At 40.0% G+C, this 72089-nt stretch overlaps 3 protein-coding genes, 1 long non-coding RNA gene, 1 other non-coding gene and 1 pseudogene across 17 annotated transcripts in view; 4 read left to right on the top strand and 2 right to left on the bottom strand.

Moving 5' to 3' along the window:
* Nucleotides 1-7811: 7811 nt before the first annotated feature.
* On the top strand, nt 7812-23600 carry LOC137740337 (GDSL lipase-like). Of its 2 annotated transcripts, none has more exons than XM_088699904.1 (5): nt 7812-8212; nt 22087-22208; nt 22504-22716; nt 22837-23092; nt 23258-23600. In XM_088699904.1, exons 1-5 carry the CDS (start codon nt 7951-7953, stop codon nt 23329-23331), a joined length of 927 nt encoding a protein of 308 aa, XP_088556030.1. In that variant the 5' UTR covers nt 7812-7950; the 3' UTR covers nt 23332-23600. The 2 variants fall into 2 exon arrangements, with proteins under 2 accessions (XP_088556030.1, XP_088556029.1); XM_088699903.1 differs by having other exon boundaries at nt 7816-8212; nt 23251-23600.
* Nucleotides 10756-13381, top strand: LOC148694256 (uncharacterized). Its single transcript, XM_088700046.1, has 4 exons — nt 10756-11551; nt 11620-12005; nt 12075-12299; nt 12648-13381. Exons 1-4 carry the CDS (start codon nt 10756-10758, stop codon nt 13287-13289), a joined length of 2049 nt encoding a protein of 682 aa, XP_088556172.1. The 3' UTR covers nt 13290-13381.
* Nucleotides 23601-23673: 73 nt separating the features above from the next.
* LOC137740338 (ATP-citrate synthase alpha chain protein 1-like) lies at nt 23674-28864 on the bottom strand (annotated as a pseudogene). The gene is made up of 9 exons (XR_015967020.1): nt 28859-28864; nt 28687-28704; nt 28163-28315; nt 27933-27984; nt 27743-27847; nt 27538-27618; nt 25302-25501; nt 24220-24383; nt 23674-23913 (listed from the first exon to the last, which is right to left on the bottom strand). The product of XR_015967020.1 is annotated as an ATP-citrate synthase alpha chain protein 1-like (transcript).
* A 3490-nt stretch (nt 28865-32354) lies between these two features.
* Nucleotides 32355-38184, bottom strand: LOC137739697 (uncharacterized). 11 transcript variants are annotated; one of them, XR_015966475.1, is made up of 7 exons: nt 38086-38184; nt 37901-37991; nt 37572-37720; nt 37405-37483; nt 37155-37301; nt 35884-36059; nt 32355-35028 (listed from the first exon to the last, which is right to left on the bottom strand). It is a non-coding gene; the product is annotated as an uncharacterized LOC137739697 (long non-coding RNA). The 11 variants fall into 11 exon arrangements; XR_015966480.1 differs by lacking the exon at nt 38086-38184 and having other exon boundaries at nt 32355-34977; nt 35956-36059; nt 37901-38075; XR_015966477.1 differs by lacking the exon at nt 38086-38184 and having other exon boundaries at nt 35956-36059; nt 37901-38075.
* A 19409-nt stretch (nt 38185-57593) lies between these two features.
* On the top strand, nt 57594-57704 carry LOC148694257 (small nucleolar RNA R71). The gene has a single exon (XR_015967096.1). It is a non-coding gene; the product is annotated as a small nucleolar RNA R71 (small nucleolar RNA).
* Nucleotides 57705-71012: 13308 nt separating this feature from the next.
* The window catches only part of LOC137739868 (GDSL lipase-like), a 2017-nt gene continuing 940 nt past the window's right edge, over nt 71013-72089 (top strand). Inside the window, exons 1-3 of the mRNA XM_068479597.2 lie at nt 71013-71407; nt 71529-71650; nt 71947-72089. The exon at nt 71947-72089 is cut by the window's right edge and continues 70 nt beyond it. Of these exons, the coding sequence (XP_068335698.2) occupies nt 71146-71407; nt 71529-71650; nt 71947-72089 (527 nt within the window). The 5' untranslated portion in view covers nt 71013-71145. The remainder of the gene's footprint in view (nt 71408-71528; nt 71651-71946) is intronic.

Raw genomic sequence — 72089 nt, forward strand, 5'->3', positions numbered from 1 at the left:
CCGGCCATATATGGTGTAATTGGAGAATAATTGCAAGATATTATGTGAAATAATATCTTGCAATTAACATGGTAATTAATCCCAAATTAAATAGGAAGTTTTAGGAGTTACCTTTTGAATAAGGATTTGATGAGGAGTGATGAGAAGGATTTGAATAAATACCATTTTGATCACCTTTGACTCTTCCTTGATTGAACCATTATTGTTCGTTGCATGCTTGTGGGAATCCTAGTGTGCCTCGAGGGTAATTTTGTCCCTTTAACCCAAAAGTCCACGTGTCACCTCCACAATTTTCTTGATTACTTTTGGCTTCACAAATGCCCCCACACTTGCTGGGCTGCTCGCAGGAAAAGGCAGCGGGTGTAGAAATCTCCAACTTTGATGCAGATTCCCACCTGAACTTGGAATTAGATTCTTCTAGGAAAGGGAAATAAATCGCCACCAAAGCCTATTAAAGCTTACCTTAAGTAGGGGATTAAATCAACTTCGGAGGGCAATTACTTATCCCTACAAGAATGAGAGAAAGCTAGAGAATATTTGTTTCCCCTCCCCTAACATTCTTCTTCGCTTACCTGTGCAATGAACCGTCTTCTGTTGATTTCTTTATCTTCTCCCCGCTGCACCAATGTAAGAAAAACTTAATTTTCTTTGTCTTCATCTTGGGTGATGCTACCATGGGGTAATCGTTCGGGTGGTGTAGCACGTCAGCTGACAGGTGCCAGAAGTTGGCTCGGCATGAGCCGAGGAAATGGTGTGGCAAGGGCCACAACTTGTGCTTCTTGGCTTGAACAGAGCCAAGGGCTGGCTCAGCATGGGCTAAGGAAGTGGTGTGGCATGGCCCACGGTTTAGGCTGCCATATCTGGGTTGTTTCCCAAGAATGAGGAAACTACTTGAGTTTGATTTCTCAGCTGCCATAGATAAAGCAATCAAGGATGAAGTTGCGAAGATCAGAGCTGCTGAATATGAAATGTTGGATAAGCAAACTTGTTGAGTGTGAAGTGGCTGCTGCCCCCTAACCATTTGTTGCTTAGCTAGTCTTCGAGTATTCAATCTTTTGAGTTGCGTGACCTGTATCACAACATGATAAAGATTCGTGGAATATGAAAATTGTTAACTAATCACATCAAAATGAGTAATTGTGTGGAAATTCATTGGCAGTTTGCCCCCTTCCGTTGAAGAGTAGACCTAGATGGGCGTTGGAGAATTACTTTATCTTCTTGCACTAGAGATCTTACCCAGATGGGTTCGAGAAATTATTTCACCTTCTCGCATTGGAGAGCACTTAGTTTATCTTCTTGCATTAGAGAGCAGACCTAGATGGTGTCGAGGAATTAATTTACTCTCTTACACTGGAGAGTAGAGGCAGATGGGTGTTGAGGAATTAGTTTACCCTCTTGCACTGGAGTGCAATTAGTTTATCCTTACGCACTAGAGAGCAGACCCAGATGGGTGTCGAGGAACTAGTTTACCCTCTTGCACTGGAGAGCAATTAGTTTATCCTCTCGCACTAGAGAGTAAACCCAGATGGGTGTTGGGGAATTAGTTTACCCTTTCGCATTAAAAAGCATACCCAGATGGGTGTCGGTGAATTAGTTTACCCTATCGTACTGGAGAGTAATTAGTTTACCCCCTCATAATGGAGAGCTTACCCAGATTAGTGTCGGGGGATTGGTTTACCCTTTCGCACTAGAGAACAATTAGTTTATCTTCTTGCATACCCTCTCGCACTAGAGAACAATTAGTTTATCCTCTTGCACTGGAAAGCAGACCCAGATGGGTGTCGGGGAATTGGTTTACCCTCTCGCACTATAAAACAATTAGTTTACCCTCTCGCAATGGAGAACATATCTAGATGGGTGTCGGGGAATTAGTTAGGAATTAGTTTACCCTCTCGCACTGGAGAGCAATTAGTTTACCCTATCGTAATGGAGAGCTTACCTAAATGGGTGTCAAGGGATTGGTTTACCCTCTCACACTGGAGAGCATACCTATATAGGTGTCAAGGAATTGGCTTACCCTTTCGGACTAGAGAGCAATTAGTTTACCCTATCGCACTGAAGAGCTTGGAAATCATTGTGAGTGCAATTGAGAAAAGCTAGACTGCTAGACAACTAAAATAATCCTCATCTTGTGAGGTCTTGCTGGACGATCTACTTGAGACTTTGAACTGCTTGTAGAACCCGTGTAAGGGTGTATGTGGGAGCACAGTGAACTGTTCTTGGACCTTATTGGGCCATCCTTGGATGTTTCGTTGCATGCTCTCTTGAGGCTTGGTTGGTGATCAGCTGAGAATCTGAATGGATTGCAAGCTTCATCACTACTAATTCTTTTACTAGCAGAGGCTGTTAGTCAAGCCTCATATGTGCTCCGTCATTGGATGCTTTGATGTTTGAAGTGTCGTAGGCTTAATCGGCACAGATAAGAGCTGTATGGAAAGATCGGCAAGCTGGGAGTCATGGTGACAGATCAAGGGCAGCTGGGAACCAATAAGCAGGTATGGACAGCGGTGAACTTTTGGATCATTGGATTCACAGTGCTCGGCTACTGGTGATGTGTTGCTTTAGTAATGAATCATCTAGAGTGATGAAAACAAGACCTGCCCCTTGGTTTTTGGTGGTTGGGATAGTGTGTCATTTTTGTACCTGTGTGCCCCCGATGCGTCATGAGGTTGAGTTGCTGCATTTGTCTAAACATAAGTAATCTTTGTACCCACCAGTGTATGTGGGATGGTTCTGTTGAAGCGCCTCGTCTGTAGCTTCGTTGCACCGGAATTGTTCAGTCAATAGCCTTTAACTTTTTCCTTAATTTGCCTTTAGTGGGGTAGTGAAGCTTCCGACTGCCCCTGGTCGTGACCTGTTAGTCTAGGCTGCTATTTCATGTGCTTCATTCGTCTATGTCGCAGCTGCGATGCATGTGGTATGTTCCTAACAGGCGAACGAATTACTCGCAGGTTGTTAGTTGAACCTGAGTTGGATTAAGTGACTGCTTCTCTCCGTCCACTGTGCTGCATACTCCGATGTGAGGTAGAAGATGCTCTTTGTGGGCCTAGCCGCGAATGAACACTTCATCTAGAAGGTTGCTTATGTTGATTATCAAAATATGAACACCAAGGTCGCCTGCTGTGCGATGGCGCTTGTTAACTCTATAACTTGTCGAGATAAGTGTTGTTCGCCATTTGGGATGGAAGAGCTTAGACGGTATGCGTCTCCTTGAGTAGTGGAAGGGCAATGGACTCTAGGTGAGAGATTTGAGTTTAGATATATCAAATATGAAGAAAATCGAGGTGAAAGTACCCCCGGTTCAATCGTCAGTCTAGAAATCTGAAGCTGGGATGGTTGAATTGGCGTTGGACCAATCGGGATCAATAGGTGGACCACGAGAATAGGTTAGGCTGCAGAAGTGGGTCGAGCCATGTACGAGGCGAGTGGGCGTGGTGCATTATGGCCTGTTTGGCATTAAGCCCGCTAATGTTGGGCTACTCTATTTGCTGCAATCGCAGCTGCTTGGGTCGTGCTTTGGGCTTCATCTACTATGGTAACGTTGTGGGCCTGCTAGATCTAGGTTGCCTCGCGCTGAGTTGGTTGACTTATGGCACGAGCCTGGGCTCGATACTGCAAAGTGGCAGCTGTTGTTGCTTCGTGGCCTTACTGCCATGAAACTGTCCCACTCCCCATTGCCACGGTGGTTGTCGTGGTAGTGGTACTCCATGGTGGCAAAGTTACTTCTTTTGCCGCTGCACTGAGCTTCGTGGATCGTCGTGGTGGGGTTTCATCGCAATCTCCATCATTTGATCCGGATCTTTAAACATAGAAAGTTTTGTTCGGTGGTTTCTGAACTTCTCGCCGTTGTAATTTTCTCTTACGTCTATTCAAAGAATTAAAAAATGAGAAATGAGAAACTTTGAATGCGAGAGTCTTCTTCGAGCATGTGAATCAAACTCTCAATGAAAACACCAATTTATGGATGCAAATTTCTGTCATCTTCTTCTTTGACGAAAATGCACCAGCAAAACAATAACAACTAAGATTAAGGCTAAAAGCCTCATGCGCCCACGATGAATGGTGGGAGGCTTTGGCCGAAGAATCTCCGATGCTGAATTTAGAATTCTGAAAAGAATGTGTTTAAGAGTTTGTGGGTAGCAAATATCTTAGCATTTTAGTGGGATGATAGGGTTATTTATAGGGAAGTGGCCAACCCTATTTGGAGAATAGTGGCCAGCCATATATGGTGTAATTGAAGAATAAAATAATATCTTGCAATTAATATGGTAATTTATCCCAAATTAAATAGGAAGTTTTGGCAGTTACCCTTTGAATAAAGGATTTGATGAGGAGTGATGAGAGAGATTTGAATAAATGTCATTTTGATCACCTTTGACTCTTCCTAGATTGAGCCGTTATTGTCTGTTGCATGCGCGTGGGAATCCGGTGTGCCTCGAGGGTAATTTTGTCCTTTTAACTCAAAAGTCCACGTGTCACCTTCATAATTTTCTTGATTATTTTTGACTCCACAATACCGACCGAGGTCTTGAAAATATTGGTGTTAGATGTGGTATAATGACTTGATCCAGTTTCCGATGTGCGAATTGGTTTCCGTTATGACCTCATGTGGGACCACTCATGAGGGGGCGTGTTGGAGTATAGAATCTCACATCAGTCGTATCACAAAATATTATACAATTAATATATGAGAGTTTCCAATCTAATATCACCGATCCATTTTATGATAAACCACACACCTAGCAAGATGATTAAGTTGAAGACAACATCGGTAATGTTGATAGTAGACTTGCATGACCCTACAAAGTTTATCATGACATTTATTGAATGGATGTAAAAATTCCTTTGTACCTAGTGAACTTGAAGAAGAGGTTTTATAGATCTTCTCCCTGGGCATCCTCAATAATCTCAAAAATGCTTAATTTGTTTCGTTGGCAAACAAGAAAGGATAAAAATCAAATAGAATCGTGGCTGATTGTCTAGCTTTCTTTAACCTACATAGACGCGGCGTAAATCAAATTGATATAGGGGTGTGTTATCTACATATTCTTTTTACTTCTTATACAGTCATTATTATTTTTTGTCATTTGGTCTTCTTCTTCAATTCATCCGATCGAAGGGTTGAAAATTAAAAAGTGTGTGAGAAGTAAAAAGAAGTGTGTGAATATCACACCCCTTGATATAATATGGATTTTAAGTTATGAACAATTAGCTTAACAAACTACATCAACTAGCTGAATTACATTGACTTTGACTTCTAGAAGCTTTCCATTAGGCCCATTACACGTCAAATTTTGAGATGCAAGATTTTCAAGTAAGGAGGCTGGATTGCAAGTTTTCCCTTCATTGACTTTGACACTAGACATTTATTCTCAGCTTTGGCCGCCAATTTTGTGCATACAAGTATGCAGAACATAATTTCATGATCAATGAGTAGGTGGGGGGGGGGAGAGAGAACAACATGGAGTCCTCTACATTACTATCTAACTTCCACATTCATCAACTCACATTAATCTTTTCAAGAGCATCATCAATAGGAGTGCAAAAGTGCTTTGGATTGTGGATTTTTATTTTTTTTTTTTTGCTGGAAAATTTTCTAGTGGATGAGATGTAAAATATCCATGTTGGCTAGAAAATACACATAAAAATGTAAATTTGCATAATTTTTTTTACACCTTTTATAGATGGACCCCACCAGGCAATTAGAGAATACTAATTGAGATTTCAATAATTACATCTCTCTCATTAGAGTGAGAGAAAATTTTCAGTGTGTCTAGAACACTGCCCTATACACAAAGTGTAATATGCAATTGGTTGAAAATTTGAAGAAAAAAAAAAATTCAATCAATTATATTATGATACTTGGTATACCGAGTCATATTCCTGGCAAATTGAAAATTTTCTCTTAAAATAGAACACACATTTTCATTTCCAAAGACTGAGAGTGTAAGATAAGATGTAAATATGATTTTTATATCTCAAGTTTGCAACTCTTCATTGAAGATACTACCTTAACATTAATCATGAATGAACCCTTTAGATGCCAATAGATATTTTTATTAACTTCTTATTGAGAGTACAAATCCCACATCAAGAAAAAGATCGATCTTGCATGTGCTTATAAAAGGTTGGACTACTCTCCATTGCCAATTAACCTCAAATTTCTTCATGGTTTTAGAATAGGTTGACCTAATTGTAAAAATTAATGGTCACACGTGCTCCACGTCACCCAATTTGTATTGTCCATGTATTTGGTTTGAGAATTCACCATATGAGAATGTGAAAGTTAAAGAGTCTCACATCATAGAAGGAGAAACCTTGACATTGATCATAAGTAAGTTGGCAATCAGTTTTATGGTTGAACCTCTTCTTCGTGGTATTTGAGCAGGTTGTCTTGCGTATGAAGCTCACTGACTATACGTGATTCACTTCACTTGATTTGTGTTGTCCACATGTTAGGCTTAAAAATTCATCACACGTGAGGGGACGTGTTAAGAGTATCAATCCTACATCAGGTAAAAGAGGATGTTGCATGTGCTTATAAGAGGTTTGGCAATTCTCATGTAACCAATTAATTTTAGGAAGTTTTAACGAAACACTCCCGGTACTGTTCACTTTTAACGAAAAACCACATTTTTACCTTTTTCTAGTACTATTCACTACACCTTTATTTGTCATTTTTTATTAAAACTAAATTTTTTTTTTTGAACCTTTCGTTAATTTTCCTTGAATTTTATGGTAAAAGCTCAATTTTTTTTACTTCTAATATCATCCTTGAAATTATTGCCATCACTAATTTTTCTTTTGTATTTATGATTTAATTATATTGTCATAATTTTGACGAGTGTGGACAAGACATTAGAAATAGGGTAAATTACAAAAAACTACCTCAACTATTGGTGTTACGACACTTTCATACCTCATCTTTTAAAATTGACAATGTCATACCTCATCTTACGAATTTGTGTCAATGTTATACATTCCGTTATCTAGGCGTGAATTTCTCAGTTAAATGTTGATGTAACTTGATTCGGGACCCATTTTTTATTAAAAAATTATCAAAAACTAAAAAAAAAAAAAACATTTAATATTTTTCAAATATTAAAATAATAAAGAAAAGTTAAAAATAAAAAAAATAAAAAAATAAAAACCAACATCAGTTCGTCCCTTCCCCCCCCCCCCTTCTCTCTCTTCTTCTTCTTCTTCTTCTTCTTCTTCTTTTGCAGGTTAGGTTGGGGGAGGGGGGGGGGGACGAATTGGGTTTCCCCTTTTTTTTTTTTTTTTTTCCTTCTTCTTCCTCCTCCTTCTTTCTGGGTTGCAAGGGGTTGAGTTTGTGATGGGGGGAGGGGGGACGAACTGGGTTTGGTTTGGGTTTTTTTTTTTTTTTTTTCTCTTCTCTTCTTCTTCCTCCTTCTTTCTGGGTTGCAGGAAGATGGGGAAGAGAGAGAGGGGGAGGGACGAACGGACCTGAGGTTTTTATTTTTTATTTAATTTACTTTTCTTTATTATTTAAATATTTAAAAATATTAAATGATTTTTTTTAGTTTTTCATTTTTTAATAAAAAAATGGGTTCTGAATCAAGCCATGTCAGCATTTAACTAAGAAATAAACGGCCAAACTAACAGAAGATATAACATTGGCACAAATTCTAAAGATGAGGTATGACATTGTCAATTTTAAAAGATAAGGTATGAAAGTGTCGTTTGTACTTTATCCTAAAAAATATGAAAACGTCTTATCCATTAGATAATGAAGCCAAAAATCTTTCTAAATCTGTATAATTGCCAAAGCTTCTGGTCTCAGTTCTGTCATCTTGTTATTATTCAATCAACTTTCCTTGTCTACTTATCCCAGGGATTATTTCCACTTGCTAAAGATTTGATCCCCTTTCAATGATTTTCTATTAAATTGATAATAATTCAAAGTAAAACAGAAACACATATACTTCAATGGCAGCTTTGAGGTTAAGAATTTCTATCCTGGTTTTCTGTGCTTGCCTGGTTATTCAGTACAGCTGCTATGGCCATTCTGTGCTTCAGAAAAAGCATGCTGCCCTTTTCATCTTTGGTGATTCACTTTATGATCCTGGAAATAATAACTACATAAACACCACCACTGATTTCCAGGCCAATTGGTTCCCATATGGTGAGACCTTCTTCAAGTATCCAACTGGCAGATTTTGCGATGGACGTTTAATCCCAGATTTTCTTGGTAAGAATCTTAATGATGCTGTCAATAATTTTTGTTGTTCAATTTTTTCAATACCCCTTCAAACACATTTCCTGCTAACAATTTGTTGACCCTAATAATTACAAGACCTACGTGGCGCGCAGGCCGAGCAACTAGTAAGCTAACTACGTCCTTCGGTTGAATGCGGGGCGTGCCAACTCGTCGGCCGAGCTCGGCCGAGGAGTACAATTTGTTGATATCGCTTGGAGCGCGTCGTTGACTTCTGTATCTTGCGATTGCGACCGAGGAAGGAACGCTCTCGGTCTCTGAGTTCTACAGCCTGAAGACAAGGCTGCCAATTCTGCGGAGTTCAATAATCGTCGGAGCCCGATTCGGTCACTGTGATTATATTCGTGAGAGTATAAGCACGTCGAATCGAGACCAAGGTGTATGGGCACAGGTACTCGAACGTGATATATGTCTTGATGGTAAACGTAGTTCGGCCGTCGGAATGCCGAACCCTGAAACTTACCTGTGAGTATCCAATCATAAAACCACTCGGCAACCAGTACGCCGAGCAATGTAATTCGTAACACCTAACTATGCCGAGAAAGCTTAGTAAGGTGACCTCTGCCAACAAAGGTTCGAAAACCTTCCTCGACCGAGACTTGGATAGATAATCGGTCGGCCTCGACGCAGTGCTGTTTATCCAAACTGAAGATGCCTCTTGGTCGGCTGATCCTGCGGCAGCAGTGCTGTTTATCCAAACTGAAGGTGCTCGCCGGTTGCTTCCACAGTGCTGTTTATCCAAACTGAAGGTGTGTCGGCAGGAAAAAGAAAAGGAAAAATCTCAAGGTGATTGAGAGGTTTTGCGCAGGGCAATTGTATGCTGAGTTGAAGGTCCTTTTCTGTTGCATGATTTCTTGTATTTATAGTCCCCCATTCCTTGAATCTGACTCCGATTTGGATCGGGAGTCCTTTTCCCAATTCGCCTCTTCCTCGAACAATCCTACTCCTACTGGGATTCTGAATTTTCCTTCTTTTCGGGACTTCATTCCTTGCTGGTCGAGAATCCTAATTGCATCAGGTTTCCTCGACCTTTCTATTTATCCGGATTACCTCTGATGGGATCTGGCCGACCCTGCCAGCTGGCCCGGGCCTTATTATTCGGCCCATAGTATTTATCATCTCCTTGGGCCGAGCACATCCTGCTGCTCGGCCCAGCAATAATATTTCGGGCCCAAACATTGCCCCCTCGCTTCTGAGGTCGCCGACTGTTAGCTCTTGGTCGGGCCTCGACCTTGAAGAAGCGAAAACGTTTATTGCTTTTTTGAACTTAATGACCGTTATTCCTGTGCATTTATGAAGCATGATTGCACTTTTCTTGCTGCCCCCAAAGCGTGGCCACGTGTCGATTCTCCGCCGCTCTTAAAACTTTCAATCGTGGGCCTCGAAACCGTGCGCTAACTGAAACGTCTCATCCTTATTAATGCCTTAAAACTGGCGTCGCACGCAATCGTGCGTCCTGGATTTTCGACTCCTCGATCCCCTCTTCGCAGTTTCCCAAAATATCCGAAATGATTGAGCCTTTCCCGGTTAAATTTCCCCCCAATTTGAACCAGTGCCTTTTGAATCCCAGACGTTTGATATTCATCCTGAAAGGCCTATAAATACCCATATTTCTGCCATTTGCCTTTTACGCTTTCAGAAATTCTAAAATCTCAAATTCCTCATCCTTGTTCGTTCACATCAAACCTTCCAGTTCTTCTGCAATACCTTCTTTTTCCAGAAACATCACTTCTCCACAAATGGCCTCCTTCATTTCAAAGTTCTCTGATGAGATCAACAAGTGCAAAGATTTCGTCGACCGGAGCGCCGTCAAGACGCTACGATTTGAAGAAGACATGACCACGACCCACCAAATTCTGGGTCCCCTTTTCAGAGACACAGTGCCGTCGTCTGTCACTAACCTGCTCAAGGAACAGTGCCTAACACCCCTGCTGCAGGGGTTCGACTGGTCGAAATGGACTCTGGCGCGGCCTCAGGGAGCCTGGCCGTCGACTACTGCGGCTTGGGCTGCCTGGGTCGACCGGATGAGCACATTCTTCTCCAAGGAATGGAAGGCTTTGGGTATTTATGATGCCATCATCCTGTCGACCATGGAGGTCGCCATGGATAAGGAGCTGCTTATGGCGGCCCTGAGTCTATGGTGTTCGGCCACCAACACCATGATCCTGCCTTTCGGCCCACTCGGCCCTACCATCCTTGACGTCTCGGCCATCCTTGGGACTTCCCCGACCGGCCTTCCTATTGACGCTGCCCTTTCCGGATACCCTTCTCCTCTCGACCTGAAGGCACTATTCGACGAAAGGGCCGTCGAGACGCTAAGCCGGGACGACCGGGAGCCCTCAAGGGAAGAAGTTCAGAAGCTGCACAAGAATTTCTTCAACTATAACACGCTCATTCTTCACTTCGCCGGCCGAGGCGAAGAAGGTCTTAGGAAGGGAGAGCACGAGGCCTTCCTCTTCTACTGGTACAACAAATTCATCTGTTGTACCAGGTCAAATAAATGCCTGGTGGAGAATATGCCGGTGGCCCAGGCACTGGCTAATGGTCGCTTGCTGGCGCTCAGTCCAGCCATCCTTGCCAACCTCTACCGCTGCCTGGCCGAGGCGACCATTGGCAAGATCGACCCGCACCAGAACGGACCCCTCTGGGTGTTCCAACTCTGGTTGCAGGTCTACTTCTCCACCCTTCGACCGGAGGTTCCTGCCTTCCAGCGAACGGCCGCCCTCGGCCTTCAACTGGCCTCTCGACCAGCGCCACCTCACCGGGCAGCCGAGGTTTTCAAACACTTCCTCAGCCTCGACGTCCTCTCGGATGACGAGTTCTTGGTGTGTCGGCGCCAGGAGTACCCATCCTCGCTTAGACTCCCTACGGCAGCATGGGCCGAATCTGAGGATGCGGGCATCCGCCAGCGCTGGGGGTCGTTTGTCTTGGCTCGCGACCTTCCTCTTGGTTGCGATGCTCGCCGAGCCAGCTGGGAGGTTTATCACCCTCATTTTCTCGCCCGGCAGCTCGGCTATCTTCAAGGCTGTCCAGTCCCCCTGCTCGCCTCTCGGTCGCTCCTAAATCGGGGACGTCTTACTGGTTCCTCTGAAAGGGAATGCAAGACGTCAGACCAGGAGTTCCAGGAGAAGTGCAAGAAATTTCGGCTTCGGCCGACGGTTCCTGAGTCTTTCGGAACTGACACCTTCGGGGATTGGTGGGAGGAATATACCGGAGACTTCTTCGGCGCCCCGGCCGAAGATCTGGTAAAGAAAATCTTCGGCGATCGGCCCAGATCAGCATCCTCGACTCACCCTAAGGAGTCGGCCCAAGGTAGTATTTCCGTTTCTTTCCTCCTTTTGTTTTATCTTTCGTCCCTGTTATTAATTACTTTGCTCCAGGGGGTCGTGGGTCGAAGGCGGTCGAAGTAGTCGCTGCGGTGCCAAAGGCGAAGAAGCTAGTGCCCAAGAAGGCAATCCTTGTCACCAAGCGATCGGTGCCTTCCAAGCGCCCCCACCGAGAGGCCGAGCCTGCGGAGGAGACCCCTCGCCCTTCTAAACGTGTCAAGAAATTGGCGAAGAAGGGCGACCGGGAAATTCATGTCGTTCCCAGTGATACTACTGGGACGCCTGCTCCCGCCGGCTCTCCATCTGTGCCGGCAGCCGCGGCCTCCCCAACCTCGAATCCTCCAACCGTTTCCCCGGCAGATCCAGACGCCGCACCCGCTCTAGCTTCGGAGTCGGTCGCGGCACCTGAGGCACCCTTGTCTCCACCGGTCGTTTTGGAGGTATAATTCTGTTTTCACTTGCTTCCTTAGGTTTCTGATCGTAATGCTAACTGTTCTCTTTTTGTTCAGGATGTCGAGAGCGAGAGTGACGAAGTCCCGCTGCAACGCCGCCGTCGACCAGTCAACTCTCCTGTCCATCCTCCTCCTGTAGTCGAGGTGACCGCTCGACCACGTCCTACTGCGGCGGAACTTGGCAAGAGACCCATGGTCGATCCTGAGGCCACGGCTGAGTCACCGATCCACCCGCAGGACGAAGACCTTCCCATTCCTCCACAGGAAGTCTCTTCGGCCTTTGTAAGTATTGTTTCTTTTGTGTTTTGAGTTTTTGTGACATTGTTTTTGAAACGATATTAAATGTCAGGTGCCTGAACATTCATTTCACCGGCAATTTTACGCGCCGAGGGGCGTTGTCTATATTTCCTGGCCGCCGTCGTGGCCATCAAATGTAGATAAACTCCATCGGCCGCGTGAATTGCGTAGCGGTCTAAGGCACTGGGCTCGGCCATTAAGCTCCCTGGGTTCGAGCAATGACCCAGAGGGCATGGCCGAAGTCTCCTCTCAGCAGGTCTAAAACAATCCCCTTTTTCTTTATGCACCATATCACGCCTTACTTTCCCTCACATTTTCCTTTTATGCGCACAGCCATCGTGGGAAGTGGAACTTGACGCTCTGCTTCAAAGCACGACCGGGGAGGTCGGCTCCTCTGCAGCTCCGGCCGAATCGGCAGAAGACACGCCCGCCGAAGTCTTCGTGAAGCTGCACGAAGTCCTATCTCTGACTGCTTCCCAAGCTCTCCGGAGCAAGGGCCTTGACTCTGTTGGGGAGTGTCTTAATGACCTTGCCAGCGGTGGTCACCTTAGCCCGGAGGGCATCTCTTTCCTGACCGACCTCCTGGAGCGGACTCGGCAACACTTTCTTATCTTTGAGCGTGCCCTACAGGCCGAGGACGATTTGAAGGTGGCCAAGGTTGCGCATGAGGCTGGCCGAGTAGAGATGGAGGCTTTCAAAGCAAAGAAAGCAAAGCTGACCGAGTTTGATCTCCAGATCTCTGACCTCCAGCGTCAGATTTCTGACCTTCAACGTCAAAGGTCGGCTGCTGCTTCCGAGCTTGAGAAGGATTTTGAGGCTAACAAGGCTCGGCTGACGGCCTTCGCTGCCGGCGCACGACGTATCCAGCAACTGCAGTGCAACAAGAAAACGCGGCAGGCTGAGATAATTTTGAGCGAGGCGAAGTGGCTGGAGCTGAAAGCTGCCCTTGAGACTTACCTCCCCTCGACCCCTTAGGAGTTCATCATTGTATTTGTACTTGTAATGATTTTCTGTTATCAATACAATGGTCGTTTTGCTATACAATGGTCGTCTTGCTCTCAATACAATGGTCTTACTCTTGCATTTCCCATGTAATTGGATAGTACTTCTTTAAAAACTTTCCATTAATCGGTAATTTGTGAACTGAACCCGTCCGATCTCTTAGATGATATGCCCCCTTGCCGAGGACTTTGTGAACGATGAATGGCCCTTCCCAATTTGGCGACCATTTGCCAAATCTGGGGTCTTTTATTCCAACAGGCAACACAGTTTGCCAAACCAGCTCTCCCTCGCCGAACGTTTTTTGTCTTACACGCTGATTATATGCTCGCTCGGCAATTTTCTTTTGTGCTATCAACAAGTTACCCGCGTCGATTCGACTTTCTTCCAAGTCTTCTAACTCTTGTCGCATCGCTTGACTATATTCAATACTGCACAAATCATTCTGCTCAATTACTCGCAACGAGCTTATACTCAATTCGACTGGTAACATAGCGTCGTGTCCATAAGTCAACGCGTAGGGAGTGGTTCCAGTAGCCGACCGGGGTGAAGTTCGGTATGCCCATAATGCTTCATTTAACTTCAAATGCCACAACCCTGGTTTCTCTTTTACCATTTTTTCAAGGATGCCGATCAACACTTTATTGCTTGCCTCGGCCTGCCCGTTTGCCTGTGGGTAATACGGCGTAGATTGCTCCAGTCGGATATTCAAACTTGCCGCGTATTCCCTAAACCTATCGGCCGTAAATATAGTGCCATTATCAGTTATGATCGTTTCTGGCACGCCGAATCTGGTCACAATATTCTCTTCTACGAAGTTGCATACTTCTTTAGCAGTTAATTCGGCGTATGACCTTGCCTCGACCCACTTGGTGAAATAGTCAGTTGCTACCATTATCCACGCGTGTTTCGCTGCCCCTGATGATGGCGTGATTTTGCCAATTACGTCCATTGCCCAACCCCTGAACGGCCAAGGTTTAGTGACCGAGTGTAGTAATTCGGCCGGGGCTCTCTGTACAGGTCCATGAATTTGGCATGGGACGCATCTCCGTGCATATTCGATACAATCTTTTAATATATTGGGCCAGAAATAACCGTGTCGTCGGAGCAACCAACGCATCTTTCGTCCGGACTGATGTGCCCCACAAATTCCTTCATGTACCTCGGCCATTACTTGGGTGGCCTCTTGTGGGCCGAGGCACAATAGTAGTAACCCGTCCTCGCCCTTGCGGTATAACTCATTTTGGTACGACACGTAATTCGTGGCGTGGACCTTCGTTCTTCGGTCATGTTTCCCATTGGGGTTATCGAGGTATCGTAACATCGTCCTTCTCCAATCATCTGGTTCTACTTCGACAGCACATATTTCCACGGGATCTCCTCGTTCTAGTAAGGATGGGAGAGACATTACCCTTGTGCGTATTACGTGTGCGCGCTGGAGAGTTTGCCGATTAATCAAGGCTGGGTATGAGCGCAGACTTGTGACTGCAATTCGGCCTAGCTTGCCCCCCTTGAGTTGTGCTCCGGAGGCGATCTGGGCGAGTTCGTCGGCGTCTGTGTTGTGGATGCGTGAAATGTGTTCAAATGTGATCCGTTCGAACGACTCGGCCAGGTAGGTGGCGACCATGTGATAGGGCGCTAAAGTACAACTCATGCAACGAAACAGGCCGTTTATCTGGTTAATCACCAGTTCGGAATCACCGAGGACGAGAACGCGGGAGGCCCGTAGATCGTGTAAAACGTGGAGGCCGATAATGAGGGCTTCATATTCGGCCTGATTATTGGTGCAGCTGAAATCCAACTTGAGGGAAAAATACCATCGGCAGTGGTCAGGCGATTGAATTGCAATTCCCACACCCGCCGAGGTCGAAGTGCTGGAACCATCAAAATGCATAGTCCAATGACTATCACGCGTGGTGATGAAACCGATATCGACGTTGTCTCCCTCAGAACCATAAGGAGAAGGGTGTTGGGCCAAGAAATCGGCGAGAGCTTGCCCCTTGACGGCCTTTTGGGGTACATACTGAAGACTGAACTCGGATAACGCGAGCGTCCATTTCCCGATGCGGCCTTTGACAATAGGCCGAGTGAGCATGTACCGAATTACGTCTGTTTGGGCGATGACCTGCGTTACTGATGGGAGCATGTAATGCCGAAGCTTGGACGCAGCAAAAAACAAAGCTAAGCACAGTTTTTCGACAGGGGAGTAATTGAGCTCTGGTGAATTCAGATTTCGGCTAAGATAAAAGATCGCTTGTTCACGCCCTCCATTGTTGTCTTGAGCGAGGAGACAACCAATGGATTCAGTAGCTGCCGAAATGTATAATTTCAAGGGTTTGTTGCGACATGGTGGAACGAGCACGGGTGGGGTTGAAAGAGCCACCTTGATTTGTGTAAATGCCATTTGATGTTCTTCGCGCCATTCAAATTTGTCGGTATCCTTAAGTTTCAAGAGCGTAGAGAATGCCTTCATCTTACCCGCCGAATTGGCGATGAAGCGACGGAGGAAATTTATCTGCCCGAGTAACGACTGGAGCTGCTTCTTTGTCGTTGGTGGTGGGGCGCTAATGATGGCGCGAGCTTTATTTTCGTCGACTTCGATACCGCGGTGGTGCACTAAAAATCCTAGGAAATTACCGGCCGAAACACCGAAAGCACACTTGGCCGGGTTCATCTTGAGCTTGTTCTTGCGCATGCGAAGGAACGCTTGCCTCAGGTCGTCCAGATGTGTTTGACGACGTTTGGATTTCACGACCACATCATCGATATAAACTTCGACGATTGTACCGATTAAGTCGTGGAAGATCATATTCATGGCTCGTTGGTATGTGGCGCCGGCATTCTTGAGGCCGAAAGGCATGACGACCCATTCATAAGTACCAAGTGCCCCCGGGCATCGGAAAGCCGTCTTGTGGACGTCAGCTTCGGCGATGAAAATCTGGTTATAACCCGCATGACCGTCCATAAAAGAGAGCAGTTCATGATTAGCTGCGGCATCAATTAATAAATCTGAAATCGGCATTGTATACTCGTCCTTGGGAGTAGCCAGATTTAGATTACGGAAATCGATGCAAATGCGAAGGGCACCGCTTTTCTTTAACACGGGGACGATATTGGCCAACCATTCGACATACCGTGCGGTCCTAATAAATCCGGCTTTCAAAAGCCGAACTAATTCTTCCTTAATGCCGAGCTGTACTTCGTTCGAAAATCGTCGAGGAGGCTGTCGAAAAGGTTTACACCCCTCCTTGATGCGTAGCTCATGCTCTACAAGGTTTCGGTCGAGGCCGGGCATTTCATGATAGCTCCACGCAAAGCAATCTTTAAATTCGTGGAGTAACTTCCGTAGTTCGACCTTCATGGACGGTGGGAGTAACGCGCTAATAAACAATGTTCGGGGATCCTCGGCCGTGCCTACGTTAACTTCCTCCAACGGGTCCTTGACTTGAGGCCGATGGTCTTCGAGTTCGGCCGGCGCAGCCTGAACTTTATCGAAAGAAAGAACGGGGCCGTTATCTGCTTCGGCCAGAAATTCGATTAAATTGACGCCCGAATGCGGTTGCTTGGTAATGGCGTACCAATGGGCCAGCAGACGTTCCATTGTAGATGAAACCGCGGCCTGACGCCTTTCTTGCGTGGTGTGCTCAATCATCGGCGTTGGTGACTAGATCTGCCAAGCCAAGTCTCGCCGAATCCTGTTGGACAGTCTCGGCGCCGACCTCAATTACTTTCTGTACCGAAATTCTCGTCGGCCGCCCATCCTCGTTAAGGCCTTGGAGGGTGATGTAGCCGACGTGATCATCGTAATAGCGAGCCTGAATCATGTTGGTTTCAAATGGCTGGTTATCGGCTGGGTGGACCACGACCGATTTGCCATCCCAAAAGATGAGGACCTGGTAGAGTGATGACGGAATGCAACTGGTTTGGTGGATCCAGTCGCGACCAAGTAATGCGTTATAATCGGTCTTGGAATCAATGACAAAGAAAGCTGTCATATGTTGACGACCGGCAATGCTAACTTCCAACGGAAGTACGCCTTTGGTCTGAGACTTGTCACCGACGAAGCTGCTCATAGTAATCCCTGACGGAATGAGTTCACTATCAGAACGGCGTAAAGCCTTCATGACGGAGATTGGCATAATGTTGACTGTGGCACCGCAGTCGACGAACACCTTAGAAATGGGGAATCCTTCGATATGAGCCGTGACATACAACGGCTTCAGGTGTTGGAGATTAACCGAAGGGGAGCGGGGAAATAGCTCGGCCAAAGCTGCCGTAAGGTTGTCCCCGCTTCGGTTTTCTCTATCGTCGTCGTTTGCGACGAAGTCTACTTGCGTTGCTTCCTCGGTAACTACGTCCCCGTCCAAGAAATTCGACTGGTGGGTACCTGGCTGGAATTCGGCTGGTAGGACGTGGACCATACTGATCTCCATATGTTCGAGGACCGAGGGACCCATTGGCTCGTGGTCATCGTCGTCTGCAGAACTAGCCTCAGTAGTAGTTGGCGGAACATCCTGAATTAAACTTTTGAGTTCCTCGGTAAGAGCCGGTATCTGAGAAGTAGGAACCAAATCGAATGTGGGTGGGCGATTTCCTTCGACAATGTTGACTGCCGAAGATTCATGTTGATCCTTGGTTACACGGGCTCGTTCTTCATAGGCAATACGGGCGTTCCTCGTGTCTAGATACGTATCCAACCGTGCTATCCGTTGTTCCTCGTCGGCCGTGAGGCCGAAAAGCGATACAGCCGAGAAAACTTCGAAATGATAACGTAAATGCTGGAGGTCTTCAAGCGAGAAGGGTAATTCGGCGGTGTCGATATCTGTATAAGGATCGACCTCAAAACCCAGGACCCGAGCCTCCCGTATATGTTGAAACCGAGCTTTAATGGCTGGATCAGAAGTTTTCTGGATAATTTGCTCGGCATCAGGACAAGTCAGCGCTAAGTCGAGGGCTTCCTGACATGCCTTGGGGAGTCCGTACAAATCATTTGCGGAGTATTTCTTATGAAATTCTCGCATGTATTCCATGGATGCACCGAGGAATGGAGGGTGTAAGTTGCGCCGTATTTTGATAAACGGCTCGCGCGGTGGTAACGGAGAAAGTTTCCTTTCGGCCTCTTGTGTAAAGTACTCTAGACGAGCTCTCGTTTCCCCTGGCCGGAGAAGGATCTTAATACGTTTCTCAGCCTCCTCAATGGTGGTTTCGAAATCAGCATCCGCTACTTTCTTGCCTTCGGCTAACTCGGTCATGATAGTCGGGGTTGGCCGTTCGCTACTATCTTCCACGACCTTTTTTGGTTGCCATTTGTTGGCCGGGCTGGCCTGCGCTTCTCGTCGCCGAGCCATGCAATCTATCCGTTGACGACGACGTTTTTGGGATTTGGACAGCGCCGTATACAAACCTGTCGGAGAATTGTAACTGTACCAGCGTTGATCCGATGTCCTTGGTGGTTTGAAAGTTTTGCGATCAACTGGCGAGCCCGAACGGTTGGCATTGCGCGAATAATAATCCTCATTATAGAAGGGTGCGGCGAAGTCAAGACGCCGCCTGACCGAGGTCTGTTCTTTCGGCTTTACTTGTGGGCCGAGTCGGTCGAACACTTGACGTCGTGGACCTAATCCCTTTGATGACGCCGTAGGGGCCGTTGGTGGGGTTGAAGATTTCTTCCCAGGTTCAACTGTTGTTTTACAATGGTCACATAAAACCTTCGATCCACAAGTTTCGTCGGAATTTGACCTCGTCATCGGCTCATCGGCGGGTCGCACCGATTGTTCCGTTGGTGGTGCATTTGAAAATATATCAAGCTTTAGTCTTGTTTGACCATTCCCTTTACGGATATGCTGCACCGGGACATATTCGGCCTTCCCTTTGTTTCTGGGAAGGTGAGCATCCACCATACCAATCGTTGTGGAAGGGAAAGGATTAACATCGACCGCCATCTTTTCCGGAAATTTCAACTTTCCTTTTTCGATCCAACTTTGAATTGTGTCCCGGAACACAACACAATTATTGGTTGCATGCTTATTAGAATTATGATATTTGCAGTATATCTTTCCTTTTAATTCATCGGCCTTAGGGATAGTATGTCCCGGCCGAAGCTTGATGATTTTTGCTGCCAATAATTGATCGAAAATTGCATCAGCCTTGGTGATATCAAAAGTGTATACTTTTGATGACTTACTCGTTTCCTCGGTGGCCAAACGGGTTTTGGCGTCTTTGGTATTTACTTGCGCCAAGGCCTTGCAAACATAGGGTTTGTCTATTATTATCTCGGCCGCATCCACACTAACATACTGAGGGTCTTCACTTTCGGCCGATGCATAGCTCACCGTGGGGTTCTTATACAACGTCCCCCGGGATGGTGACTTGGATATCTTTTCTTCTCGGAGCAGATACTCATATTGTTCGACGTGTTGAGCAAGTTCGTACATATCTCGAATATTTGCCCCCAGAAACTTCTTTTTGTACTCCACGTCTAATCCGTTAAGGGCGATCCTGACGAACTCCACCTCCGGGAGTGGTACTCGGCACCAATTCCTGGCCGACTTAAACCTTGTTAGGTATTCCATTGGAGATTCGTCAGATGCTTGAGCCATCCTGGCCAACGACGATACGGACATCTCCATCCCTGGCCGATAAAATTGTTCATGGAACTTTTCGACCAACTCTTCCCAACTTTGCACGGAGTTGGGTGGAAGATTAATGTACCAGGCGAAAGCTGAGCCTGTCAGTGAAAAGTTAAACAACCGTAGTTTGTAGAAATCGCTATTGACGTCCCCACACTGCGCTGTGAACCGAGCCACATGTTCTAGTGAGGATAAAGATGATTCTCCGGCGAAGAGGCTGAAATCGGGGATCTTAAATCCTCGTGGGTATTCAAACCTTTCTACATAAGCTGGGTATGGATGGATAAACTTTGGAAACTTCGGCCCTTTCTTCAGGGCCGAGTCAATCATTCTCTGGACTTCGGTGATGTTTACGGAAGCGGCTTCTTCTCCCTGGCTTGGTCCCTCGGCTCTATTTCCTGGTCCTCTTCTTTCCAAGAGGACTGGTTGTGGCCGAGCGGACCCTCTCTCGGCTGGGATGGGCAAATTCGTCGGGAGCTGCCGAGGCTGGCCGACCTGGCCATCTTCGAAGGCTTTACTAACCAGTAGTTCAAGCATTCTGGTCTGTGTATCGCTGTTACTACGTATTGCGTCTAGCAAATCATTCATCTTCTGACCAATCGACTGCTCGACCTGACGATATTGTTCATCTAGTCGTCTCCGAAGGAATGTCCTAGTTGGTGGATCGGAACCTTCCCCACCATCGTCATCACAATCTTCCACAATCCCTTCCATGAACATCCCAGCTGTTTGATTCGGGACTGCGGGGTTGTAAGGTTGCCCGCCGAGACAGACCTCATTCTCTCGGCGTGTTACACTTGTGGCCTCGGGCGGCGCAATTATGATCGGATTTTTTGTAGAGTGCAAATCCTGCCCAAGGCCTTGCACTGGCAAGTCAGTCGTTGACTTTCCCATGGTTGTTTTCTGCTTCGTAGACCGTGTCTCAATGGTCATGAACTCCGAAGGTTTAGCACAAATCGTCCCACTGGGCGTGCCAAAATGTTGACCCTAATAATTACAAGACCTACGTGGCGCGCAGGCCGAGCAACTAGTAAGCTAACTACGTCCTTCGGTTGAATGCGGGGCGTGCCAACTCGTCGGCCGAGCTCGGCCGAGGAGTACAATTTGTTGATATCGCTTGGAGCGCGTCGTTGACTTCTGTATCTTGCGATTGCGACCGAGGAAGGAACGCTCTCGGTCTCTGAGTTCTACAGCCTGAAGACAAGGCTGCCAATTCTGCGGAGTTCAATAATCGTCGGAGCCCGATTCGGTCACTGTGATTATATTCGTGAGAGTATAAGCACGTCGAATCGAGACCAAGGTGTATGGGCACAGGTACTCGAACGTGATATATGTCTTGATGGTAAACGTAGTTCGGCCGTCGGAATGCCGAACCCTGAAACTTACCTGTGAGTATCCAATCATAAAACCACTCGGCAACCAGTACGCCGAGCAATGTAATTCGTAACACCTAACTATGCCGAGAAAGCTTAGTAAGGTGACCTCTGCCAACAAAGGTTCGAAAACCTTCCTCGACCGAGACTTGGATAGATAATCGGTCGGCCTCGACGCAGTGCTGTTTATCCAAACTGAAGATGCCTCTTGGTCGGCTGATCCTGCGGCAGCAGTGCTGTTTATCCAAACTGAAGGTGCTCGCCGGTTGCTTCCACAGTGCTGTTTATCCAAACTGAAGGTGTGTCGGCAGGAAAAAGAAAAGGAAAAATCTCAAGGTGATTGAGAGGTTTTGCGCAGGGCAATTGTATGCTGAGTTGAAGGTCCTTTTCTGTTGCATGATTTCTTGTATTTATAGTCCCCCATTCCTTGAATCTGACTCCGATTTGGATCGGGAGTCCTTTTCCCAATTCGCCTCTTCCTCGAACAATCCTACTCCTACTGGGATTCTGAATTTTCCTTCTTTTCGGGACTTCATTCCTTGCTGGTCGAGAATCCTAATTGCATCAGGTTTCCTCGACCTTTCTATTTATCCGGATTACCTCTGATGGGATCTGGCCGACCCTGCCAGCTGGCCCGGGCCTTATTATTCGGCCCATAGTATTTATCATCTCCTTGGGCCGAGCACATCCTGCTGCTCGGCCCAGCAATAATATTTCGGGCCCAAACACAATTATACCAGCATATTTAGTACATTTGCATTGATGTTGCAGCTCAGTATGCCAAGTTACCAATTATACCAGCATATTTACAACCTGGGTTGAACAGCTATACTAATGGGGTGAACTTTGCTTCTGGCGGAGCTGGTGCTCTAGTTGAAAGTCATCAGGGACTTGTATGTGCTCTACCTTATAAAATGTTTTCCATTATTAGTGGGAGTTATCGTTTTTCCAATGAAAAGAGGATTAGGCGATAATAGCTAATAGGAGTAGAATGATGGGACACAAAGCGTCCACCCTCAGTCCTGAAGCCGAAGGGTCTTGCACTTTCTGAGAGCACAGCGCCTATCCTCTGAGAGTTTTTTGCTACAGTTGCAGCTTTCGATTATTGATTTTCCGTGTGCGAAAGAAATTCGGGTGGACATTTATCCATTTGGCATGACTTAATTTTGTTTTCCTTATTCTTTCCAGGTGATAGACCTTAAAACTCAAATAAGTCAATTCAGGATGGTGGAGAAGCAGTTGAGGCTCAAACTAGGTGATGCAGAAGCCTACACAGTGCTCTCCAAAGCTGTTTACATAATTAGCATTGGAGGCAATGACTATTTGTCTCCATTAGCATCCAATTTTAGCAATTTAGAATACGTTGGCTTGGTTATTGGCAACCTGACAATTTGGATCAAAGTAACATTTCAATGCTTAGTTTCTTCTTTTTCTGATGATTTGGGACAGCTCGTGCCCTTTTCTATTGATTACAAATTCAGAAAAATATTTGGATGAATGACTTCGTATACATTTTGTCAGGAAATATACAAGAAAGGAGGAAGGAAATTTGGATTTTCAACCTTGCCGCCTCTCAATGAAATGCCGAGCCTGAGAGTACATAAACCAGGGGACACAAGCCCCTCAGCGGAAGAAGTTATACCACTAGTGAAACTACACAATAAAGCACTTGGAAAACTCCTCCTAAAGCTGAAGAGAGAGCTCCAAGGATTCAAATACTCAACCATTGATCTCCATACATACCTAAAACAATTAATAAATCGTCCATCAAAATATGGTATATATAGCTACCTACTGTACTGTACCTTCTTTTAGCTTTAGTTTCTCTTATTTGGTTTTTTTTATTTTTTTATTTTTTTATTTTTTTATTTTTTTTATTTTTAATAAGCTAAATAAGTTATGTCTTTTCTAATTTTGTTATTATTTTGTTGTAAGGCTTCAGTGAAGGAAAGACGGCATGTTGTGGCTCTGGTCCATATGGAGCAATTTATTCTTGTGGAGGGAAGAGAGGAGTGACTAAGTATCAGTTATGCGACAACGTTACTGAATATGTATTTTTCGACTCTTTCCATCCAACCGAAAAGGTTTACCGGAAACTATCCAAGTTATGGTGGAGGCATAACTTGAAGAAGCTATTTGAAGTTTAAACAAAACTAGCTAGTAATGCCCGCACGTTGCTGCGGGATTACAAATTGCATAAATAATTATGTATCATTCTCTTCAAACAGTTTCTCTAATTATGAGTTTTATTAAGCAGGAAATAAGACTATTTTCTTGTCACAGAATTAGCATTTTTAATGCATGAAAGCAAGTGGTAATTATTAAAATGAATATGTTAACATATAGCATAAATTCTAATAACCTGAATAATAGTATTTTAATTGACATCAACAATCAGAAACACAATTGTAAATATAAAGTTGGGTGATTTAATGGTTACAAACTTACAAACAATGTAAATCACCTAAACATAGAGAAATAAAAAGTAGATGAAAATTAAGGATTGACTTGAGCTTGGAGTTCACAAAATGCTTTTAAGGGTAGTAAATGTTCTGTTGGATCGAGTTCCTTGTAATGAGATACTCTTCTCTGAACAAACTGCATGAATAAAATTCTATCTTTCAACCACCCCTAATTTAAAATAATTAAGCTAAGAAAATACACAATAAGCACTGCACAATCACAGTAATAACAATTTTCTAATAGCATTACATTTATCGATTACTTTGCACAGGAATTTCAAAAATGGATAACTAAGCTGTAATTTAAGATCTTTTAAAATTGCAATTTTATAACTCACTAAACCCAAATTACAAACTATGCAATCAATCTCAATACCCTCCTTATTACACATGGAAAGTTAAAAAACAATATAGTTTCTTTGAGATTTGTAAGTGGAAGTACCTCATTCAAAGCCTTTAGGAAGCACTGCAACATCTTTTGGAACCCTTGCCTCATTTTGGTCCTGAGTGCATAATGCGCAAACAGTTTAAGCATTTCCTAGCACCACAGAGCATCATATTTCCTATTATTAATCCACAAAGCCTCCTCTAGCTTTGAAATAGCAGCTGGGCAAACAAACACAAATCTACATTTATAAATTCAAACTCCCAAATAACTAAATGGAAGAAGTCCCAAATTTATACTTTCAACTACCAGATAAAACATGGAGAATTCCTATGTCTAAAATAATTAATCCAAAAAAAAAAAAAAGGCTTTTTATACTAGCACCCCACAAAATGTTGAATGTACCTGACATTAAAATTTAATATTAAATGACTTATTTACCCCACTATGCAATGACAATTTTGACCTTATTAGGTTTAAAAAATAAATAACAATTTCTAAATGCACCACAAATCACTTTTCGCGTATTATTTATCTTCTGAATAATCAAAGCTCTCCCATCCTCCATTGTTGAACAAAACTCTAACCAATGAAACTACAAATATGTTGATTGAAAAAAATTGTTTTTGACGAATAGAAAACGAAATCAATGTTTCAGAAACTTCACATGAGGTAGGACTTCATATTTTTCATTGTTTTAGTAATTTCGATGACATCGATAATTATTTAATCTTGCATTTCGCTAGTACAAAAAACACTTTGCGCGACGCAGGTCCTTTGTCACGCAAAGTCAAAAAAACGTCGCGCAAAAACTTTCCCAATGAACCTTCGTCTCGTACCAATCGTTGCGCCAAGGCAGTGATAGTAGGATTTGCGCGACGAAGAAATGACATGCATGGTTTTGCGTGATGTGTAACCTGCGTCGCGCAAAACCACTTTGCGCGACGCATGTCACTTCTTCCTCGCGCAAACCCCTTTTTTTTTTTTTTTTTTTTTGACAAAAATATTTTTTATTTAATTTTTAATAAATATTGTATTTAAATTCTAAACAATAATTAATAAATGAAGAAAAAGTATTTAATTATAAAATATGTGAAAATGTACATACAAGATGTCCGAACAAAAAAGAGCAAACTTACACAAGTAGTCTTCTAGGTTTGATACATAAGACTACTGGGTATCGGCTGGGCGAAGTGGTTGGGAGGTCGAAGGTAAGATCAGGTGCTGGCATCGGGATTTGGAGGCCGGACATCTGTAAGGCCCATACAATCATACTCATCTGCTCGCCCTGGGTCGTAAGCTGACCTTTCAGTGTTGTCACTTCCTCCACATTGGGAATCTGTGATAAATTTTAAAGATTATCTGAATCACTATTTATAACAACTAAAACATGTTTCAGGATGCCTAGTAAACACTCTAGTAAGCAAACATTGTAATCAATCAATGGTACCAAAACTTCATTAGACTAATTGATATGATCAAAGTACTGTACAAAAACAGTTTACTTTGTACTAGCCATTCAACCAGACACATGACCATAGAGACTAATTAGTAAACAAGTAGAAAGGTAACAGAAGCAACCGATGCATTCATACGATTTATGACAATTGATGGCATGTAATTTATCAATCACTTTACCATGACAGTGACTTGACTTGACTTTGAGTAACATCACAATTCGTGTGAAAGTAAAATAGACTCACAAAAATCATGGACATAATGTTGAAACCCCAAAGGCGGGTCCTACTCATATCATATATATCTATATGACCTAGCCTAATAAAGGGAGGTAGAGAGACTGGAGACCCTTTTCCAGGTCTTCTGCGACTTGTAGATGGTCACCTCCAATCGCCAATAAGTTATGTATACCTTTCTTTCTATATTTGTATAACTATAAGTATAAGGGAAAGGTAGTTGTGATAGAACTCAGGAGCCCTCTAGCAAACATGTTCATTTTGTTATTTTTGGTTTGAGATTAGAAGTGTAAACATGAATTTTCCTGAAACAAGAATACGTGTACAAAATAATATTTTGTATTTAATGATTTTGGGGTTACAATCTCTTCTACAAATTTAGCCTCTGATTCTATCTTCGTAAGATGTAGGTTTATGGATGAGCTGTTGATCCGAAGAGTCGTCGGGGCTTGATCTAGAGATGAACAATTGATGAATATATCTTCAAGGGTCGTTGGGCTTGATCTTAAAAAACGGGTGTATGAGTTTGTTGATTTTTTGTTAATCCGAATGGTCGTTGGGGCTTGATCTTAGGATGAACAGGTGATGAACGATGAACACTTTCTTCAAGGGCCGTCAGGGCTTGATCTCGAAGGTTGAGGGAAGTTTCTTCAAGGGCCGTCGGGGCTTGATCTTGAAGGAGGATTTAACGAAGAACGAAGAAGGTTTTACTGATCCTTCGAGATTTTCTTGAGAGCTTTAGGATTTCAAAGCTTCAAGGTTTTGGTGTGATGTAAAATTCCCCCCTTTTTCCCTTGATGGAGAAGGCTATTTATAGGCCAAGAGAATGAATCACCACCACCCATTTTTTTTGGTGAAATGAGTGGATGTTGTAGGTGAAATAAGTGTGTGAGGTTGGTGAAGTAAGTGTGTGAGGTTGGTGAAGTAAGTGGAAGTTGTAGGTGAAATGAGTGTGTGATGTAGGTGAAACGAATAAAGGTTGTAATTTTAATACATTGGTCAACATTTATTTCACTGAAATTTCAATGTCTACAAGAAGATACAGAACACATTAGACAATTTGAATTTGGAATGCGCAATAGAGGTGTAAACGCAAAATTTCAAAATTTACGTGTCTACAAGAGGGTTTAGGGTTCATGGCTAGTCCTTTACTGCAACTGATTGCCCCAAGGCCTATTCTTTTCAACTACTAGAACATCATTGATTTTAGAAAACACTACCTTTTTCTTCCTGCTTGATTTTTAGATTTTATTTCTTAGAACATAACTATGGCATTAGGAGCATGGTTGAAGAGTAAACTTAATTGCCCCGTTCTCCGGTCCATGGATTTTATTTTTTAGATTTTACAGCCATTAAGGACCAGGTTTCCAATTTAAAGAATGAAGTACATGCAGACCAGTTGACTGGGACAAGATGACCTTTATTTCTCAAAGGTCAGAAAGCTCTGAATTCTATACACTCCTAGCGACATGCAGGAATCCCGGCTTTCGGGCTACATAGTGAAAATGTAAATTGGACAAACTAGGAATCAGCTGACTTCTTGGTAGTGCCAAGAAGATGCAATTTCCTTTCCTAGACAAAAACAAAGGATTTGGAACGTCTGGACACAGAGTATTTACTGAGTATTAACAAAAAGTATAAATACACTACTTATTTAAAAGTTGAAGGTTTCTGTGTGTACCTTTCATCTAGCCCGTGAATAAATTTCTCTGTAGGACGCATAACTCTTCCAAAAGGCATTGGAAATTCAATACTGCCCCACCTGAAACATAATAATAATAATGTAAGGTGGTATTGAAAGTAGTATGCTAAAACACTAGTAAATAGCTTGGCATATACATAACAAAACAGAGAAGGTAAAACCAACTGAAGTGAATGAAATTTACTTTTTGAAGTTCTTGAAAGCTCCAGCTCGCCTCTCATATCCAAAGGATATGGCTTTCCATCAACCAATGCAAAAGGATTCATCTCCAGAAAAGTGAAGTCCAAATCTAGAATAGAATGATAATTAGCAAAATTGTTCTCACTTCTTACCAATCTAGTATGAAATGGAACGGTCCAAACTTTTTAACACACCTTGAAATAGGGCAAACACGGCTTTGATAAAGTCCTCAAGTTCTGCTTTGACCTATATTCAAGAATAATACTTGCCAATGATTTCCAGATTAAACTAAAACGAAACATGAACTCAAGAGAGAGAGCATATGATTGACGCAAGCAAAATCGAGTACATTATTTCTTTTTTTCTGGTCAGAAGTAAAGTATACAGAAATGATACCGAAATACCATATCAATAAAAGACTTACCTCCAAGGGAAGGGTTGCAACAAGTGGAGCAGAAACTTCTGAGGTAAAAGCAACTCCAGTAGGGACAAATATGGTCTTAACTTGCGTAAAGTATATTTTTTTATAAATATGGAGCGTCAAGGTAGACGAATAGAGCTCATAGAAGATGCACTTCTAGGAATTTTTATCTTTTTATTGAAAATAACAAAGAATAGCGTTTGAATAAGAATTTGGTAACACATTGACATCCAAAAATAACTTATCCCAGTTCTCCTCAATATCACTTCCTCCACACTCGGAGAAGCTTATGCTGTTTCCAAGTAGGTCTGAGACGATATTAAGGTAAAACTCTTCATTGTGGGGGAATGAAGGGTTCAACAATGAATGTTGTTATGGGTCCTTTGCAGCCACCCATCTCAACCTGTAACGCCAAAAGAACGAAACACGTAAGCCAAATTCTCGATTCTTATGAAGATCAATATCATCAAATACAAAACACACATAAGGAACTTATGTATTGACGAAACAATGTGAAGATCAAATACCTCTTTGCCCAGGCGCTCCTTCACAAAGTCGAAAACTTGAGCAAAATCAAGATTCAAGGCAACACCGTCAACATCTTAATATTCGATTTAACACTAAAACCCTAAAATTCGATTTAACACTAAAACCCCCAATTTCTAATTTAATTTTCCAAATGGAACGTTTTCCACTCACATACATCTATCTATCTCAAAGATCCACTCACATAAATCTATCTCAAAGATCCAAACAACCACGGAGAGCAAACATTCTAACCAAACCTCTAAAACTGTATAAAATAATGGACGGAAAATCTGTAAATAGAGCAGAACCAATTTGAACAGAAAATTAAACACAGAGAAGTGAGAGTGTGAGACTAACCCTTTGCTGTCGAGACTCGAAACGGCGAGACCGGGGAGGATGATGATGCAGATAAATGGGCATGAACAAGGGGAGAGACCAAGTGAGAGAAAGGGAAGAGAGATTGATGGGCTTGAACAAGGGGAGGATGATGATGCAGATGAAGATGCTAACGGAGAGACCGAGGAGGAAAAGCAGTCAGTAGACGAAGGTGGAGAGTTTGAGTTGCACTCCCATTTTCTCCAAATTTGGGAAAATTAAAAAAAAAGGCCTAATTTTCACAAAACTACCGCCAAAATTTTAACTCATTGCGCAACATACGTATACATTACAACGTTGCGCAAAACCACTTTGCGCGACATAAGTGCACCTTCGTCGCGCAAAGTTGTTTTGCGCAATAGCAGTTTTCGTCGTGCAAACAGTCTTTGTGTAACGCTTTGGTGGTGCATCGCGCAAAGTGTGCTTGCGCAAGGACCCAATTGTGACGTTGCGCAAGTTACATTTTTTAAAAAAGAAATTTATATAAAATTTACTAAAAATGTGACTTTACTTCTTTCAAATTCATTTTTTTTACATAAAACACAATAAAATATTTTTCCAACAAAAACCCGATCTAAACTACAATAATAAATTTAAAGCTACTTAATATATATATATATACCATTCAATTTCTTGAGTGTTATAACAAAATAAATAAATTTAAAGCTACTTAATAAATATATGTTATTGAACTTGACCGTTATAAACGAAAATTCACGATTTAACGGTAATTTTAACTCTGTTTTTTATGATTTTTTACTAAACTCCTTGATCTTATATGAATACAATGAATGAATTCGATCTTCAATTTAAAATATTTACACCAGTGGATACCACAAAATCTTATGTTATACTTAATGAAAGTATAAATAAACTCTTAAATGTTAGTGAATCTATTGTTTCGATGGGATACGCATTCTACGAAACTAATTTCAATGATCTGACTGTCAAATTTATTTGTATATGCTTCGAGATTATATATGCCAAAAATCGGGAAAAAAAATTAAGAGAGCAATTAACAGGACAAAATTTTTTTACGGTTATAAATGAAAAATCACGATTTAACGGTTATTTTAACTTCGATTTTGATGATTTTTTACAGCTACACTCCTTGACCATATATGAATGAACTGGATCGTCAATTTAAAATATTTACACTAATGGATACCACAAAATCTTATTTTATATTTAATGAAAGTATAAAAAAACTCTTAAGTGTTAGTGAATCTATTGTTTTGATGTGATACGCATTCTACAAAACTAATTTCAATGATTCAACCGTCAAACTTGTTTATGTATACTTCGAGATCACATACACCAAAAATCGTAAAAAAAAAAATACTCAAAGATCAAGTAACGGGACAAATTTTTTTTATGGTTATAAACAAAAAATCATGATTTAACGGTTATTTTAACTCCAATTTTGATGACTTTTTTACAGCTACACTCCTTGATCCTATATCAATACAATGAACCAATTCAATTGTCAATTTAAAATATTTACACAAGTGGATACCACAAAATCTTATGTTATACTTAATGAAAGTACAAATAAACTCTAAGTGTTAGTGAATCTATCGTTTTGATGGGAAACACATTGTATGAAACTAGTTTCAACGATCCAACCGTCAAACTTGTTTGTATATGCTTCGAGATCGCATACGCCAAAAATCACAAAAAAAAAAAAACATTCAGATATTAAGTAACAAGACAAACATTTTCGATGGCTATAAACGAAAAATCATGATTTAACGATAATTTTAACTTTGATTTTGATGATTTTTACAGCTATACTCCTTGATCCTCTATGAATACAATAAACTAATTCGATCGTCAATTTAAAATATTTGCACAAGTGAATACCACAAAATCTTATGTTATGTTATACTTATTGAAAGTATAAATAAACTCTAAGTGTTAGTGAATCTATTGTTTTGATTGAACGCGTATTGTACGAAATTAGTTTCAACGATCCAACTGTTAAACTTGTTTGTATATGTTTCAAGATCACATACACCAAAAATGGCAAAAACCAAACATTCAGAGATTATGTAACGGGACAAACATTTTCAATGGCTATAAACGAAAAATCACGATGTAACGGTTATTTTAACTATGATTTTGATGATTTTTTACTCTTTAAACCTATATGAATACAATGAACTAATTCGATCATCAATTTAAAACATTTACACAAGTGGATAGCACAAAAGAAAAAGACAATGCAAAAACCCTAAATGAAAAGCAAAAAAATAAAAAAAACTTTGCACGTTGCACCTATGTTGCCCAAATTCCCTTTTATTTATTTATTTTTTTTTTTTTTTAGCGCTTTTGCTTATGAGTACAAAATAAATAAAATGAAATCCACTTAGTAAATATATATACCATTGAACTTGATGGGAAATACATTGTACGAAATTTAGTTTCAACGATCCAACCGTCAAACTTATTTGTATATACTTCGAGATCGTATACGCCAAAAATCGCAAAAAACAAACATTTAGAGATCAAGTAACGGGAAAAACTTTTCGACAGTTATAAACTAAAAACCACAATTTAACGGTTATTTTAACTATGATTTTGATGATTTTTCACAGCTCTACTCTTTAAACCTATATGAATACAATGAACTAATTCGATCGTCAATTTAAAACATTTACACAAGTGGATACCACAAAAGAAAAAGGCAATGCAAGAACCCCAAAAAAAAACCAAAAGGAAAAAACCAAAAAACAAAAAAGAACTACAAAACTTTGCGCGACGTAGGTGTAGCTGCGTCGTGCAAAACAGCTTTGCGCAACGCAATTGCAACTACTTTGCGCAAAGTTTTTTTTATTTTATTTTTTTGCCCTTTTGCTTATGAGTACAAAATAAAAAAAATTAAAATCTACTTAGTAAATATATATACCATTGAACTTGATGGGAAACACATTGTACAAAATTAGTTTCAACGATCCAACCGTCAAACTTGTTTGTATATACTTTGAGATTGCATATGCCAAAAATCACAAAAAAAAAAAAAAATTCAGAGATCAAGTAATGGAACAAAACTTTTCAACGATTATAAACGAAAAATCACGATTTAACAATTATTTTAACTCCGATTTTGATGATTTTTACAGCTACAATCCTTGACCCTATATGAATACAACGAACTGACTCGATCGTCAATTTAAAATATTTACACAAGTGGATATCATAAAATCTTATGTTATACTTGATGAAAGTATTAATAAATTCTAAGTGTTAGGGAATTTATCGTTTTGATGGGAGATGCATTGTACAAAATTAATTTCAACGATCCAACCGTCAAACTTGTTTGTATATACTTCAAGATTGCATATGCAACAAAAAAAAAAAAACAAAAAACAAAAAACAAAACATTAAGAGATCAAGTAACGGGACAAGACTTTTCGGCAATTATAAACGAAAAATCACGAAACACTTAATTGTACCCAAATCATAAGGAAGTATTAGATCATCTGAGCTTGTCTTTGTAAGTTCCTCATTTTCATTCTTTGCTAGCAGTCGTACTTGTTCAATGACCTTCTTGGTCAATTTTACCTATTCAACGGATAAGATAAAGGGGCGGTAATGTGAAGGACTATTTGGAAAGCTTTAAAACAGAACTGTTGCAATTGTCATAATTCATAAACTCTATATTAGCATGCTACTAAATGAGGAATAACAGACTCGATAGGAGGACAAATAAAACTGTAGGTGAGGAAACCGAATTCAATTACCAATTTAGGTAGACGTTTAGAAGCATCTGAAGGCAGACCACCTCCATCAGCCATCCAAGGAGGCGTTGCACTGTTATTACCCGTCTTTAAACCAGAAGTAATAATCTCGTTCAACCTAGCTTGCAGGGGAAGTATGTGAAAAAGAGAATCACATAATCACATATGTTAAAGAAGCATTCTCATTTATGGGCTCCGCCACACCAAAAACCAAAACAAATCAACCTGTAAAATGACAAACAAACCTTTGCTTCGTCCATCTCAACACTTGCATTGTCAAGTCCATCCAACATAGAGGAGTCCTTGCTAACAAGGGAAACCCTAAGAAATGGAATAAATCCAGTCATCCAAAATCCTAAAGCAGTCACAATCATGTAAAAGAAAACTACAGACCAGGATTGGTGTTAGCTACCCTTTGAGATCAAGTAGGCCCTTAGCAGAAGCATCTACAGACATCTATAAACAGATATCTTGTAAATAATGTAACTTATAAATGATGAAACTTTCAGGGGCTAATGATCATGACAATAAGGCAATTTACTTCATTTAAATAGAGATCAAATAAGACAAGAAGAAAAAGGGAGCAATATACAAAAAATATATAAACCCATGAGCACTAATGAGACTATACCTGCACACGGCCCTAATCAGAGTTGATTAAGTGGAGCAGAAAAAGTCATTGACTTTGCGCGACGAATATTGGTGTTACGCAAAATAGCTTTGCGTGACGCCAGTCTTTGTCGCACAAAGCTTTTACACAACGTAAGTGCACCTACGTCACGCAAAGTTGGGAAAAAAACAGTAAAGCATTCTTGGTTTGCAACCAAAATCTTGCGTGACGTACAAAACGTCGCGCAAATGCCATTTGCGCGACGAAGGCTGGTGTCGCACTAAGATGTTTTGTGCAATGCAGATGTACCTACATCGCTCAAATGGTGTTTTGCGTCGTGTAAACATGTTTTTTCTACTAGTGTTTGTTGCGTTATTTAAACTTCTATATTCATATTCATCTTTTAGAGTTCATATTAATCTTGCATACCCAGTATCATAAGTCATATTAGTGCTAGAGACAAATTGAGGATAGCCATTCTCCACAGGAACTCCTACTCTCAATCTTTTGATTTAATTCCTTCTCCTTTTCTTCTAGCTATATCATTGAACACAAAAAAAAGGTAAATACTTAGAGGCTAAAACATACGAATTAGCACGCGTTAATGAGATGATTTCAAGCTATACTAAGATGATTTCAAATCATCATTTTGAAATCATTCAGCAAACCAAATGTTCAGATTATTTGAAATCTTTGGGCAAACTAAATGTTCAAATGGTTAGATTAGTCCCTGAAAATTAAAAATGAGTGTTATAAGATTTGAGAAATGTAGGGTGTATGTACAAAATATAAGGTGTATATTGAGAATGTGGGATGTGGAGGTATTATGAGAAAGTATGTGGGTGTCTTAAGATAATTTTTAAGTGAAAAAGCAAATGTAGGGTGCATTAAGTATGTGAGGTTTATTCAACAATTTGTGGGGTGTTAATATATTAAGTCAAAAAAAAAAAAAAAAAAAGGAGATATTTCAAGAAAATTCAAAGTTAGTACCTTGAGTTAGCTTCTTTGATTCCAGTACATTCCAAAACTGAGACAGATTGCTCTTCACTTCCTCTCATAATACACACAAGCATTTTCCATTTTTTGATCAGGTAAAGCATAGTCTATTTTTTGAATCACAATTAACATTTATTAACAGAATTTTTAAATCATATATCCAATCTCACAAAGAGATCACAATCAAACAGTTGGTATTTGGCGGTGAAACTTAAAAACCAAAACTGCACTTTAATGTCCTAGAGAGAACAAAATTGCAAGCAAAAGTAGAATATTGAAACAATATCGTGATAGTCACGAAATAAGTTTATGGTTTGCTAATATTGATTATTATGTTCCAAGTTTGTCTCAATTTATCATTTTCTATTAAGCTGAAAGTCTAAACATTTTGGTACTTATCAAGAAAACACCAAATTAATTATTTGATGCTACTTACAAAACCTATTGGCATATATAGGCTTTGATTAAAAGGTTAAGTATTTACCAAAAGATTCCAGCTGCAAAATGCATGGAAGATCTACAAAGTGTTTGATAAATCCAGAATTTGATTCTTTCTCTTCCTCCGTTTCCTTGCACCCCAAGAAAAGAAAAGCAATTTAGTGCCAAACTTTAAAAAGAACCTGCAAAATCCAGAGCAAGCATTAAAGAAAGTTAACAGTGTAGGACATAAATGTTTGCCCAAATGAAAAGGCAAAGATGTTTCCTAGCTATACTTCAAAGTATTCCAAGAAAAGGAAAGATGTTTCCTAGCTATATTTTAAGCAAGCTCACACACACATAACATATCAATTCTACCATACACATAAGTCGAACAAAAGCATCAGAGCCAATAATAACACGGTATTGAAAACTCATTAACCAATTTATTAACATATTTTTATGTAGATCGCTACCTCTGTATTCTTAATTTATCAAATTGATTAAAATTACTAATTCTCTTATATCTGACAATACCCGTCCCACTCCAGAATGATAAAACAAAAATTTCTCAATTTCTTATATCTCACAAAAAAAAAAGCTCTTAAAACCGAAAGAAAATATCAGGGTTTCTTAGTTTCTTACCCAAATCCACCAATTTGAACAATTTAATATCGAACCGTTCATTGTCACTAGTTATACTAAAGTATTCGGGTTTTTTTGTTATTAATATCGATAAAACTCAATTGCGACCTCTCGAATCATTCATTGTGCATATTGATGTCATTTTAATATCGAACCTTTTAGGAATCTAAGCTCATCAAAGCCTATTTCTGACAAAATATATATACCAAAGCAACACTTAATTTCACATGATACAACCAAAAAGGGTAAAAGTACAACAATGAAGCGACTTTTCATTCCCAATGGCCAATTTTATAGGATTCAAGCCATGCATGGGAATCAAGAGTATTGAAGCTGTCAGGCATAAAACATGTTACTGATTCATGGAAATGGCCAAAATATAAGATAGATAAGAAGAAAGTCGACTCCCTTACTGAAAGTGACTTTCTGCGGTAAAACTTAATTAGCTTAAGGAACAATATTTCACAAGCTGGAAAGTCATTAACTTTGGAAAGATTGTCCCTCTTTAAGATACAGCCCATCATTCGTGCACTCATCAAATTCAGCCACCATTGCAATCATGTACCACACCTTTCCTGAAAGATCTCTCCTGCATTTCCAAACGGTTCAAAAATGTATAATTTTACTTATCATGAAAGGCCAAGGAGATTACAATGATTATGGTATGGTGTAAGCAAACTCGATATACTACAACTGATGCATACAATCCAATTAAAATGTTCATGAAAACTACCAACACGATACTTGAAACAACCACAATTAGCCACAAAAGGATTGTCAAACCAGCAATAAGGATGCAAGCTATTTCAAGAAATGGACCTTCTCGAGTAATCAGATCATGAATCAGTCGATACCAGCCTTTAACCAGCATATAGTGACTCTTTACAACAACAATTATAGTTTAAACATAATCTCCACAATCAGCCCCAACACACCAACTATATTACATCCCAGAATGTGAATCAACCCACAATATGTCCCCGAAAAGAATTGAGTTCAGAATAAAACCGCTCCTTTAGGCAATGTTATTTCCAATGTATTAAAAGCGTGAGGCGTGGGCGAGGCGTCTGAGGGATAGCCCAGCCTAGGCGTGAGGAGTGAGGCGTGAGGCCAAGCCTTGTGGAACCTTAAATAATAGAGGACTACTGAGAAAAACAAAGGAAACAGGGACTCTTAGGGTTTTAAAAATAAAAGAAAAACAGACTTGGCCAAAAAGACGTCGTTTTGGGCCAAGTCATTTAAAAAAAAAACTAAAGGCTTGGCCAAAACGACGTCGTTCTAGACCAAGTCTTTTAAAAAAAACAAAAAATCCCTCTTCTTCTTCGCGATCATCTTCCTCGTGAAGATGCCGCACAACCTGCAACCCTAAACCCAGATGGTAGAGCTTGAAAACAAAGCAGTCGACTTCGATTTTGGGTCGCGGATGGATCTGGGAACGCCCGCCAACTGCCTTTAGGCACACCTTAGCCGCCTAGTCTCGCCTCGATCACGCCTCGGTGAGTTTTCGCCCACTCCCACTGGGCAGAGGCGTTATCACTCCAGCCCCGCCTCCAAAGCCGTCTAGGCGCGCCTCGGGGCACGTCTTTTAAAACATTGTTTATTTCAAATGTTTATATTTGGCTACTGCTACATAAGTTGATGACAGAAGCAAAACAATTCGAGTCACTAATTACAACACGATTACCTTATGGTTTGATTCAAATGTTTATACTTGGTAAAATCAATCACGAATGACTGTTCATATGTATCTAAGATCACCAATTAAGCAGAATTACTCAGGACTGGCAATATAGGCACCCAAGCATCCCATGACACACTATGATTGAATAACCTGCACAAATATCCCAATAAATTTGCAGATTAGTAGAAATAATAAAAGAGCGTTTGATGTTGAATGTCAAAAATGCATAAAGAAAATAGGTGGACGGATATACATTTCCGAAGAGATCGATATTGCAATCAGATGGTGATCTATAGAATTCAAGCCTTACGTGGGAATCAAGACGATTGAAGCTGTCAGGCATAAAACATAGTTATTGATCAATAGAAATGGAAGTGTATACAAAATATAAGATAGAAAATAAGAAGAAAGTATACTCACTTTCTGAAAAGTGACTTTGAAGGCAAGGACACAACCTTTCAACATAAAGCAATATGTAAAATTCTTAGATGTCACCTCGAGGCCAATGTTACCTTGAGTACAGAGAGCAAAAGCCCCCAAATCTGAAGGAAAACAAAAGTCTCTCGAGTCTAAAAACAAAACCAAATTAAACACGAAAATATAGAATGTGAGGTTAGAAACAAAACCCCCAAAATTACAAAAACGAAATTTGAACACAAAACCTATTTTTAAATCCAAATTTACACATCTAAACACATAATATTCAAAACACAAAATTACTCCGGCAAAGAACTCACAGAAAACAATACCTTTTATGGGCTAAGTTTTTCTTCGAATCGACACCAGATTCAACATTTTCAGCAAGAGGACGTTATGGCTTGTAGTTCCAGAGTGAAAGTACTGAAATAACAATCGTTTTCAGCAAGAAAGTGAAATAGATAAGTCGAGGTTTGAGAGCGAGAGAACGGTGAGAGAGAGAGAGAGAGAGAGGAACCTTCTTGCATGCTTGAGTGAGCTCGGCTTTTCAATCAGTCTTTCCTTCTCGATGAGCAACACGTGTATAGAACCAAATGCAATAGCCTGACTTTTCCATCGTATTCACCCAGCGATGAAAGACACGTAGAACCAAAAGGGCAAAACGGTCATATTACTGTAGAAGCGCGACATTAAAACAAAGATTATGAAAAATTTGAGCGGCCTTTTTCGCCACTCCACTACCCTAACCGGGAGTTTGGGTTTTAGTATATTTAAATATGATTTGATATATATTTTCAATTTTTCTGAATTTTAATTCTTGACACCAAAAGAAGGGGAGAATAAATTCTAATCAATAGCTAACTTGGTTCAGCCAATAAGAGTTAACTCTTCATTCAAATAAATCAGAGTGTGTTTTGCTTGTATCAAATATTCTTGATTCTTTCGTTCATTTCTCTGAGTGAAATTAAGAGAGGTGTGGTATAGTTTGTAAACTTATCAGTAACATTATTTGGTATTAGTTTGTAAACTGAATACTAACATTGAGGGAAGGAGTGACAATGCTCCATATCGAGGAATTTTGAGCTGTGAAGGGGAAGGAAGGGTCATAGCAGGCCCGGCCCAGGCCTAGTGCCACTAGGGAAGCTGTCCAGGGCCCCAAAATGAAGGGGCCACCAAAATATAAAAACCCAAATAACTAAAAGTATAAAATAATAATAATAATAATAATAATAATAATAATAATAATAAAAAAACAAAACAAAACAAAACATAACGGGGACCACTCGGTCCCCAATTAACCCTAAGTCCCAAATACTTCCAACCCTTTCTCGATTCCCCACCCCCCTTTGTTCCCCACTTCCCTTACTTCCCTACCCACTTCCTTGCCGTCCCTGACTCTCCCTTTTCTTTCTTTCAATTCCATTAGCTGCTGCAAGAGTGATTTATTGTTTCGATGTTTCCTGAGTTGACAACTCAAGTCAACTACAAGTGCAAGCTGCTGCACGCAGCCAGACAGGCAAGGCAATCCTCCTCAGCTCAGCGCCAGGCCCATTAACCATTGGCATTGCCGCATTGGCTGCAAGTGCATTCACTCATCACCAACCCTTTTGAGTTTTGAGGTAAAGTAATTTTTAAAATTTGAATTATCAATTTATAATTTAATATAAAATTTTGCAATGCAAGTGACATAGAATTATATGATAAAATGATAATTGATGTATAGAATTGTTGTTGTTGATGAATTGAATTCTTGATAATTGAATTATTTGATTTCATTCAAACCAAATTTTTAGATTCAACTTTTATAATATGTTAGACTACGTGTTAGTATTTTTATAATATATAATATGTGTTCGAATGATAATTTGATAGGAAAAATTTGTTATATCATGTGTAGGTAATTTTTGCAAACAAATTATCGAAACCATGTCTTTTAGGAAACAACTCTCTGGTAATATGAAAAGGGAAAAAAAGGCAAAGGATAATGAAATTGCCGAAAGTTTAGGAGGATCTCTTAATAAATTTTTCTCTACAAAGAATGACTCAGTTGAAAATTTGAGAGAAAATGATGTTGGTGAAGAGTCACAAAATGTTATTGGGGACTTTCATGATCATGAAAATGGTAGTGATTTAGAAGAAAATGTTGGTGATGAGTCTCAAGACCATGAAAATGGTGGTGATGTGGATTTAAATGTTGATGATGATCATATTGGTGTAGAGGAAAATATTGAATCTCCTGAACCTATGTCCCCCCGTTGTATATTTTCTCAAGTTGTATATTTTGGTACTATGTCCCCCTTGTTGTATATTTTCTCAAGTAATTTAATTTGGGCGAGGACCTAACCTCCAAACTTCGACTAGGTTCCAACCCTCGTTAAATATATATTTTTTAAACATATGTTTCCATATTAAAAAAGGGCACATTTTGAGCTTTCGCATTGGGCACCCAAAAACTCAAGACCGGCCATGAGTCATAGATTGTGGTTTATGTCACAATGTTACTGAATATGTCTTCTTTGACTCTGGCCATACAATATCTTCTTTATTTATTCCTTACAATCTCAAAGCCCAATCTGAAACTAATTTTTCTTTGCTAACACAATAGACCAGCCATCAGCATCTCCAAGAATAATTTTAAAACTTAGTTGGTTCTTTTTTTTTTTAACAAAACATATTATTTACACTAAGGAGTTGGTGGAGTGGGCTAAGTCTCACAATGGACTAGTAATAATGTGGTTCAAATTCGTCTTTGCGCGAGAATTCAACCTGAAACATCTCACTTACAAGTGAAAATGAATACCACTATACCGTAGTACTAAGTGGCAAAATTTAGTTGGTTTAGCTAGTGAATAGTGTCAAAGAATTATTTTATCTACCTAATTTAACTTTTTTGTCAAAATAAATAAATTTCATTAATTAAAAAGGATAGTGCAAGATAAAAAATAAAATTAAAAAATTAAAAAAAAAACCTAAAAAGCAGTCCAAAGCAACCAAGTACAAGAAAAACAACAACAATTTAAATACAATAAAAGGCCCAAAAGTAGCCAAATCACTACAAAACCTAGATATGAAAGATCGTTGGCTCCACCAAACAGTTGTGCCCCCATCAGAAAGACTAGATGAACCCACAAAATGACTACATGAACTGGAAATGGGGGTGAACGAGTCACCCATGCAAAAAACGCTACTATGATCCTGCTAAATAATAGTGCTAATAACACTTTAACACCACCCAACGCCAAAGCGCGCCCAAGTCGAGTAGTAGAGGTTGATAGTTGAAAACTCGCAATGGAAGCAACATCTGAGTAAGAGAGTAGCATGAAAGCTCAAATTGGTTGGAAATTTGAAAAAAAAAAAAATTCAATCAATTGTATTATCATACTTGTTGTACTGAGTCATATTCCCGGCAAACTGAAAATTTTCTCTTAAAATAGAGCACACATTTTCATTTCCAAAGACAGAGAGTGTAAGATGAGATGTGTGGAGCAAAAAATAATCGAGAAAAATATGGAGGCGACACATGGATTCTAGGGTAAAAAGGAAAAAATTACTCAAAACCTATTTCATTCATCCTATTTCATTCAAGGTCAAAAATGCTCAAAATAGGTAATTATTCAAAACCTATTTAATTCATCCTCATCAAATCTTCTCCACAAGGTAACCCCCAAATCATTCATCTCAAATTATATTAATTAGGTAATTAATTGATTTATTACTCAATTAATTTATTAATTAGATAATAAATTGTGAATCACACCCAAAAAACCACCCAAGTGGTTGGCCCCACCCTAATAAAAATCACCCCATTTTCTTCAAAAACTCAATTCCAACTCTCTTGCAAAATTTCTCTAAACACTCATCCCTCACAATTCTAACTTTGGCATTAGAGGTTCTTCGGCCAAAGGCCCGCTATATTCATCATGGGCGAGCGAGGCTCTTTGCCTTGACGTAAAATGTTAATTGTTTTGCAAGTGCATTTTCGTCCAAGAAGAAGAAGACAAAAATTTCCATCCACAAATTGGTGCTTTCATTGAGAGTTGAGTCACACACTCATAGAAGACTCTCACATCGAAGATTTTTCGTTTTCTTGTTCATTTGTAGATTTTTCGTACGTTCTTATTCTTGGAATTTTTATTTCTAAAAATTCTTCAATAAAACATAAAAGAAAAGTACAATGGCAAAAGATTCGGAAACATCGACGAACGGAAATTCCAACGTTCAAGAATTAGGACCACGGTGAACTACAAGGCACAACACAACGATGAGTGGAGCGGTACCACCCACAAGAGTCACCACCATGGCAAACACCATGGTGGCCACACTTAGCTAAACCCACGGGGCCAAGGCCACGGCCTAAGTCGCGCCACTTTAACCTTTAAGGGCCCAAACCCTAGTCGAGTCGGCCCTAGTTGCCCAAACCCAATGCAAGCTTAACGCATTGCCAAGCCGAGCCCTAGCCTAGCACCACATGCACCACACGCCGAGCAACCCACTCCATTGGCCCAGCTTGCTCCCCGTAGCCCAACCTGCTCCCGCAGCCCAGCCAACTCCCATGGCCTTCCAAGCAGCCCAAATCGGTCCAAGATTAGTTCAACCGTCCCAGTTCCAAATTTCCGGACCGATGATCAAACCGGGTGCATTTTCACTATATTTTTCTGCGAATTTGACATTTCCCAACTCAAATTTCGTGCTCGGAGTCTACCACACTTCCATTGCTCAAGGAGATGCATTCTTTCCAAGCTCTTCCAACCCAAATAGAGAATAACACTTGTTTCGACAAGTCATTGAGTTGATGAGCGTGCTCGCACAGTAGACGACCTTGGTGAACCTTCCAGGCGAAATGTTCATTCATGCTAGGCCCGCAAGGAGCATCATCCACCTCACATTGGAGTAGGCAGCACGAAGGACGAAGAGAAGCAGTCACTAAGTCCGACTCAATTTCAACCAGCAGCTTGTGAAGAATTCCCTCATCTGCTAGGAAGAAACTATATGCACAGCCGCCGTGATATAGACGAGCCGAACACGTAGAAGAGCAACCTAGACCAGTAGGTCATGACTGGGGGCAACCAAGAGCCCCGCTACCCCAACAAAAGCAGATTCCAAAAGAAGTAGAGAGACTTTTAACCAAGCAATTGCGCAATTTCCAACGCAACAAAGTCAATGATGAAGCACTACGACAGAACATGACCAATATAAGCAATCACCTTTCACGGACGAGATCGAGTAGACAGAGCCTCCACGTGAGTTTAGCATGCCACATTTCACATCTTTCAAAGGATGGAGACCCGGAAAGACACTTGAAGCACTACCGATGCTCAATGATCCTCTATCTAAATAACAACAATCTCATATGCAAGATATTCGCTACCACTTTATAAGGCGAAGCTAAGATTGGTTCTACTCTATGCCGCCACAATCTATCTGGAGTTTTAATGAACTTTCTTTGGTTTTCACCAAAGAATATTCATCATATCGCTCGATTAAGAAAAAGTCTAACCACTTGTTCAATGTCAAAAAGAACCTAAAAAAGTCGATTCATGACTATGTGAAGAGGTTCAAAGTAGAGAAGGCAAAGATAGTCGGATGCAATGACTCGATAGCTAGAGCAGCTTTCCAAAAAAGACTTCCAGCAGACCACTCGTTGTTTGGAAAATTGATTATGAAAGAAGATCTAACTTTGGTAGACTTTTTTGCTCTGACATATAAGCATTCACTTTGGGACGAAACTCGCTGACCCAGATGCAAGGACTTGAAAAAGAACCTAACATTACATCTCTACTATTTGAATCGGAAGCAGCGGAGGACCTATTCGCATGTTTGACGGTATCTGAACCAGCGATAAGCTATACCATCATACAAAAAGAGCTGGGGGACCGACTACATGTATTCCACAATTCAAAAGCTCTCATCGATGCTACCAGAAATTCGAAAGCTAACTTTGGCGATAGTTGTTGCAACCCAGAAGCTCAAGTTTTACCTTCAAACACACGCAGTCATCCTCATAATGCACTATTCTGCCTAATCCAGACACGCGACGATAAAGGCGTAAACACTGGCGGATGCAAAGTTTTCTGACGAACACAAAAACTTGGCCTAAAAGGTGCACCAAGGGCAGACGAACACTAGAAAGATACACTTCGAAACAAGTTTTGTCCTCATCACCCCAAAAGATTCTACATAGAAACAACATATATCAGCAATTGAACACCACCTCCTGCTACATGTCACACGGCCCCAACCGACTCTTGCTCCATAATTCAACTCTAGAGTGGCCTAATACCGGTGATTGAGTATCTCCTGCTGCGTGTAACATGACCTTAGCCCCACGGCTCCCCTACCACACATTCACGACGCAACAGGACGACCCAATGATGGTTCTATGACTCCATACTACGCCTTCACGCCTAGCCTAGACGACGTAACAGAGCTGCCCAACGACGTCCTAGAGGTAGCCAAGCACGCCCTAGCCGCGCCTACTTCACCTGATGGAGACTTTTGGCATTTTCATGTTGACGACACGTCTAACTGCAAAGGTTCGGGAGTAGGCATGGTCCTTGTCGCCCCAGACGGTTCAATGCTCGAGTAAGCGATCACTTTAGACTTCAAAACATCCAACAACGAAGAAGAGTATGAGGCCTTACTAGCAAGCATTAGAATAGAAAAAGACTTGGCGAAGAAAAAGTTGGTAATTCATTTTGATTCCCAGCTAATCACTAGCTAGACTACTTGAGGCGTTTCAAACTTACACCCTCACTCAAGTTCCGCAGGCAGACAATGCTCACGCAGATGCACTAGCCGGCCTAAGCTTCACCTTTAACCACCAACTCAAACACTCTATTCCGGTGAAGTATCTAGACAAGCCAAGCATAGAAGCAGAGCCAATAACCGAGGTGTCACAGGTTAGTACAACTCCAAACTGGCAAGATTTCATTATAGACTACCTGGTCAATGACACACTCCCTATGGAAAGATTGGAGTCTAGAAAGCTCCAAATAAAAGCAGCATGCTACTACATGTGGAACGGCATTCTCATTCGAAGATCCTATACTGGACCACATCTCCGCTGCCTAACGCCTCCTGATGATCTAAAGGTTTTAAGCTCAATCCACGAATGCATTTGTGGAAATCACTTTGGAGGCCAATCCTTAGCACAGAAGGCTCTAAACGCAGGTTACTACTGGTCTACCATTCACCAAGACGCTAAGGAGTTAGTACAAAAGTGCGACCACTGCCAATGCTACAAGGAAGTACCAATACTGCATGCCAGCAAATTACACCCACAGACGAGTCCTTGGCCGTTCATGCAGTGGGCATTCAACTTGGTATGACCAATGTCGCCCGCTACTGAGGACAAAGGTATGACAATCGTGACAACCAATTACTTCACCAAATGGGTAGAAGTAGAGCTCATGACTACCACGGCACAAACAAACATATATCACTTTATATGGAGGAACATCATTTGCCTATTTGGCATCGCTCAATCCATCATCACAGACAACGGCTCGCAATTCGTAGGAAAACATTTGCCGAAGTTCTTCCAAAAGTATGGCATCAAGTAGCATATGTCCACGCAGAGATATCCTCAAGGCAATGGGTAGGCCGAAGAATCTCATAAGACGATCCTCGACTGCCTTAAGAAGTCTTTCTCTGATAAGAAAGGAAAATGACCATATGAACTCCCCAGATGTCTATGGGCATATCATACCACCAAGCGACGAGCCACCAGTGAGACTCATTTCTCTTTGGCATTTGGTTCATAAGCGATCATTCCTCCTAATATCATTGTGCCAAGTATCAGCACTCAACTGCCAAGAATCGAGTGAAACAGTAAGGAGATGGCCACAAGGTTAGATCTGGCAGAGGAAAAACGCGAGTAGACCATTACTCGCATTGCAGCCTACCAGCAACAACTCCTCTCCAGTTACAACAAAAAGGCCAAGATTCGGAAGTTCCAGCCCGGAGATCTAGTCCTAAGGAAAACCTTCATCACTGCCTATAGAGAAGGCTCCAAAAAGATGAATCCTATCTGGGAAGGTCTGTACAAGATCAGTAAAGTAAGCGGCAAAGGAAATTACACCCTAGCTACCATGAACTACAAAGAGATCAAAAAGCAGTCGAACACCTACAATATGAGAAAGTACCATGTGTGACCTCCCGCTACATTAAAGCCCAAAAACTCAAGCAACTTGACAGACAACACCTCATAAATCGATGACTATCCAGTTGTTATGCAGTTCCTACCTTACAGCTAAGTTCTTATTCGTTTCACTTGTTTTTCAATCAGGAATTCATAAGCAATCTACAACTTGGCTCGGTTGCATGCTTACAGCAACTGATCACTCCTGCACTTCAAAAGAAGACTATGCCCTTCTTAAGGATTCATCGTAAGAATTACGCCCCCCAAGGGACCAACCTTGCTCTCTAGTGCGAGAAGGTAAACTAATTCCCGGATACCCAACTAGGTCTAATCTCCAGTGCGAGAAGATAAACTAATTGCTCTTCAGTACGAGAGGGTAAACCAATTCCCGGACAACCATATGGGTTTGCTCTCCAAGGGGGAGGATGAACTTTACACTCCAAATATCCAGACGTGGATAAGCCGGGTTGCCCTAGTATAACTAGGTGCACGATGGCTTGCACCAAGATTCCTAGAAATAGCCACAATAGCCTTTTTCAAGGCTTGTGCCAGGATTCTTAGAACCAGGCCCTTGAGATAGAGGGGGCACACTACGTAGTACGTTTTACTGATGGCTGCGCTGCTACCAAGTACACTAAGGTAGCCTATGGTTTCCATAAGACTGCTTACGGCTTGCCCTTCAAGCAGTAAAGCCACGCTAAATTTATACAATCACACATTCTTGTGAAAGGTTAAACAAGCTAGCGTGCCTATATGAAGCTTTACTCATTGCCGACATGCTACGTAGTCGATAAGCTTTACCTCTACCAAGCGCGGAACGACCTACACTAAGTCTTAAAGTGTTGTAATACTTGCTATGCAACCTATGGAATTGGAGAAAGCCAAGGTTAACAGCCTAGTGGTCACGCAGACTTGTCTGCTTCTACAAGTAAGGCGTCCGGCTGCCGACTCTATGGCTAACAACTTTGCAAAGTTCTACACCAACACTTATGGCTGCCTTAGCTACGTGGGCTTGTCTGCTTATAGAAAAGTAGCACCCCTGCTACTGGTCTATAAAGTCTAAAGATTAGGTCATGAACAAAAGAAGCGAAGATGGAGAAAAGAGAAGGAAGAAAGTTTATTAAATTTTCTAGCAAAATTGATAAACAACTAGCAAAGACCAAAGGAGTTCAAGCAAAGCCAAAAGCAATGAGGGAAACAAAGAAAATCCTAAAGACTACCTAGAAGATTACTCTTCAGCAGCTTAGACACTCCACGACTACTTGGTCACTGATTGATGTTTTCCTTCTTCATGCTAGAATATGTTTAGTATAATGGCACAAGTAAGGGTGTCGAATCCACAGGGACTAATTGGACCTATATAATCACTTGTTTTGCAAGAACTCTTTACTAGAGAAATAAAACTAATCAATGCAGGCAGATTTGTTGTTGTACCTTGAAAGCATAAAGAAATGAAGTAAACACAAAATGAATGAATCAACAGCTAATAAAATGAGATAGTACCAATGGAGATGAAGCTAGGGATTCGATTTTACCATTGCTAACCCAAGGCCATGCTTGTTGAATCAGATTATACTCATCCATCTACCTATTTCTTGAGTTTGTTTCACTTAGATATGATCAACCATATGATGTGTGAATTTGATCAAATGTCTCTAATCATGAGCCTAATTGTGATGTGCAACTTTGGTTCCTAATCAAGAATATGTAGTGCACAAGAAACTTTCACAAAACCAAAGGGAACACTCGGCAGGATGTTTGCAAAACATTCCCTTCATTCATTCACATATCCACCAAGATTATGCATGATGTGTGCTTTAATCTTGGCTAAACAACCTGTGGTTAATTCAAATGATGATCAAGCATTAAAATCAACACACTAAGTCACAATTAAATCGGAGAATGAAACAAGAAATAGATAGATTAAATGAGAATTCTGAATTAACTACATGGCAATCTTGCAAGGCTACATCGAATCCCTAGAGAGAGATTAGTTACACTTCATGTTTACAAAAGGTTTGACATAAAAATATATAACATGAGTGAACATAGGATTAAGAAGAAAGAACCCTTGAAGCAAAACTGATGTCGAAATCCCTTAAGAGTTGCCTTCGGTGTTGGTGCTCCAAGTGTGTTGTAAATGAAGGTGGAGCGGCTAAGGTTGAATGGTTTCTGCGAATGGGAGAGTGTATGGAATGGAATGAAGCCGAGAAGAGATTGTGTAGAAATGGAAGGGGATTTGCGGCAAAAGGGAAAGATTGGATGTGTTTGTGGTGTCTTGTGTATGAAAATGAGATGTGTTTTTTGTGTATGAATGCATGGGTTTTTATAGGGGGAATGGGAGAATAAGTGGGTGATTGTTTAAGAGTGAATGTGGTTGTTATGATTGAGAGTGCATGTGGATGAAATAATGATGGAAAAAGAGCTAGGTTGTTGGTGTGTGAATGCATGTGTTGAATGATTAGAGTGCATGTGGGTGAATATGTGGTTGAAATGATGAAGTAGGAAGGTGGAAATGCATGTGTTGAATTGGTGGTGCAATGATGAAAGAGTAAGTGCATGTGTGTGTGAATGGTGGTGCAATGATGAAAGAGTAAGTGCATGTGGCTAAGGGTTGTTGATTGGGCTAGAGGTTTTGCATGGCTCAAAGGATTGTTTGATTGGGCTAGGCCCTTTGTTTTATGTCCAAAGTGCATACAAGGCTTTCAAATTCGTCCAACACTTTGGCTCCAAGCATATGCTATCCATTCCAAGCCCAATTTTGCTCCAAAATGCATCTTTTTGCTTCCTTAGCCATATGAACCTAAAAACACACGAAAATGGCTTAAACTACTAAAACAACTATGAATTAACAACATAGATGCACGAAAATAAGCTAAGTAAGTCGCCTAAATATGCTCCTATCAAATTCCCCCACACTTAGCTTTTGCTAGTCCTCGAGCAAAACAAAATATAACAAATAAACAAAACGACACTAAACAAGTAAAACACAACCTAAACCTTCCAACAACCGTCTTAGGGATTTCCAATGCACATGACAAGTTAAAAATCATTATTCTCACAGATTTTAGCCATCTTTACACTTAAGTACATTCTTAATCATAGTCACCACATACTAGTTCACAATTAAGCAATTAAAACACATTTCAAATGTAGTAACATGCTTTAGAGAATTTACTCAATTCCTTACTAGAATGCACTCTATTTTCACACAGATTTTCTGACTACACACCCTACACTAGTTATATGTGAGAGATTGATGTAAACATGAAAGACTAGTATCTCACATATGTTATAACAAAGAAAGCATTTTCTGGATTTACGATAATGACATGAATATGATCTCATGAATGGAATGCTACTACTTAGAATGAGAACCAGTGATTCCATAAGCTCATATCAAATCCAAACTCCACATTATTGAACACATAACGATCAAGATAGAAGTCAAAGGGGTGTAACGGGGCTAGGGTATTGGTTAACAATGAAAGGTGAAGGATAAACAAACATTCTTAAAGCAATAGTGAGCAAAGTATTGAATTAGGCACTTAGAATTCCCTTTAGAGCGCGGAAAACAACTTTTAGACTAATAGGGGAAATTCAAACAACTCTTATTTTTCTTTTCTTTTTCATTTTTTTTTGTTTTCAAATTTTTTTTCTTTTTTTTTTTTTTTTTTTTTTTAGCCGTGCCTATGGCACAACAACTCTCATCAATAATCCTTCCCCCACACTTATTTTCTGCAACATATTAATCAAAAAGGAATTCATTTTCCGTCATGCTTACTATGCTTTAAGAACAAAGGCATGGATGGTCCTATTCTAGGCTAGGTAAGGATAACATGGGTTAACAAAGAACATAGGCTAAACAAGGCTCAAAAGGGGTTAAAACTTACAACAAATACGAAATATGGGAAGTAAGGCTATTTGGCTATGGTGGCAACTACACAACTTTATCTTGATATATGTTATGCAATTCAATGTCATGCTTTGAATGAAATGGATATAAGTTCTAGCATTTAGTTCTATCATGATACAATTGCATTCTAAGTAGCAACCAAGCAACGAATAATGAGATCATGCAACAACTTTAGAAAACAAAGAATCACAGAAAATAACTCTCCAAAGAAGGTAATGGCTCGAGTCTCACAGGGTTGTAGCGTTTGTTTGAGTTCCTTCCTTCAAGCATGTTACAAAAACGAATTTTTCTTTTATGATTGCATGTGAAGTCATACATTATAACCATAACCAAGCATATACCAAGAGTAAATCAAACTTTCATCCATGTTTATAACTCTTTTTAACCGTCATGCAATTACAAACCAAATCCTTATCATTGTGTTGGAAGGTACCCTAAGACACAAACACACAAAAAGCACTTAAAACACTCTTTTTAGGCTTTTCAAAACATTTTTTTCAAATTTTTATGTGATTTTCGGAGTTATAAAACAAAACACACTAAAACACTCTAAAACAATTTAAAAACACCTTAAAACAGCAAGGAACAACATTTGAAGTTATGGGTGATAAAATCCCACGAATTTGCATTAACAACATTAGTTACCCCCCCACACTTAAATCAAACATTGTCCTCAATGTTTTAAGCATAGATTCACACAAAACATAAGTAAACACACAAAAAGCACTTAAACATACTAAACATGGAAAAATGTAATTAACAAAGAGAAGAGTTTAGGGACGCAAATCTGGTTATGGAGTGTAAATTCCCTCTTCTCCTTGGTGATTGCATTGAGGCTTTTATCTTTGTGATTCCACAGGCTTACTCTTGAACTGGTTTCCGCCCATCGTTGATTTTCCTTTGTGCTACATAATCTTGAACTGGGCAGCAGGATTCTTTTGGTCTTCCCCGAAGGTCTGAGCTTACCCTTTTTATCTGTTTCTTTGTTCAATCTTTGCAGGAGTGGTCCCTTCTCTGGAAGTGTATCAACCGTTGAAGATGACTACTCGAGAGCAATGCTAGGTAAGCAATCAGGAATAGATTCCAGGCAGTTGGCTCCAGAACAGAAGACTGACTCCAAGTGCTGGCTGATTGCTTCTTTCACTTTGCCATGCGAGTAAGAACAAGGACAAAGAAAAAGACAGGGAAAGAGCATGATATGAGATACTTTTGCTTTTGACCTTGATGATATGAGATACCTTTGCTTTTGAAGAAGCGGTGAATGAATCAGCACACTTCAATCCGTCATTTCCTCCTGGGTCATCTGTACTCCAGGCATCTGGTATCATCTTTGGGGAAGAAGAAAGAATTGAGTATTTCGAAAGGCTTTGCTGGGAGTGCGCCCTCAGAGGTGAGGAAGAGTTGGGCATTTTCTTCAGGTTTTCCTTGCCATAAAAGATGAAGGTCGACATATATAGAGATAATAACAAGTGGTGGTACCATTCTTTTACCCTTGTCGACAGACGTTTTGATCCCGCAAATCCGGCTTTTTGAAATATTGGCGCCTCTTCGATCTTTGAAGACGCCTCTTCGATTTCTGAGCAGGCGCCCCTTCGATTTCTGAACGACACCCCTTCGCTTTCTGAATGACACGTGGTAGTGCAGATGCGGCTCCTTTTGACAAAGCTGCACGCGTCTTCTGAAAAGCAGAGAAAGCGTCGCCGAACTTTGCGCTTGTCGGCTAAAGATGTGTAGTTGCGATGATGGCCTCCACGTGTTTTCAGCTTTGTCAGAAATCTTTTGACAAAGTTGAACGCGTTTTCTGAAAAGCTGAGGGAGCGTCGCCTAACTTACGCCGGAAAATCCGGCTCTTTGAATTGGTGGACGCGTCGCTTTGGCTTTTTATAGAGCTATCGATCACTGCCAACATACACACTCTGAAGATTTCCCATTCTTGAAAATCGTCTCCGGCCCTTCGAAATTTAACTCCATCCACCCCTTCTCATTGAACACTTTTGAAAAATGACTAACTCATCGAACCTTAGCTTAGATTTGAGTCTCAGCAGCGATCCGGTTGCGCCCCGTCAAGGCAATGTATGGCGCCCTTCTTTTTTATCTTCTAATGGTCCTCTTTCAGGTGAAGACTCCATGATGACCGATGCAACAACAGCTACGATAGTAGCTAGGAACCTCCTTACTCCTAAGGACAGTAGGCTGCTTTCAGGACGGTCCGATAAGTTGGCCGTTCAAGAGTCTCTCGCTCTCAGCGTTCAATGTGCAGGCTCTGTGTCCAACATGGGCCAATGCCTGCTTGCTCGGTCCCGCCAAGTGGAATCGTTGATGGCAGAGGTGGAAAGTCTTAAGCAGGAGATCAAACAGCTTAAGTACGAGAATAGAAGTTTGCATGTGCTTGCAAATAACTATTCGTCGGGCATGAAGAGGAAGCTTGATGAACTGCAAGAATCTGAGGGTCGAATTCACAGTGACCGTCAAAGGCTTGCGGCTTATCTCCAGAGGCACCTTTTTCCTGGGTCATCCAGCGTTTGGCCAAGTATTGAGGCCTGGAATGCTCCCGCTCCGATGCCTCCCGCTTCGATGTCTTCTGCTCCGACGCCTTCTGCTCCGACGCCTCGTAGTGGGGCTTCACGTAAACATCCTTTGTGAAGGCTCATCTTTCTGCCATGTTTATTTTTTATTTTTTTATTTTTTTATTTTTTATTTTTTATTTTTTTAATCAAATCAACCGGCATGGAATTGATCTTTGAATGGAGGGTGATACTTGAAATGATCCGGTAATGGTTTAAATTCTAGAGTGGATGCCTGAATCATTAACAACATATTAGTATAAAAGAAAATTGAAATTCGGGAAGGCGGCTTACCTTTGAGCTCCGACATGAACTTAAAAATAAACACCCCTTCGAAAGTTATGACATGTCCCGTGTCATAAAACCCTTTTTCATAGTAACCCAATAGTTTGTCTACAAACATAGCCCTCATATACATTCGTATTAGTAAGCAAAAACACACTTAGTAAGCAAAAACACACTTAACCAAAACTAACACAACTAACACAAAAAAACACAAACCTTCAATCCCACACCCAAACCTAACCAAAGCATTGTCCTCGATGCTTAAAATTGTATGTAATGCAAGTAGGCAAAGAATATGGAATGGTGACAACATAAACACAAAATGAGGAAAGAACACAAACCACACTAGGTTGCCTCCTAGTAAGCGCTTTATTTAATGTCTAGGCAAGACATGGTAGCTTGTTCACGGTGTTGTAAACTCAAGAAAATCTACAACTTGATAAACTTGCTCTTCCTCCACTTTCTCCAAATATGGTTTCAATCGTTGCCCATTGACTTTAAAAGAGGTGCCATTCTTCATGTTCTCTATCTCCACAGCTCCGTGGGGAAATGTTTGCAGCACCTTAAATGGTCCCACCCACCTAGACTTCAATTTACCTGAAAAAAGTCTCAAACGTGAGTCATACAACAGTACTTTCATACCTTGGTGAAACTCCTTCCGTAGGATGGCCTTGTCATGATAGAGCTTAGTCCGTTCCTTGTAGATTTTGGCATTCTCATATGCTTCATTTCTGAGTTCTTCCAACTCATTAAGTTGGAGCTTCCTTGCTATTCCAGCATCCTTGTAATCAAAGTTGAACTTCTTGATGGCCCAATATGCACGGTGTTCAAGCTCCATTGGCAAATGACAAGCTTTCCCAAACACAAGGCGATAAGGGCTCATGCCAATGGGGGTCTTATATGCTGTTCTATATGCCCATAGTGCATCATTCAACCTCAGTGACCAATCCTTCTTTGTAGGGCTTACGGTCTTCATCAAAATGTTCTTGATCTCCCTATTGCTAATCTCCACTTGTCCTGAGGTTTGAGGATGGTACGGGGTTGCCACTTTGTGGTTGATGTTGTACTTCTTCATCAAGGATTCAAAGGGTTTGTTGCAGAAATGGCTGCCACCATTACTAATAATAGCTCTTGGGGTTCCAAACCTACAAAAAATCACATCTTTAAGAAAATTCAAAACAACCTTATGATCATTAGTTATTGTAGCAATGGCTTCAACCCATTTGGATACATAATCTACTGCCACTAATATGTATAAGTAACCAAAAGAGGATGGAAATGGTCCCATGAAATCGATTCCCCAAACATCAAAGAGCTCCACCACCAAAATGTTGTTCAATGGCATCTCATTTCTTCGGCTAATGTTCCCCATTTTCTGGCACCTATCACACTTAGAACAAAAATCAAAAGCATCTTTGAATAAAGTAGGCCAAAAGAAACCAGATTGTAAAACCTTTAGAGATGTCTTTTTGGCACCAAAATGTCCTCCACATGCCAATGTATGGCTGAACGTTAGAATGCTTTGTTGCTCACTCTCTGGGACACACCTCCTAATGATTTGGTCAGGGCAATATTTAAACAAATATGGTTCGTCCCAAACGTAGTGCTTTACCATGGCAAGGAACTTCTTTCTTTCCTGAAAAGAAAGGTCATTTCTAATTATACCACAAACAAGATAATTAACAAAATCAGCATACCATGGTTCTTTTTCTTGAATAACAAGGAGTTGTTCATCAGGAAATGATTCATTTAGAGGCAAAGGTTGTCCAACTCCATGGTTTTCATTGAGCCGTGACAAATGGTCAGCCACAACATTATCACTTCCCTTCTTATCTCGAATTTCCAAGTCAAACTCTTGTAGTAAGAGTATCCATCTAATTAAGCGTGGCTTAGCATCCTTTTTTGTCATCAAGTACCTAAGGGCTGCATGATCAGAAAACACGATAACTTTAGATCCAACAAGATATGACCGAAACTTCTCTAAGGCAAAAACAATAGCAAGCAACTCCTTTTCAGTTGTGGAATAGTTAAGTTGAGCATCATTTAGAGTCCGGCTTGCATAGTAGATCACGTGTGGGAGCTTGTTCACCCTTTGCCCTAAAACTGCACCAATAGCATAGTCAGAGGCATCACACATTAATTCAAAAGGTAAAGACCAATCTGGTGCCATAATAATAGGGGTTGAGGTTAATTCATGTTTCAAAGTATTGAATGCATCCATACAAGCTTTATCAAAATGAAATACAACATCTTTAGCTAACAGATTGCATAATGGACGAGTGATCATTGAAAAGTTCTTAATGAAACGACGATAAAAACCCGCATGTCCCAAAAAACTTCTTACTCCCTTCACGGTTGTGGGAGCTGCCATATTGGTGATGATGTCAATTTTGGCTTTGTCCACCTCCATTCCTTGGCTAGAGATTACATGCCCCAACACAATTCCTTGTTTCACCATAAATTGGCACTTTTCCCAATTGAGAACCAAATTTGTTTCCTGACATCTTTGAAGTACTAAAGAGAGATGGTTAAGACATTCATCAAAAGAGGAACCAAACACTGAAAAGTCATCCATAAATACCTCAATGAATCTTTCTACCATGTCAGAAAAGATTGCCAACATGCATCTTTGGAATGTTGCTGGAGCATTGCAAAGTCCAAAAGGCATTCTCCTATATGCAAATGTGCCAAACGGGCAAGTAAAGGTAGTTTTCTCTTGATCATCCGGAGCAATTGCAATTTGATTGTAACCTGAGTAACCATCAAGAAAACAATAGTGTGAGTAACCTGCCAATCTCTCAAGCATTTGATCTATGAAAGGCATAGGAAAGTAATCTTTTCTAGTGCTAGAATTCAACTTCCTGTAATCGGTGCAAACACGCCAACTAGTCGTGGGCTTTGTGGGCACAAGCTCTTTGTTTTCATTCTTCATCACCGTGATTCCCACCTTCTTAGGTACCACCTGAATAGCACTCACCCATTTGCTATCAGAAATGGGATATATGATCCCCACATCTAACAACTTCAACACTTCATTCCTCACAACTTCCTTCATGTGTGGATTGAGCCTCCTTTGTGGTTCACGGGTTGACTTTGCTCCCTCTTCCAAAAGAATCCTATGCATGCACATGGTAGGGCTTATTCCCTTGATATCTGCAATAGACCAACCAATAACTGATTTGAACTCTTTTAACACCCTAATTAGTTTATCTTCTTCATTTGGGGTGAGGTCAGAAGTTATGATAACTGGAAGAGTTTCAAATTCAGCTAGATATGCATACTTTAGATGTGGTGGAAGTGGTTTAAGTTCAAGTTTTGGTGCCTTAACAGTGGAAGGGGTTAAATGTGACCTCGATGGTTCTAAAGGCTCTAAAAGAGGTAAAATATTCAAAGGATACGGTGCCAATGCTTCCAAGGCAGCTACCTCTTCCATGAGTGCATCTTCTTCATCAAACTCATCTTGAGATTGACTCAAAACAGTTTGTAATGGTTCATTAGATTGTGCCTGCAAGAACTTAGAGAAAACAAGCGAATCAAGCACATCAATGGCATAACAATCAAGAGATGAAGAAGGATGTGAAAGAGACTCAAACACTTTGAATTGAACGGTCTCTCCTAGCACTGTCATAGTGAGGAGTCCATTTTGCACATCAATGATGGTCTTGGCCGTGGCCATAAACGGTCTCCCAAGCAAAATAGGCAACTCTCGGTCATGTATAGGAGCTTCTTCCATGTCCAACACTACAAAATCCGCAGGCAAGATTAGTTTATCAATTTGAACTAGAATATCCTCTACTATACCTCTTGGATATTTCACGGATCTGTCCGCAAGTTGTAATGAGATGGTGGTGGCTTTCAATTCCCCCAAACCTAGTTGAAGGTACACGGAATAAGGCATTAAGTTGATGCTAGCACCTAAGTCAAGCATCGCCTTCTCTACCTTCTTGTCCCCTATGGTGATGTTGATAGAAAAACTTCCTGGATCCTTGAGCTTTGGTGGAAGTTTTTTTTGCAACACGGCACTTACATTCTCGGACACCACTACCTTCTCATGTGGTCCATACTTCCTTTTGTAGTTGTTTAACTCTTTGAAGAACTTCCCATAAGCTGGCATGTTCCTAATGACATCAAGCAAAGGTAAGTTAACATTTACCTTACTTAGAATATCAAAAATCTCCTTAAATGACTTATCCTGCTTGCTCTTGGCAAGTCTTCCAGGGAATGGTATTGGTGGAGTGTAAGGTTTCTCGGCCTTGTGAAGATTTGGTGCTTCAAACGAGGGAGTAGCATGGCTTGGTTCCTCATTTGGTTTCTCATTTTCTCCTTGAGTAACCCCTGCATTCACATGATCAGATTCATTAGTAACTTCATTGCCAACTCTATTATTGATAACCTTACCACTTTTAAGTGTAGTGATTGCTTTGGCTTGCTCTTGGTTCCTTTGGAGTATCACGGGTTGGCTTGGAAACTTTCCAACCTCTCTTTGGCTCAAGGCATCTGCAATCTGCCCCAATTGTGTCTCCATTTTGGTTAGAGCCGCCGAATGTTGTTGGAGAGTGCTATTGGTGGTTTGTTGGAATTGCAAGGTATTTTGGGCTAACAATTTAACCGTATCCTCAAGAGTAGGTTTTGGTTGGAAGTTTTGGAATTGATTGTTGTTCTTCCACGAAAGATTGGGATGATCTCTCCAACTTGGGTTATATGTATTGGAATACACATCATTCCTTGGCCTTTGATTGTAAGAATTCATGAGGTTCACTTGCTCTTGGACATACTCGGGGTAAGCCTCCCTAGATGGACATTGATGAGTAAGGTGGCTTGGTATGTTGCAAATGGCACACACTTCACTTGCTTTTGGCACCATGTTGAGCACGGATTCAAGCTTCTTTTCTAGGTTAACTACCTGCAAAGAAAGATCATGATTAGAGCTTGTTTCATATACTCCAACTCTCTTACCCCTTACATCTTTGTGTTGAGCATTAGATCCCAACATCTCATAAATGTTATATGACTCTTGAGCATTCTTTTTCTTCAAAGCTCCACCTGCTGCATTATCAACAGTTGATTGACATGTTTGGGTTAGTCCATCATAGAAAATTTGCATTTGTAAGTGAAGAGGTAACCCATGGTGTGGACATTGCAACAAAAGGCCTTTAAAGCGCTCCCAACACTCATTGAAAGGTTCTCCATCATCTTGTTTGAAGTTGAAGATTTGTCCCCTTAATGTGGCTATCTTTTGAGTGGAAAAGAACTTTTCCAAAAACTTCTTAGCCACGGCATCCCATGTGGTGAGTGAACCAGGTACTAGAGTCATTAACCAACCCTTGGCCCTATCTTTCAAGGTGTAAGGGAACACTCTCATCCTCAGATTTGCTTCACTTACTCCCTGTAAAGGTAACCTACTCACAACATTGTAAAATTCTTTAATATGAGCTAAAGGATCTTCATTAGGTAAGCCATAAAAAGAAGGAAACATATGGAAATGTGAAGATTTAAGATCATAGTTTCTAGCTTCTGTGGGCAGCAAGATGCATGAAGGTGAATTTGGTATGATTAGTTGAGCAAAATCCTCCAAAGCTCGAAGATCATCTTGGTTGCCCGCCATCTCTTCTTCTCTTTCCCAATTAAAGTGCTCAGATCCTTCACTTATTGGACTAGACGGTTTCCCTTCCTCTTCTTCACGGACAATGGAGGAACTTGTTGGCACAAAGCTTTCCAAAGTGTTGCCCTTTAACCGTTCAATTCTTTGGCCTAATTCAGCAAGTCTATTTGACATATACTACCTGAAACAAGATAAAACAAGTTTGAATAAAAATCAGAAATCTACTTAAAATGAAAAGAACAAGGTTTAATATCAAAACAAGCAATTATAAGGGACTGAAATCAGTCCCCGGCAACGGCGCCATTTTGATTGATGTTTTCCTTCTTCATGCTAGAATATGTTTAGTATAATGGCACAAGTAAGGGTGTCGAATCCACAGGGACTAATTGGACCTATATAATCACTTGTTTTGCAAGAACTCTTTACTAGAGAAATAAAACTAATCAATGTAGGCAGATTTGTTGTTGTACCTTGAAAGCATAAAGAAATGAAGTAAACACAAAATGAATGAATCAACAGCTAATAAAATGAGATAGTACCAATGGAGATGAAGCTAGGGATTCGATTTTACCATTGCTAACCCAAGGCCATGCTTGTTGAATCAGATTATACTCATCCATCTACCTATTTCTTGAGTTTGTTTCACTTAGATATGATCAACCATATGATGTGTGGATTTGATCAAATGTCTCTAATCATGAGCCTAATTGTGATGTGCAACTTTGGTTCCTAATCAAGAATATGTAGTGCATAAGAAACTTTCACAAAACCAAAGGGAACACTCGGCAGGATGTTTGCAAAACATTCCCTTCATTCATTCACATATCCACCAAGATTATGCATGATGTGTGCTTTAATCTTGGCTAAACAACCTGTGGTTAATTCAAATGATGATCAAGCATTAAAATCAACACACTAAGTCACAATTAAATCGGAGAATGAAACAAGAAATAGATAGATTAAATGAGAATTCTGAATTAACTACATGGCAATCTTGCAAGGCTACATCGAATCCCTAGAGAGAGATTAGTTACACTTCATGTTTACAAAAGGTTTGACATAAAAATATATAACATGAGTGAACATAGGATTAAGAAGAAAGAACCCTTGAAGCAAAACTGATGTCGAAATCCCTTAAGAGTTGCCTTCAGTGTTGGTGCTCCAAGTGTGTTGTAAATGAAGGTGGAGCGGCTAAGGTTGAATGGTTTCTGCGAATGGGAGAGTGTATGGAATGAAATGAAGCCGAAAAGAGATTGTGTAGAAATGGAAGGGGATTTGCGGCAAAAGGGAAAGATTGGATGTGTTTGTGGTGTCTTATGTATGAAAATGAGATGTGTTTTTTGTGTATGAAAATGAGATGTGTTTCAATCACAGGCCTCTTAGCAGCAGGCGGACCCTCACGAGCGGCGGAAAAAGTTTTCAATTTTTTCTTAACCATCATCTCTTAAGCAGGTGGGGAATATCTCTTCTTTCCACCTTCATTCATAGCAGGCTCCACAAAACGATCAGACAAGCCAATGCATCTACCTTGATCCACTTTACCTCCTATCTCGAAAGCAGCCCACATTTCTGCTGGCGAAGAGGACTAAGCAGCCAGTGCCATTCATGGTACTCAGCGGGGAAGCTTAACCCATACTGGATTTTCCCTCATTTTTCCTCTCAGACCAACAGGCAAGAAGCCTGCATGCCCCGCATTCTAGCAACCCATAAAGCCCGCGACTTCCTTATTTCTCTTAATCGCCGACCTGGCCCCCATCAGGTCCATGAGCCAAAATGACATAAGCCATGTGGCTCACCTAGCACTGCACCCCAACCCCTCAATCCGCAACCCTAGCCACATAAGCTACCCTTGCTCTAGCCAAGCCAAGCAGCCTAAGCAGTGGTCCCGACCACAACACCTTCTCGGCCCATGTCAAGCTGACTCCTGGCCCCTGCCAACCGACATGCTGCACCACCCCGATGGCTACCCCGCGACAGCAAAGTCCAAGAAGAATACAAGGAAAATTAAATTTTTCTTACCTTGGCGCAGCGCGGAGAAGACGAAGAAAGCAACAAAAGATAGTCCTTTGCATGGGCAAGTGTAAAAGATTGCTAGAGGAGGGGAACAGATATCCTCTAGCTTTCTCTTTCTTGTAGGGTAGAATAAATTGCTCTCTAAAGTTGATTTAATCATCTACTTAAGGTAGACTTAAATGGACTTTAGAAGTAATTTATTTCCCTTTCCTCGAACGATCTAATTTCCAATTAAAAAGGGAATCTACATCAAAATAGGAAACAATCCAACGTTTCCTAAAGCAAGAATATCTCTACACCTGCTGCCATTTCCTGCCAGCAGCCCAACAGGTGTGGAGGCATTTGTGGAGTCAAAAATAATCGAGAAAAATATGGAGGCGACATGTGGATTTTAAGGTAAAAATGACAAAATTACCCTCGAGAAATACCGGAACTCCTACGTGCGAGCAGTGGACAATGAAGGTAAAAAATGCTCAAAATAGGTAATTATTCAAAACCTATTTCATCCATCCTCATCAAATCTTCTCCACAAGGTAACCCCTAAATCATTCCTCTCAAATTATATTAATTAGGTAATTAATTGCTTTATTACTCAATTAATTTATTAATTAGCTAATAAATTGTGAATCACACCCAAAAAACTACCCAAGTGGCTGGTCCCCATCTCTCCCAAAGAGGCCGACCACACCCCTATAAATATCACCCCATTTTCTCCAAAAACTCAATTCCAACTCTCTTGCAAAAAATTTCTAAACACTCTTCCCTCCAAATTCTAACTTTGGCATCGAAGGTTCTTCAGTCAAAGCGCCCCCTAGCAATTCATTGTGGGCCCATGAGGCTCTCCGCCTTAACATAAGGTGGAAATTGTTTTGCAGGTACATTTTCGTCCAAGAAGAAGAAGGCACAAATTTGCATCCATAAGATGTAAATTTGATTTTTATATCTCAAGTTTGCAACTCTTTATTGAAGATACTGCCTTAACATCAATCATGAATGAACCCTTTAGATGCCAACAAATATTTTTATTAACTTCTTGTTGAGAGTACAAATCTCACATCAAGAAAGAGATCGATCTTGTATGTGCTTATAAAAGGCTGGACTACTCTTCAATACCAATTAACCTCAACTTTCTACGTGGTTTCAGAGTAGGTTGACCCAAGTGTGAAAATTAATGGTCACACGTGCTCCACATCACCCAATTTGTATTGTCCATGTATTTGGTTTGAGAATTTGTCATGTGAAGGATGCGTGTGAGGATGTGAAAGTTAAAGAGTCCTACATCGTAGAGGGAGAAACCTTGCCATTGATCATAAGTAAATTGGCAATCAATTTTATGGTGGAACCCCTTCTTCATGGTATCTGAGCAGGTTGTCCTGCGTGTAAAGCTCACCAACTATACTGCTTGACATTACCCGATTTATGTTGTCCACATGTTAAGCTTAAAAATTCTCCACACGTGAGGGGAAGTGTTGAGAGTATCAATCATACATCAGGAAAAAGAGGGCCTTGCATATGCTTATAAGAGGTTTGGCAAATCTCATATTACCAATTAATTTTATGATAAAAGATTTTTTTTTTCTTTCAATTCTAATATCATCCTTGACATTATTGGCATCACTAATTTTTCTTATGTATTTATGATCTAATTATATTCAAAGCCAGCTTTGGGGGAGTGGGATCGGTTCCATGGCACAGGGCCCCCAAAATTTTTTTTTATTGAATATAATAATATATATAAATTAATATTATATAAAAGTAATATATAGAAATACTAATCAAATCAAAATATATACATATAAAAATCTGACGGGCTTAAAAGCCATCAAACTACTACCTGAAAGCCATCAGAGTCAGACTACTACCTACAACATGTACAAAAATATATAAAATAATAATTAACAAAGGGCAAAGTTAATCAATTAAAATGGCGAACCCCACTAACCGAGGCAAACAATTCAGAGACAGGCTACTTCTTTCATGCCAAAATCTCATCGATGCGTTCCACTTTTCTTCTTTTCACACCAAACTACCAGAGGACGGGAAGTCAGAATCCCAGACATTAATCATGAATGAACCTTTTAGATGCCAACATATATTTTTATATCTCAAGTTTGTACCTCTTTATTGAAGATACTGCCTTAACATTAATCATGAATGAACCCTTTAGATGCCAACAAATATTTTTATTAACTTCTTGTTGAGAGTACAAATCCCGCATCAAGAAAGAGATTGATCTTGTATGTGCTTATAAAAGATTGGACTACTCTTCATTGCCAATTAACCTCAACTTTCCTCATGGTTTCAGAGTAGGTTGACCTAAGTGTGAAAATTAATGGTCACACGTGCTCCTCGTCACCCAATTTGTATTGTCCATGTATTTGGTTTGAGAATTCGCCATATGAGGGAGGCGTGTGAGGATGTGAAATTTAAAGAGTCCTACATCGTAGAGGGAGAAACCTTGCCATTGATCATAAGTAAGTTGGCAATCGATTTTATGGTGGAACCCCTTCTGATAGGAGCATATTTAGGCATGTCACATTCGTAACGCATCACCTTCTTCATGGTATCTGAGCAGGTTGTCCTGCGTGTGAAACTCACCAACTATACGTGCTTGACTTCACCCGATTTGTGTTGTCCACATGCTAGGCTTAAAAATTCACCACATATGAGCGAACGTGTTGAGAGTATCAATCATACATCAGGAAAAAGAGGACCTTGCATGTGCTTATAAGACGTTTAGCAAATCTCATATTACCAATTAATTTTATGATGAAAGCTCTTTTTTTTTTCTTTTTTTTTTCACTTCTAATATCATCCTTGACATTATTGCCATCACTAATATTTCTTATGTATTTATGATCTAATTATATTCAAAGCCGCCTTTGGGGGAGTGCGACCGGTTCCATGGCACAGGGCCCTAAAATTTTGGGGCCCACAAAATATTTTTTTATTGAATTTAATAATATATATATAAAATAATATTATATAAAAATAATATATAGAAATACTAATCAAATCAAATATATACATATAAAAATCTGACGGGCCTAAAAGCCATCAGACTGCTACCTAGAAGCCATCAGAGTCAGACTACTACCTAAAAGCCATCAGACTACTACCTACAACTAACCGAGGCAAACAAATCAGAGACAGACTACTTTTCTCACGCCAAAATCCCATTGCTGCGTTCCACTTTTCTTCTTTTCACACTAGACTACCAAAGCACGGGAGGTCGGAATCCCAAACATTAATCATGAATGAACCCTTTAGATGCCAACAGATATTTTTATATCTCCAGTTTGCAACTCTTTATTGAAGATATTGCCTTAACATTAATCATGAATGAACCCCTTAGATGCCAACAAATATTTTTATTAACTTCTTGTTGAGAGTACAAATCCCACATCAAGAAAGAGATTGATCTTGTATGTGCTTATAAAAGGTTGGACTACTCTTCATTACCAATTAACCTCAACTTTCTTCATGGTTTCAGAGTAGGTTGACCCAAGTATAAAAATTAATGGTCACACGTGCTCCACGTCACCCAATTTGTATTGTCCATGTATTTGGTTTGAGAATTCGTCATGTGAAGGATGCGTGTGAGGATGTGAAAGTTAAGGAGTCCTACATCATAGAGGGAGAAACCTTGCCATTGATCATATGTAAGTTGGCAATCGGTTTTGTGGTGGAACCCCTTCTTCATGGTATCTGAGTAGGTTCTCCTATGTGTGAAGCTCACCGACTATACGTGCTTGACTTCACCTGATTTGTGTTGTCTACATGTTAGGCTTAAAAATTCACCACACTTGAGGGGACGTGTTAAGAGTATTAATCATACATCAGGAAAAAGAGGTCTTGCATGTGCTTATAAGAGGTTTGACAAATCTCATATTACCAATTAATTTTATGATGAAAGCTCTTTTTTTTTTTTTTCTTTTTTTTTTTCACTTCTAATATCATCCTTGACATTATTGCCATCACTAATCTTTCTTATGTATTTATGATCTAATTATATTCAGAGTCGGCTTTCTTGGAGTGCAACCGGTTCCATGGCACAGGGCCCCCAAAAATATTTTTTATTGAATATAATAATATATATAAATACTAATCAAATCAAAATATGTACATATAAAAATCTGACAGACCTAAAAGCCATCAGACTACTACTTGAAAGCCATCAGAGTCAGACTACTACCTAAAAGCCATCAGACTACTACCTACAACCTATACAAAAATATATAAAATAACAAAGGGCAAAGTTAATCAATTAAAGTGGAGAACCCCACTAAACGAGGCAAACAATTCAGAGACAAACTACTTCTCTCACGCCAAAATCCCATCGTTGCGTTTCACTTTTCTTCTTTTAACACCAAACTTCCAGAGGATAGGAAGTCAGAATCCCACATTCATAATGAATGAACCCTTTAGATGCCAACAAATATTTTTATATCTCAAGTTTGCAAATGTTTATTAAAGATATTGCCTTAACATTAATCATGAATGAACCCTTTAGATGCCAACATATATTTTTATTAACTTCTTGTTGAGAGTACAAATCCCACATCAAGAAAGAGATTGATCTTGTATGTGCTTATAAAGGCTGGACTAGTCTTCATTGCCAATTAACCTCAACTTTGTTCATGGTTTCAGAGTAGGTTGACCTAAGCGTGAAAATTAATGGTCACACGTGCTCCACGTCACCCAATTTGTATTGTCCATGTATTTGGTTTGAGAATTCGCCATGTGAGGGAGGTGTGTGAAGATGTGAAAGTTAAAGAGTCCTACATCGTAGAAGGAGAAACCTTGCCATTAATCATAAGTAAGTTGGTAATCGGTTTTATGGTGGAACCTCTTCTTCATGATATTAGAGCAGGTTGTCCTGCGTGTGAAGCTCACCAACTATACGTGCTTGACTTCACCCGATTTGTGTTATCCACATGTTAGGCTTAAAAATTCACCACACGTGAGGAGACGTGTTGAGAGTATCAATCATACATCAGGAAAAATAGGACCTTGCTTGTGCTTATAAGAGGTTTGGCAAATCTCATATTACCAATTAATTTTATGATGAAAGCTCTTTTTCATTTTTCTTTTTTTCACTTCTAATATCATCCTTGACATTATTGGCATCACTAATTTTTCTTATGTATTTATGATCTAATTATATTCAGAGTCGGCTTTGGGGGAGTGCGATAGGTTCTATGGAACAGGGCCCCAAAATTTTGGGGGCCCCCAAAAATATTTTTTATTGAATATAATAATATAGATATAATAATATTATATATAAATAATAGATAGAAATACTAATCAAATCAAAATATATACATATAAAAATCTGACAGGCCTAAAAGCCATTAGACTACTACCTAAAAGCCATCAGACTACTACCTAAAAGCCCAAAAATATATAAAATAATAATTCACAAAGGGCAAAGTTAATCAATTAAAGTGGAGAACCCCACTAACCGAGGCAAACAATTCAGAGACAGACTACTTCTCTCACTCCAAAATCCCATTGTTGCGTTCCACTTTTCTTCTTTTCACACCAGACTACAAGAGCACAGGGAAGTCAAAATCCCAGACGTTGTGCCAGTGTCCCAAACTCCCAATGTAATTCCCTTCTCTCTTCGTCCCATTGTTATATTTCCCACAAATTATTAAACCCTAATTTATAAATTTATGAAATTAAAGAGAAACTTCCAAATTATTAGAGTGATGTAGACTTCGATCAAAGTAAGATATTTACTAATTTAAGTATATTGACGCAAAATTTGAAGATTTGGGTATTTCTCATCTATAATGATTTTTATTTTTTATTTTTTTGGACTTTTCAGGGCAAAATCAAGAGAAGAGCAGTCACAAAAAAACGCTAGACACACACGTTTTACGGACTATCAGGTTTCATTGTTCATACTTACTATAATTTTATTGTGATCTTGTTTGAGATATAAAAGATGGCACCTACTAGAAAATATCCATCTGGCTACTTAACACATCAAAGAAAAAGAAAAGTTGAACAATTGATTCAGTCTCAAAAAAGAAGCTATTGATAGGTTCTTTTTGAAAGAAAAAGAACCACAAAGTTCAATGGATGATTTAATTACGGAACAACAGGATGACAATGAGAAATTAGTTGATGATTTGGGCAATGATGAAATTGATGATGACCTTGATGAGAATGATAATCATGAGGATGCTCTTATTGTCACTGATCAACCAAGTGAGTCCATTCCCTCAAACATTTATGATCCTCAAATTTGGGATAGTCTTGATCCCAAATGGATTGATTTGTTGGCAGAAAAGGTCCTGCGAGAGATCTATCAATTAAGAAAGGTCCTAAAGATCAGTTTAATATGCGTTTTAATGTAGCCTTTTACACTCGATACTTATCCAATGGAGAGAAACATGATAGAGATTGGCTAGTCTATTCAAATGATGTTGATACTTTTGTTGTAAATTGTTCAAGAAAGGGCCTCTCAAAGGTGAATTAGCAAATGAGGGCTACAAAGATTGGACACATCTCAATGTGAGGCTTAAAGAGCATGAAAACAATTTTGATCGCATCTCGAACATGACCACTTGGATTGATTTACGTCTTAGATTGTAGAAAAACGAAACAATTAACAAAGTTATGCAAGACCAGATCAAGAAAGAAAAAGAGCATTGAAGGGAGTTACTACAAAGTTTGATTTCCATTGTGAAATATTTAGCTAAACACACACTGACTTTTCGTGGAAATAACGATACGCTTTATCAAGAAAGTAATGGAAATTTTATGGGCCTAGTTCAAATGATGGCTGAATCTGATTAATTGATAAAGAATCATCTTCAACGCTTCGAAAATAATGAGATTTGTTATCATTATCTTAGTCATATCATCCAAAATGAGTTGATATTGTTGATATCTTGTGAAATCAAAGCTGCAATCATTCAAAAAGTCAAAGAAGCTAAATATTTTACAGTGATACTTGATTGTACTACTGATTTTAGCCACCAAGAACAAATGACCTTGATCATAAGATGTGTGGATATGAACAGTACTCCAATAAAAGTAGAAGATTTTTTTTTTTTTGCAATATCTGATTATGAATAACACATCAGGAGAAGGACTGTTTGAAGAGTTGCAGAATGTATTAAAAGTTCTTGATCTTGATATTGATGATGTAAGAGGGCAAAGTTATGATAATGGATCAAATATGAGAGAGGGACATCAAGGTGTACAAAAGAGGCTTTTGGATATAAATCATAGGGCAATGTACACTTTATGTGGTAGCCATAGTCTTAACTTAACGCTTTGTGATATGGCAAACTCTTGTGGCATAGCGAAAGACTTCTTTGGAACAGTACAACGTATTTACAGCTTGTTCGCAAATTCTACAAAACGATGGCTGATTTTGAAAGAAAATATAAAAAGACTAACTCTCAAATCATTGTCGGCCACACAATAGGAAAGCCGTGTTGTGAGCGTTAAAGCAATTCAATCCCAACCTCTACAAACAAAAAAAGCTTTACTCCAATTAGCAGAAAGTGACAATGACTTAGTAACAAGAAGTGCAACTAAATCTTTGACAACATTCGACATTGGGAATTTTGAGTTTTTATTGGGCATGACAATTTGGTATGAAATATTGGTTGCTGATAATAAGGTCAGCAAATATTTGCAATCTAAAGACATGCTTATTGATGTTGCTATACAACAAGTACAAGGATTGATCATTTATTTTGAAAAGTACAGAGAAACTGGGTTTGCGGAGGCTATGATTAATGCTAAAAAACTTGCTATTGAAATGGAAATTGATCCCATGTTTCCAAAAAAGCGTCAAGTTTGTAGAAAAAGACATTTTGATGAGAATGAAGGTGAATCATCCCAACCAACTGAACAATCAGCATTGTACATAATAGATCAAACTATTGGTTCACTGAAGAGAAGGTTTGAAGAATATCAAGTGTATGATGATATATTTGGGTTTTTGTTCACTTCAGAATGGTTGAATTCGATAGACAATGATAAATTGAAAGATTGTTGTGATCTGCTTCAAAACTTTCTCAAGAAATATGAACTCTTTGATGTTGATGGGGATGCATTATTAGTAAAGTTGAAGTTTTTACGAGAGCGTTTGCCAAAAGAAATAAAGACACCGATTGACATATTGAACTACTTGAAGAGTGATGCGGAAATTATACGCACACAAATTAAACCCTCTTTTTGTCAAGTTGTAGTATAGATATAAGTAGGGATCGTTCTTAACCGGGGATTAGGAGGGATTGCAAAATCACTTGGAAACTGACTCAAAAATGTAAAATAAAGTTTAAAACACTAAACTAGACTCAAAGAATGCAAAACTAAACACTTAAAACACTAAAACAAATTAAAAGACTCAAGACAACACCAAAACACTCAAAACTGCCTTAAAAACACTTTCTGGGCAGTTTTGAGCACTTTGAATACTTTGGACGAATTTGGGAAATAAATTTAATCAAAACTCTTATAAACACAAACTAAGACACTTTCTAACTAAATTGGACAATAAAGTAAAGGGGGATTGAATTTTGGACGAAATTAAACTAAATGCACAGATTGCAATTTAAAACAAATGTAAATATGAATTTGATGGAATTGAATGGATAGGAAGCTAGCTAAGGGGTTCATCTCCACACATGTTATACTTGCATATAAAACGATTTCCAATTGCTTTTCAATAAACCATGAATTCTCAACGCCCCAGATTAACCGTGAATTGCACTAATTAACCCTCAGATTTTCCTAACGTTATTGAATTGGATGATTGCATACGACAACCCAAAACATTCCCCACAAGTCCCCTACATGAACTGCATAATAGAGATACAAGCAAGAATCATTAAGTTCTTTGAAAACCATAAGCATTGACGAAGCACTCGTTACTATGAACTGCATGAAACTTATGCCAAGAATTTACTTAACGCGATTGAGATCATCAACTTTTACTACTTGTGAATATAAGTTTGTAACGATTAGGTGAAACTTCCTTATATCCTAGCATTAGATTTACGCATGATAATTAAGCGTGCACTCTCAACCAACACACACAAATCAGTTTAATTCGCATAGATAAGTAAATTGAATTCACAACTTATGAAACGCAATTAGAAGTAATCAAATCATATTGCAAGCATAAACATGTATTTCGAATTCCCCCCTAGCCAAGGGGGGTTTAGTTCCTCATACGTACAAAACAAAGAGAATTGAAATTAAACATTGAAATCAAAGGAAAAGAAACACCTAAACATTCCAACAACTCAAACTTGAATTGTATGAACGTTTAGGCCCTCTTCTCTTCCTCTTTGTTGCGGCATAAGGTCTAAGGATAGTTTTGGGGATTATGGATGATGTAGAATGATATGAAATGTATATGAATGGATGGAATGGTTGAATTTCTGGAATGGTGGATGGGGAGTAAGGCACGGCACAAAGGGATTGTGTTTGGTGTGTGAATGGGAATTAAATGGTAGTGTTTTGCACGGCTAGGTGTTGTGTTGGTGTGAATGGCTCAATGAATGAATCCCCCCCTTGTGGCTGCAATGGATGTTTATTTATAGGTGGATGAATGATTAAAAGAGGGAATATGACAGCTAGGAGGTTGGTGGAAAGCTGGAAATGGGATGGGAGTGCACGGCATAGTGGTAGGAATAGGTGAATGTGCATGTGGCTGATTTATTTGAAGATGCATGTGCAATGACAGCTAGGTTGAATGATTAAAGGGGTGCTGCTAGGTTGGAAATGCATGTGGAATGGCTGAAATGAAGGGGGAAGCACGGCACTAAGGGGTTTGAATGATTGAATGTGCATGTGGGTGAATATGTGGCTGCAATGATTTTGGAATAATGATATTGAAATGGGAAAGCATGTGGCTGCCAACTAGAGTGAATGATTGAAGTGGGATGGCTGGAATGAATGTGCTTTGCACGGCAAAGGTGTTAGAATGGATGTGTGGCTGCATGTGATGAAGTGATGAATGTGAACTCTTTGTTCTTCATTTTCATTTCTTCATCTCTTTATTTATTCCTAGCCTCTTTTGGTCTTCAATTTCGTCCATCTACTTGGCTTTAAGCATATGCAATCCATTTAATGCCCCAAACTACTCCAAAATGCACCAAAATGCACTTTCTTGCTCCTTTAGCCCTTTGGACCTACAAACACACGAAAATAGCTTAAAGTACTAAAATTACTAAGTACTAGCAACATAAATGCAAGAAAACAAGCAAACTAAGGCGCATAAATATGCTCCTATCAAAGAGGATGCATTGTTTCTCGACTACAAGCATTGCATACAGAATTTTGTTGATTGTACCTGTTATCGTTGCATCTGCAAAAAGGAGTTTCTCAAAGTTAAAGTTATTAAAATCATACTTGCGGTCAACCATGTTGCAGGAAAGGTTAAATGGACTTGCTTTGATATAGATTGAAACTGATTTTTTAGACAAAATTGATTATGAAGGTTTAATTAATGATTTTGCAGCAAAGAATGCAGGAAGAGCCATCTTTAAGTGAAGCTTCGGTTGTAGACTTTTTTAAGTTTTGTTTATTTGGTTTCTTTAGATTGAACTTATTGGTAGTTATTAGTACTATGGTTATTGTGTAGCTTTCTTTACATTTAATAATATTAAGAAACAGATAGTTAGTTTTAAAGTTTATTTCGATATTGTTTTTTAGCATCAATACGTTATTCAATTTTTTTTAAGATGTCTTAAATGAATGGCTCCTTTTATGAATTTCGCACAGGGCCCCGAAATCTCAAAGACGGCCCTAATTATATTGTCATAATTTTGACGAATGTGGACAAGACATGAAAAAATATGAAAACGTCTTATCCATTACAAAATGAAGCCAAAAATTTCTAAATCTGTATAATTGTCAAATCTTCTGTTCTTAGTTCTGTCATCTTGTTATTATTCAATCAACTTTCCTTGTCTGCTTGTCTCAGGGATTATTTCCACTTGCTAAAGATTTGATCCCTTTCAATGATTTTCTATTAAATTGATAATAATTCAAAGTAAAACAGCAACACATATTCTTCAATGGCATCTTTGAGGTTAAGAATTTCTATCCTGGCTTTCTGTACTTGCCTAGTTATTCAGTGCAGCTGCTATGGCCATTCTGTGCTTCAGAAAAAGCATGCAGCCCTATTCATCTTTGGTGATTCATTTTATGATCCTGGAAATAATAACTACATAAACACCACCACTGATTTCCAGGCCAATTGGTTCCCATATGGTGAGACCTTCTTCAAGTATCCAACTGGCAGATTTTGCGACGGACGTTTAATCCCAGATTTTCTTGGTAAGAATCTTAATCATGCTGTCAATAATTTTTGTTGTTTAACTTTTTCAATACCCCTTCAAACACCTTTCCTGCTAACAATTACACCAGCATATTTAGTACATTTGCATTGATGTTGCAGCTCAGTATGCCAAGTTACCAATTATACCAGCATATTTACAACCTGGGTTGAACAACTATACTAATGGGGTGAACTTTGCTTCTGGCGGAGCTGGTGCTCTAGTTGAAAGTCATCAGGGACTTGTATGTGCTCTACCTTATAACATGTTTTCCATTATTATTGGGAGCTTTCGGTTTTCCAATGAAATAGAGAATTAGGCGATAATAGCTAATAGGAGTAGAATGATGGGACACAAAGCGTCCACCCTCAGTCCTGAAGCCGAAGGGTCTTGCACTCTCTGAGAGCACAGCGCCTATCCACTGAGAGTTTTTTGCTACAGTTGCAGCTTTCGATCATTGATTTTCCGCGTGCGAGAGAAATTCGGGCGGACATTTATCCATTTGGCATGACTTAATTTTGTTTTCCTTATTCTTTCCAGGTGATAGACCTTAAAACTCAAATAAGTCAATTCAGGATGGTGGAGAAGCTGTTGCGGCACAAACAAGGTGATGCAGAAGCCTACACAGTGCTCTCCAAAGCTGTTTACATAATTAGCATTGGAGCCAATGACTATATTTCGCC

The sequence above is a fragment of the Pyrus communis genome, chromosome 9 (assembly GCF_041283825.1).
Source record: "Pyrus communis isolate YQ-2024b chromosome 9, ASM4128382v1, whole genome shotgun sequence".
In the NCBI taxonomy this organism is placed as follows: Eukaryota; Viridiplantae; Streptophyta; class Magnoliopsida; order Rosales; family Rosaceae; genus Pyrus; species Pyrus communis.

Coding starts and splice junctions, on each gene's coding strand:
- LOC148694256 (XM_088700046.1), top strand. CDS start 10,756: ATGCCGGTGGCCCAGGCACTGGCTAATGGTCGCTTGCTGGCGCTCAGT. Junction 11,552..11,619: donor CCCTAAGGAGTCGGCCCAAG/GTAGTATTTCCG, acceptor ACTTTGCTCCAG/GGGGTCGTGGGTCGAAGGCG. Junction 12,006..12,074: donor CTCCACCGGTCGTTTTGGAG/GTATAATTCTGT, acceptor CTTTTTGTTCAG/GATGTCGAGAGCGAGAGTGA.
- LOC137740337 (XM_088699903.1), top strand. CDS start 7,951: ATGGCAGCTTTGAGGTTAAGAATTTCTATCCTGGTTTTCTGTGCTTGC. Junction 22,209..22,503: donor TTGAAAGTCATCAGGGACTT/GTATGTGCTCTA, acceptor TATTCTTTCCAG/GTGATAGACCTTAAAACTCA. Junction 22,717..22,836: donor ACCTGACAATTTGGATCAAA/GTAACATTTCAA, acceptor ACATTTTGTCAG/GAAATATACAAGAAAGGAGG.